A 72,089-nucleotide genomic window follows, 5' to 3' on the forward strand; every position below is an offset into this window, starting at 1 on the left:
CAAAACCTAGCCAAATTGTATTTCAATTTTAGCCTAATTTTAACCCAACACTCAGCCCAATTCTTAATTAAATTACCCGACTCAGGCCCTAAATGCACCTACCCAACCCAGAACCCATCAGATCATGGTCGTTGATCTGAAAGATCAACGACCAGTATTTGTTCTTTCCTTTTTAATTCCAAACGACCCCTAACCCTAATCACTACTCTACATCCGCCACCTTAAAATCCTCTCTGCCCTCAAAACATTCTCAACCTAACCCTAATCTTCAACCGCCGACCTCCCATCTCCGGCCATATCCGGTGACCTCTCATCGTCTCTTAAGCCTTCAATGGCTTCTCTCATGCCATGATTGTCTTCTCTAAGGTCTTCAAGGGCCCAGGGCCATGCCAACTTGCATCTAGGGTTCATCTCCTGCCTATTCTTGGCTATTCTAGTGTGATTTCAAGCAAAATCATTCTATATTTGCTACGATCCTTGGATTTCTGGAGAGAGGTTTCTTCATCTTTTTATGGGTTCTTTCGAGACCCAAATTTCTTTTCTATACCTCCTAGATCTATACAAGTCTAGGACAATTTGAGTTTGTCTCTTGAATGTTTTACACTAAGCTCGAGGTTCTTTCCAAGAATCAACTGTTTTTCGTCTTCTTCTAAAACTAGGATTTTCGGAACTTCTTTTTAAAACTTCATTTAACTGATTATTTCTATTTAAACTTCTATTCCTTGCATATTTTGACTGATTCTATGAGTCTCCTATATCTTTATCTCGTCTATGTTGAAAGCCCTAATTTTTAGGGGTTCTTCGTTTGGTTTTATAGATCAGCATGACTGACCGGTTCTCATTTTTGAGTTTCTGTGATTTCTCGTGACTACCTTGCCTTGATATGATTCTACTGAGTTTCTTAGCCTAACTTACACTGATTCTATGTGCTTGAGTTGATATTGACTATTCAAGACTTGCCTCTTTCTTATTGAATCAGTATTGTTTAACTTTCATGCTTGCTAGAGTTTTATGTCGGCTCTTGACTATCCATGTCTTATTTTATTTATATGCTAAATGCTAACTCTGTTCACAACTCTCTCTTTGACTGATTCTGAATTCCCTGTTTCTTGGTTTGATTTGAAAACTTTCCTTTAAACCTTCGATTCTTTATGTTTAAACTTGACTTATTTGCTTATTCATGGAAACCTATGTTATTTTCCTTAAGTCAGTGTTATTTCGAGTCCTCGATTCACTGATTTGTTATGGTAGTACCTATACGCTGATTCTCGATTATTTCCATATTTTGCAATCTTATTTAGTTTTCTTACCTTATTTGATTAACCGTGTTATTTATTGATTCTTCACTAACTAATTCCTTAATTGAACCCTTGTGTATTTACCCCTAATTGTCTACTCTGTACCTAAGTCTTACTTGATTTTCTTTCCTTAAATATGTCCTGCTCTTTACCGTTGGTTAATTACCCCTTAATTAAGGGAAGACTTGCTGATTTTGTGCCTGACGAATTTTGTGGCTTCCTTAATTGTTAAAGACTGATTTCCTTTACCTTATTTTACTCTGCTCTCAACTACTATACATATTCTCCTCTATTATCACTTCCACACACAGACACTAGTTCAAGAACTCTCTCTTACACTTAAAAGCTCTCTGCTTTTCTTGTTACTTGCTACTTTTACTGAACTAGCCGGCTGTAAACCAAGGCTAGTTATTGCACTACACCTGCTCTATACTCTGTGTTTTCTCTCCTTAACTGGTTTGTCCTAATTCAATTTCAACTCCAAAACGCTATGTGTTTTGTTATAGCTTTAGTTCATTGATTTCCAGTCTTGTTGCTACTCACTATTTGGCTGTTCAATGTGTAACTAGCATGTCTAAATTATTGTTTCACCTAGCATGCCTAAACTACACTGCTTAATCACTAGCATGTATGAATTTTGTCCCGTTTAAGTTGTGATAAGTATGTCTAAGGATCTGCCTATTCCTTTATCTAGCATGCCTCAACCTGAGTTGTCCTATGTATGTCAGCATGTTTTGATCAATCTGTTTACTTAGGTTTTGGTTTAATCTGTTTTGCTTAGTTGCCTAATATATTTAGGTAACTCGGTTTCTATGTTTAATTTGTCCAGTGTAATATGTTTGCACATGGTTGTTCTGTGATTCGTGCTCTATGTCTCTACTTCCAGTTGTATGCCTAATTCCTTAATCCTATAAAACTCTAAAAAAGCTATTGTGCTCCTGTTGTTATGTGCTTCACTATGACATTGATGTGTTCTGTATGTCCCCAATTCCCACTACCCCTGTGTGAATTCTGTTGTTAAAAGATGCTGGACCTATTTGTTCTGTAGCCAGCCTGTTTGCATACTAATTTTCTTTGAAATCTTCACATTGTTTTCTAACTGTTTTACTACTGATCAGTCCTTATTTTCAGAAAACTTCTTTACTTATTGAATCAATCCAGTACTATTCTTATGTTAAAACCTTTTCAAAACTATGTCAAGCACTCTCACTTTACTCCTAAATCCCTAGGTTCTGCCCCCTCCAATGTGTGTACTGCCTTGGGATCCTTCTGAGATCCGTCTGAACTCTGGCACACTGAGGCTGGCCCTTCCACACTGCACTTACTCTATCCCTGTTATGGAAAGTCTTGGTGTGAGCACTGCTCGGGATCCTTGAGATCCTTAGGGAACTCTGATGCACCTAGACAATGATATTATCCATGGAATTTGGCATTTGAGGCTATTGGAGGCTTGGGAAAAATCATTTGGGCCTGTGTCAGGCTCCCTATAGTGTAACTTCTTCTTTTATTTTATCTATTTATATAATTTATTCATCTGCTTTGTAATAATTATTTGTAAACAAATATTGGGGTGATTAGTGTAAAAGGGTGGGTAGTTACATATCTGTGGGGTAATATGGGTAGAAACCATGCCTATAGGATTTTATACTTGCTGTGTTTGCCTTACCATGCTAGAAATTGTGCCTATAAGGTTTAAGCGGTTCCAATAATAGAAATCATGTCTATAGGTTTAAAAATCAACTCTATAAGTTACAACGGATATTTACATTTGTTTTCATTAGATATCATGCCTATAAGTTTCTAACATCTGTTTTTAACAAATAGATACCATACCTATAGGAATTAGAATCAGAAATTCTGCCTATAGAATAAAAATCAATAAGTCAATCCAATTCATATTAGTTTACTTCAAAACCGGCCTAATCAATGGTTTTGTTTTCCTTAAATGAATTCTTTCAAATACTGCCTTCACTATCACTAGACAACATGCCTATAGGAACTCAAAAGTCCATTTTAAAAACTGTTCATTGTTTTACTATATCAACGTAGTTATCATGCTATTAGGACATCACTATTCTGCGTTTAGACAAGCCTATAGGGCAATTTTAAATTCTGCAACTCTGAAACTATTTTTGCTACTTAAAGTTATTCAGATTTAACAGGCTTAAAATTAGTAGGCAAACTGATAGGGCCATTACTTCTGAGTTTATAAAATAAACTGCCTATCTTCTATGTTTTGATATTCACTTAGACATCATGCCTTAGGAACTTGTTTAATAATATTAACCTTATTTGTGTTTGAGTCGTGTTGTTACATGCCTTACCTGTGGAGGTAAAACTGAGCCTCTTATTTGCTCTTTTTTTCTTTATTCGCTAAGAATCCTATGTGTTCTTGCTTGTCGCTTTAGTGTTTTCTCCTTTAAACCTTAGGGGTCTGTCTAGAACTGCCTATAGGTAGAGGTCCTAATTTCCTCCTGGACCATTAAGAAGGGACGGATAATAGCATGCATAAGAATCGTTAAATAACACTCGCTTTAACAACCACTAAGGGGTGAGAATAGGTAGCTATGGATATGATGACTACGCGTTAATGCCACATGTAGCCCCTCGCTAAGGAGTGTTTACCGGTCATTGCGTGGGGTTATCCTATAGGCTAACCAACCTAGGACCCCTCCTTTCCAAACTCTTTTTGCTTAAAACTTTCTTTTTATGTATACAACTTGCTCAAATCCCTTGTCTTATTATCTGAGTCATACAATGTATAACATGTTTTCTTTGCAATTATTTGTTTCTACTACTTATTTGTTAAAAGGACTAATTCATAAGTATAAGTTCAGTCACTGTGTGAATTGTGTTGTCCCAAATTCATAAGGACTAATTCTGTATGTCCCAAATTCCCACTACCCCTATGTGAATTGTGTTGTTAAGAGATGTTGGACCTGTTTGTTCTGTAGCCAGCGTGTTTGCTTGCTGATTTTCTTTGAAAATGTTCACATTATTTTCGAACTTTTTTACTACTGATCAGTCCTTATTTTCTGAATTCTTTACTTATTGAATCAATCCAGTGTTGTTCTTCTTGTCAAAACCTTTTCAAAACTATATCAAGCACTCTCACTTTACTCCTAAGTCCCTAGGTTCTGCCCCCTCCAGTGTGTGCACTGCCTTGGGATCCTTCTGAGAACCATCTTAACTCTGGCACACTGAGGCTGGCTCTTCCACACTGCACTTACTCAATCCATGTTATGGAAAGTCTAGGTGTGAGCACTACCTGGGATCCTTGAGATCCTTAAGGAACTCTGACGCTCCTAGACAATGATATTGTCTATGGAATTTGGCATTTGAGGCTATTGGAGATTTGGGAAAATCATTTGGGCCTGTGTCAGGCTCTCTATAGTGTAACTTCTTCTTTTATTTTATCTATTTATGTAATTCATTCATCTGGTTTGTAATAATTATTTATAAACGAATATTAGGGTGATTAGTGAAAAGGGGTAGGTAGTTACATATCTGTGGGGTAATATGGGTAGAAACCTTGCCTATAGGACTTTATACTTGTTGTGTTTGCCTTACCATGCTAGAAATCATGCCTATAGCATTTAAGTGGTTCCAATAATATAAATCATGGTGTACATTCAGAGATGGATAAAATTGCTTCTTACCCTTATTTTTATGTAAAGGATCTAGTAGGTTGGGTAGCTTTTGCTATCTTTTTTTCCATTTGGATTTTTTATGCTCCTAATGTTTTGGGGCATCCCGACAATTATATACCTGCTAATCCGATGTCCACCCCGCCTCATATTGTGCCAGAATGGTATTTCCTACCGATCCATGCCATTCTTCGTAGTATACCTGACAAAGCGGGAGGTGTAGCCGCAATAGCACCAGTTTTTATATGTCTGTTGGCTTTACCCTTTTTTAAAAGTATGTATGTACGTAGTTCAAGTTTTCGCCCGATTCACCAAGGAATATTTTGGTTGCTTTTGGCGGATTGCTTACTACTACTGGCTTCACTATCACTAGACAGCATGCCTATAGGAACTCAAGAGTTCGTTTTAAAAACTATTAATTGCTTTACTATATCAACGTAGTTATTATCCTCTTAGGACATCACTGTTCTGCATTTAGGAAAGCCTATAGGGCGATTTTAAATTGTGAAACTCTGAAACTGTTTTTGCTACTTAAGGCTGTTCAGAATTAACAGGCTTAAAATCAGTAGGCAAACTGTAGGGCCATTAATTCCGAGTTTATAAAATAAACTACATATCTTCTATGTTTTGATATTCACTTAGACATCATGCCTTAAGATCTTGTTTAATAATATTGCCCTTATTTGTGTTTGAGTCGTGATGTTACATGCCTTACCTGTGGAGGTAAAACTGAGCCTCTTATTTGCTCCTTTTTGCTTTATTCGCTAAGAGTCCTATGTGTTCATGCTTGTCGCCTTAGTATTTTCTATTTTAAACCTTAGGGGTATGTCTAGAACTGCCTATAGGTAGAGGTCCTAATTTCCTCCAGGACCATTATGAAAGGACGGGTAACAGCACGTATAGGGATCTTTAAATAACACTAGCTTTAACAACCACTAAGGGTGGGAATGGGTAGATATGGATATGATGACTATGCGTTAATGTCACGTGTAGACCCTAATTGAGAAGTGTATAACGGGTATTGTGTGGGGTGATCCTATATGCTAACCAACCTAGGACCCCTCCTTTCCAAACTCGTTTTGCTTAAAACTCTTTTTATGTATACAACTTGCTCAAATACCTTGTCTTATTATCTGAGTCATACAATGTACAACATTCTTTCTTTGCAATTATTTATTTCAACTACTTATTTGTTAAAAGGACTAATTTATAAGTATAAGTTCGGTCGAGACCCACAGTTGTGGACCAAGAGGGGTGCCTAACACCTTCCCCTCAAGGTTATTTCGAGCCCTTACCCTAAATCTCTGGTAATGCAAATCAATCCAAGAATTAATCGCTCTAGGTGCCCTAATGCACCATAATTCGTTAGGTGGTGACTCTTCAAAATACCCAATTCCCAAAAGAAAATGAGTTATTACCCCCATAAATGTCGAAACCCGGACTTCCCTGTCAAAAAGGGGGAAAAGGGCGTGCGACAACCTTCTATTTTCATGGTGTCATCTCATATGAGGAGCAGCAGTCATTGATGCATATATCCTCTTTAATCTAGGTATAATTGGTAAGTAATACATCTTCCTAACTGCAACTTTCTTACCTTTGGCATTTGTGACTTCCTTAAAATGAGACAGTCCACAAAATTTGCACGCTTCTAGAGCCACATCATCTTTATAATATAACATATAACCATTTTCACAACAATCAATTTTTGTTGAGGAACGTCCTAACTTGGAAACCAATTTCATTGCTTTATACTAATCATTGGGTAAGTTTATGCTCGGATTAACTTCACGCATGAGCCCAATTATAGCATTCATGCCCGCTTGAGAAATATTTCAATCTAATTTAATAGTTAGTAATATAACTGCAGCAGACAACTCAGAGTACATTGAGTCTTTATAGAGTGGACGACTAGCCAACTCTAATGATTCATAGAAGTTCTTTGCCTCATCATTGGGAGGATCAACAATATTTTGTTGGGATTGAACCCCTAGGTAAAAATCAAAAGCATTTGACACCATTTCATGTAATCGAGAATTCTCAACATTATTCTCCATTTGTGTACTTCTCTCACTACTAACTAGATTTTGAAAATGAACATCACCAACACTACAATAGTTCTCTCCATGAACAGTCCACACATAATAATTTTCCCTAAACCCCTTGCTATAAAGGTGAAATTTAATATTTTTCGGTGCAACAACTTTGTACGCTTGAATTTCACACAAGGACACCTAATTGTTCCTTCGTTACGAAATTCAGGAAGCATTTTTGCATGAGCAATAAATCCTTTAACACCTGCAACAAATTCTTCCTTTAATCCACAATGATTAGGATGATTCCTATCGTACATCCATCTACAATGTTCACATTCCATCTAGTACACAAATACGCACAAACAAATGAATAGACTTAAAACGATTTATTTGTTTCAAGTTAGTTTACAATTAATCTTGAATAGTATACCTTAAATAACTAACTTTTATTTGTCTTTTTATAAGTCAAGAAAAGACTATGGTTCTGGATCAAGTTACTATGAATGAAAAGTACTTTTTCATAGAAATGCTCCTATTAAGTTCTTGGAATCAGTTTAAAAAGTCAAACCAAGATTCTAACACATTCGCTATCATCCATAAATAAATTTAAACTTGGAGTATAGATATAATATTCACAATAAAGAATTTTTTTTAGCAAGGTAAAAGCAATAAAAATTTATGTAGTTGTTCTAGCAATTTAATAGCTTAACTTATATTTAACAACTAAAACCAACTTAGAGATTAGCAAATGAAGTTACCTCAAGACTTATAACCTGATTTGAGAAGCTGAAAAAATGGCTTCATCGTAGACTCCAGGACTTTGATTTTCAATAGATCAAATGCACACTATAGGTTCAAACCCTACAACAGAAAACGACCTATTATTTAAGTGGAGAAGGATAAAGAGACAGTCCCATTATTAATCATCTATAATAAACTGAGAAATTTCAATCAAAGATCTGATTTCCTCGTTCCAGTGGAGGGAACTCAAAAAGATCATCAATAATCCATCCACCAACTCAAAACTAAAAAAAGAAACTAAAGGGAAATTTCAAAAAACTGTTGTCCGTATCAAAAGAGCAACTGAAAAACAAAATTTAGCAACCAAAACATAAATTACATCAATTGGAAAAGATTACAAACATTTATTACTAGGCATGGAGGAACCCTAGATTAATTTGTGAGGGAGAGGTGGTTGTCCGCCCCCACCCCCTTTTCTTTCGGCTTTATTTTTCTTTTCGTTCTTCAATTAATCAATGAATTTGTGAGGGAGAGGTGGTTGTTGAACAACTAGATAATAAGATACACTGATGACAAATTAAATAGACAAAATGTCGAAGATAAAACAAATGTTCTCATTTTTATTCATGTCTATGACTCTGTTGACCTAATTACATTCAAGAAGAATAGAAAAAAACATATGATGTTTAAGAATCCAAAAATAAAAATAACACAATTTTTCTCAACTCTTTGCTCTGTGTTCCTGCACTTCACAGTTCATACTAACACTAACCGTAAAAAACTCCAATGTAATCTTCACTAAAAACTCAAAACAAGAAGAAAAAAATGAGGCTTTGCTTCTGCCTCCACCACCCTTAAAAGAAATCCTAATTAATGTAAAAGCAGAAGAGGGCGAAAGAAAGGGGGAGGGAGGGAGCGAGCGAGCGAGAGAGAGAGGGGGGGTCATACCAATTTTGCATGAGCTTAGTGAAATCTCTGATTTCTGAAAATGGGGGAAAATCGGTCTGCCAAGAGAATGGAGAGAAAGAGAAGAATGAGATTGAAAAAGAGAAGAAAAAAAAGGGTATACCTAATGTAATAGAAAATACTTTCTCACTGATTCACTGGGAAAATTTGTGGGAATTATCTTCTATAAATTTAATTTTTTTGGTGAAATAATTTTAAGCTCGCGGGTTTTTGGACCAAATACAACAGTTCAAAATTTTGAGCTTCTCACTGCATCAATGGGAATATTAAAATTATTTTTTATTTTAGGTTCTCACCGTTTCACTGGGTAGATTTTAATAAATTTATTTTTAATGACATTGCCACTGGTTCGGTGAGAAACAAATTACGTGTTTTTTTGCGACAACTAGTTCCCACCTATAGTCTGTAGGAACATTTTTAAGAAAAAGGTAAAAGAAAACTTTTTCATTTCCCACTGAATTTTTTTATATTTCAGTGAGAACTGTCACTGATAATATATCTGTGGGAAATTTCCCTAGGAAATTTGCAGTTTTCTAGTAGTGTCATATTGACAATATAGTAGTGTTCCTCTTGATCTCTTTACTTGAGGAGTTCTTTCATGGGCCACTTGTAGAGTGTCCTATATCTCCTTAGCAGTGGTACAACGTTGAATCCTGTTGTACTCGTCACGACCTAGTCCACACACTAGCCATTTCTTGGTCTTGGCATTCTTTTCCCATTTCTTCAAATCTTCAGCAGTACAGTCAGCTCTTGTCTTTGCCACATCCACTCCTTCAGCATTCTTCTTTGTAGTAGCCAGGGGACCATCAGTAACTATGTCCCAGAGTTCATAGTCTTCTCCTATGATGTGATCATTCATCATGTTCTTCCACCAAGAATAGTACTGGCCATTAAAGAGTGGAGGCCTAGCAGTGATTGCCCTTCCCAGTTTCCAGGTGGTGCACTCATCTTGATCTGTTCCTAAGGTGTTAGCATCTTCAAGGATAACCCGCTCTGATACCAATTGATATTTTATACTTCAATACCACACAAGAGGGGATGGTGATTTGTGTGGTACCTAATTTTCGCTTAACTTGATTATAGAAGGACCTGGTTCTTCTATGTGTTCCAACCTCTACTGTTGCGGAATAATAAGTATAGAAAATAAAGAACACAGATATTTTTACGTGGAAAATACCTGGCTCAAAATGTGAAAAAACCACGACCTACCTTCCAGTATGATTTTCCTAAACTCTCCACTAAAATCACTGAGCCAAAAACTGCATTTACAAAAACTCTTTTGTAAACCTAGTATTAACTCTAATCCCGTTGTGGCATACAACCTCAACTGTTGCGACAACTTCAAGTTAACTCTAACTTGAAAACTCTAAGTACCTAATACAATTGATTCTATAAAAGTTGAAAGGTACAATGTAAATTCACCTACTATAATTGAACTAGAGTAAAAGATAGACACTTGGAACTGGTTCTTCTATCTGGTTCAAGTACCTTCAGGATTGTACGCTTGAATCACACATAAATTACTTGCCAAATTGCCTTGCTATTTTGCTCTCAATTCACGTTTAACTTTTGCTTATGTGCATTACCTATTTATGTGATGACCCAAAAGGTCATAACATGTATTGCAAGTGAATTCAGTGTTTTCAGGCCTAAAAACCTCCTTTTTACCCCACCTTGATTTACGTGTGTGGTCCGAACCTATACCTTGAAAGCCTTATATGTGAAAATATGAGAAATAGAAATTCTAGAGTTAATATTTGATTATGGTTGACTTTGGTCAATATTTTGAGCAAACGGACCCAGATCCGTGTTCCGATGATCCCGGGAGGTTCACAGTAAAATATGGGACTTGGGCATAAGCCCAGAAATGAATTCCGAGGTCCCAAGCCTTAAAAATCAATTTTTGAAGGAAATTGTTTTATTGAATTATCTAAGAAATAAAGAAAAGAATTAATATTTGAAACCATTGTTATCGAGCCCGTATTTTGGTTCTGGAGCCCGGTACAAACTTGTTATAGTATTTGAAAGATAACTGTGAAGTTTGGTGGAAAACGGAGTTTATTTGACATAAGTTGGACTTCCGGTTGAAGAGTTATGAACTTTGAGAATTCTTGATGAAAATGTTGAGCTTTGAGGTTTAATTCACGATTTTACATGTTATTTTGGTTATGTGATCGCACGAGTAGGTCCATATAATATTTTTGAGTTAGTATGCACATTTGGTTTGGAGTTCTGAGGGCTCGAGTGAGTTTCGGGTAGGTTCCAGGGTGTCTTAGGCTTAAAACATGGCTATTGGAGGTTCAGAGAAGTGCAGCTCTCTGAACCTGCTAGTGCGATCCGCACTGGTGGTTGTGCGGCCGCAGTGGATCTTGTACGGTCCGCATAGGTTCACTGATGACTGTGCAACTGCAGTTGATTTTGTGTGGTCCGCATAGGTTCACTGGTGGCTGTGCGGCCGCAGTTGATTTTGTGCGGTCCGCACGGGGCTTCTGAGAGTAGTATATTTAGATGAGATTTTCAGTTATTTTTCATTTTTTAAAACCCAAAAACATAAGAGGCGATTTTTCAAACAACCTTTCTTCTCCAAAATATTGGTAAGTGATTTCTAACTCGTTTTCTTCAATCATTAACATCTTTCCACATGATTTCAACTCAAAATCAATGATTTCCATGGGGAAATTGGGTATTTTTGGTAAAACCTAGGTTTTTCAAAAATTGGGAATTTGGACCTCAATTTGAGGTCCGATTTGAAAACAAATTATATATTTAGGTTCGTGGGGAAATGCGTAATCAAGTTTTGGTTCAAACCTTGGGTTTTGACCATGTGGACCCGGGGCGATTTTTGACTTTTTGAGCAAAACTTTGGAAAACTCATTTTTATGCATTCAAATTGATTCATTTTGCGTTTATTGATGTAATTAAGTAACTCTGACTAGATACGAGCGAATTGGTGGTGGAATCAAGGGTAAAGCTATAATTGAATCATGAATTGTGTTCGTGACATCGAGATAAGTGTTTTGTCTAACCTTAGCTTGAGGGATTAGGAGTCAAGTCCTATTTGCTATGTGGTAATTGTCGAGTACGACGTATAGGCATGGTGACGAGTATCTATACGTTGGTGTCTAGCATGCCCGTGAGTCGTATATTGTGATTATCATGACTTCGTTGTATCTTTCATGCCTTGGTAATGGTTTCTACTTGTTGTGTAAAGTTTGTGGAAGGAATTGTGACCTACAAACATTGAGGAGCATTGGCTCAAGTTGTATAACGAATTGTGAAAGTATAAATGACAATTGAACCTCAAGAGCATTGGCTCGAGTTATGAGGTGAATTGTGAAGTAAAAGTGAGAAAGATAAGAGATCATTATGTTGTCACCCTTGCTGGGCTATTGTTGATTTATTCGTTATCTCCCTTGCCGGGATGTTGACGTTATTGATGATGTTCCCTTGCCGGGATTTATTTGATGAATTGTTGCTCCCTTGCTGGGATCTTTATTGCAATTTCATTTATTCCCTTGCCCTATTATTTGTGATTGTTGTTTGGGTGAGGAAGAGAGTTAAAGCACGAAGGGGGATGCCATATATTATTTGTTTTGTGAGGAAAGAGTGTAAAGCACGAAGGGTGATGCCATGTATTATTGTGAGGAAAGAGTGAAAGCACGAAGGGTGATGTCGTGCCGCACGATGTATCATTCCGTGCCTATTTTATTGATTATTTGGTGAGGAAAGAGAATAAAAGCATGAAGGGTGATGCCGTGCACATTTTATTATATGATTGCTTTGGTGAGGACGAGAGTAAAAGCATGAAGGGTGATGTCGTGCATTTGTTGATTTCTGATTCTTTGCTGATATCCGAGTTATATTGTTTCTTTCATTACTTGATGTATTTCTATTAGGAATTGTTATCTCCCCCACAGCATGCTCCCCCTCCCATATTGACTGGTTATTTCTGTATTTCTTTCCGTTGTATATGTATTTGAACTGCACAGGTTATTTGGTAGTCCGGTCCTAGCCTCGTTACTACTTTGCCGAGGTTAGGCTAGACACTTACCAGCACATGGGATTAGTTGTGCTGATACTACACTCTGCACTATGTGCAGATCCCGGAGCAGCTTTTGGACCGTAGTGTGGAGGCTATATTCAGTCCACGCGAAGATCCAAGGTAGACCTGCAGGCGTCCGCATGCCCTGGCGTCTCCTCTATTCTTATTTCATGTTTCATTTTCCTTTTATTCAGAAACAGTGTACTGCTATTTCTCCAGACTTTGTAAGTATCAATCTTAGATAGTCTGTGACACCGTGACACCAGGTTTTGGGTGGTTAACGCTTGAGTTTTTGTAATAGATATAGTTTTCATATATTTTATTGTTGTCTTTCGCTTAATTTGAATTTCTGTTGTTATCACGTTATTGCTTTATAATTGTTAACTAGAAATAATTGGATAATGAGGTAAGTAGTTAAAGGTTTGGCTTGCCTAGATCTCATTAGTAGGCGCCATCACGACCCCTGAGGGTGGGAAAATCTGGGTCGTGACAAGTTGGCATCAGAGCTCTAGGTTACATGGGTCTCACAGTTCACAGACAAGATTAGTAGATTCTGAGGGATTGGTACGAAGACGTCTGTATTTATTCCCCAGAGGATAAAGAGTTAGGAAAACCTCACATTTGTTCTTTCCTATTGTGCAGTTTGGTTTCTCAATGATAATTGAATTTCTATTCTGTTCTTTCACATATGGCGAGAACACGCACGTCCTCATTCATTGACCAGCAGCCCGAGCCCCCAGCAATAGCTCCTACGAGGGGCAGAGGGCGAGGCCGAGGCCGTGCTAGAGGTCGAGGTAGGGGCAGAGCTCAGCCCTGAGTAGCAGCACCAGTGGTGGAGCCTCAGGTTGACTTTGATGATGAGGTTCCGGCCCCAGTAGTTCTCGTGGGCCCCGCTCAGGTCCCATAGGGGTTTATTGCTACCCCAGTTCTTCAGGATGATCTGGTCCAATTAGTGGGCCTCATGGAGAGTATTACCTAAGCAAGTTTGCTTTCTGTAGCACCAGCCGTCTCTCAGGTTGGAGGAGGAGCCCAGACTCCTGCTACTCGCACTCTGGAGCAGGTAGTTCCCCAAATTCAGACTCCAGCAGTTCAGCCAGTTGGAGTAGTTCAGCCGGGTGTGATAGCTCAGACCGGAGATGGAGCAGCTATGTCCGCCGATGCTTTATGGATGTTGGATAGGTTCACCAAACTCTTCACTACTACTTTCTGCGGTGCATCTACTAAGGATCCCCAGGATTATCTAGAAGTTGTCACGAGGTTCTTAGGAACATGGGGATAGTTGAGACCAATGGAGTCTATTTTGCTACTTTTCACTTATCAGAATCTGCCAAGACTTGGTGGAGAGATTATTGCTTGGCTAGACCAGCCGGATCGCCAACCTTGACTTGGGAGCAGTTTGTACAGCTATTTCTGGAGAAGTTTCTCCCTATTACTCAGAGAGAGGACTATCCGAGGCAGTTTGAGTGTCTCTAGCAGGGTTCTATGACTGTTACCCAGTATGAGACCAGATTCATCGACTTGGATCGTCGTGCTCTTTTCATACTTCCTACCGAGAGAGAGCGGGTGAAGAGGTTTATTGACGGTCTTATTCAGGAGATTTGTCTTCATATGGATAGGGAGGTTGGGAGTGAGATTACTTTTCAGGAGGCGGCCAATGTGGCTAGGAGAGTGGAGATGGTTCTGTCGTAGGGAGGTGGTAATGGGTCAGATAAGAGGCCTTGTCATTCAGGCCGATTCAGTGGTACCTCGTCTAGAGGTAGGGATTCATATGGTAGAGGACATCCTCCTAGGCCTTTCCAGTCCGCACTTCAGGTTTCTCACGGTACTTCAGGTGGCCGTGGTCCTCAAATATAGTATTTTGATCAGTAGTCCTATAATGCACCACTTTCTCCTATCAGTGCACCGCCGCTTCAAAGTTTTTGGGGTGGTCATTCAGGTCGTCAGGGCCAGCAGACTCAGCAGCCGAGCGCTTGTTACATTTGTGGTGATGTGGGTCGCATTGCTAGGTTTTTCCCTCGAGCACTGAGTAGCTCTCAACATCAGGGTTCTCGTGCCATGGTTCAGGCACCAGGTGTTTTACTGCCCGCCCAGCCAGCTAGAGGTGGAGGTAAAGGTGCTAGAGGTGGAGGTAAAGGTGCTGAGGTGGAGCTCAGACCGCTAGAGGTGGAGGCCAGCCAGCTGCAGGCCATCCCAGAGAGGTAGTCCAGGGTGGTGGGGCCCAGCCCCGATGTTATGCTCTTCCAGCTAGGCCTGAGGCTGAGGCTTCAGATGTGATTATCACAGGTATTATTCTGGTTTGTGATATAGATGCTTCAGTGTTATTTGATCCAGGGTCTACATACTCGTATGTGTCATCTTATTTTGCATTGTATCTGGTCATGCCTAGTGATTTATTGAGTGTTCCTATTTATGTGTCTAAACCGGTGGGTGATTCTATTGTGGTAGATCTAGTCCATCACTCTTGTGTAGTTGTAATTGGGGGTCTTGAGACTCGAGTAGATTTGTTGCTTCTGGACATGGTCGATTTCGATGTTATATTGGGGATGGACTGGTTATCTCCTTACCATGCTATCTTGAACTATCATGCCAAGACTATGACCTTAGCCTTACCAGGTTTACCTTGTTTAGAGTGGAGAGGGACTCCTAGTCATTCTACTCATAGTGTTATCTCTTATGTGAAGGCTCGGCGTATGGTCGAGAAGGGGTGTTTGGCCTATTTAGCATATGTTCGTGATTCTAGCGCTGAGGTTCCTTCTATTAATTCTGTGCCCTTGTTCTTGAGTTTTCTGAGGTTTTCTCTTCAGACCTGCCGGGTATGCCACCTGACAGGGATATTGACTTTTGCATTAATCTGGCTCCGGGCAATCAGCCCATCTCTATCCCGCCATATCATATGGCCCCGCCAGAGTTGAAAGAGTTGAAGGAGCAGTTGCAAGACTTGCTTGAGAAGGGTTTCATTACACCCAGTGTTTTGCCTTGGGGTGCGCCTTTTTTAAAAAAAAAAAGATTGGTCAATGAGAATTTTTATTGATTACCAGCAGTTGAACAAGGTTACAATCAAGAATAAGTATTTGTTGCCGAGGATTGATGATTTGTTTGATCAGCTTCAGGGTGCCAAGGTATTTCTGAAGATTGACTTGAGATCTGGCTACCATCAGTTGAGGATTAGGGCATCTGACGTCCCTAAAATAGCTTTCCGCACTCGGTACGGGCATTATAAGTTCTTGGTTATGTCATTCGGGTTGACGAATGCCCCAGCAGCTTTTATGGACTTGATGAACCGAGTGTTCAGGCCTTATTTGGACTCGTTCATGATAGTCTTCATTGATGACATCTTGATATATTCCCGCAACCAGGAGGAGCACGAGCAGCATCTCAGGGTGGTTCTTCAGACTCTGAGAGATAGTTAGTTATTTACTAAGTTCTCAAAGTGTGAGTTCTGGTTGAGTTCGGTTGCATTTCTGGGTCACATTGTATTAGCAGAGGGTATTCAGGTTGATCCGAAGAAGATTGAGGCAGTCAAGAACTGGCCTAGACCAGCATCAGCTACAGAGATTTGGAGTTTCTTAGGATTGGCAGGCTACTATCGTCGGTTCGTAGAGGGGTTTTTATCTATCGCAACCCCGATGACCAGGTTGACCCAGCAGGGTGCCCAGTTCAGATGGTCGGACTAGTGTGAGGCAAGCTTTCAGAAGCTCAAGACAGCTCTAACTACGACACCGGTGTTGATTTTTCCCACAGGTTCAAGGCCTTATACAGTTTATTGTGATGCATCTCATATTGGACTCGGTACAATGTTGATGCAGGATGGCAAGGTCATTGCTTATGCTTTGTGGTAGTTGAAGATTCATGAGAAGAACTATCTGGTTCATGATTTAGAGTTTACAGCCATTATTCACGCGTTGAAGATTTGGAGGCATTATCTGTATGGCATGGCATGTGAGGTGTTCACAGATCACAAAAGTCTTCAGTATTTGTTAAAGCAAAAGGAGTTAAATTTGAGATAGATGAGGTGGTTGGAGTTGTTGAAAGATTATGATATCACTATCTTTTATCATACGAAAAGGCCAATATGGTGGCCGATGCTTTGAGTAGGAAGTCAGCCAGTATGGGCAGTCTTGCTTATATTCCAGTCGGTGAGAGACCGCTTGCTCTGGATGTTCAGGCTTTGGCCAATCAGTTCGTGAGGTTGGATGTTTCTGAGTGCAGTAGTGTGTTGGCTTGCACGGTCGCTCGTTCTTCTTTATTGAAGCGTATCCGTTATCAGCAGTATGATGATCCTCATTTGTGCATCCTTAGAGACACGGGTGCAGCACAGAGATGCCAAGCAGGTTACCTTAGGTGATGATAGGGTTTTGAGATTGCAGGGTCGAGTTTGTGTGCCAAATGTGGATGCGCTTCGGGAGTTGATTTTAGAGGAGGCCCACAGCTCTCGGTACTCTATTCATCCGGGCGCCACAAAGATGTATCAGGATTTGCGGCAACATTATTGGTGGTGGAGAATGAATAAGGATCTTGTAGCATTTGTGGCTCGGTGTTTGAATTGTCAGTAGGTTAAGTATAAGCATCAGAGGCCTGGCAGTTAATTCCAGAAAATTGAGATTCCTGAGTGGAAGTGGGAGCGGATCACTATGGACTTCGTTGTTGGACTCCCACGGACTTAGAGGAAGTTCGATACAGTGTAGGTTATTGTTGATAGGCTGACCAAGTCAGCGCATTTCATTCTTGTGGCAGTCTCTTATTCTTCCAAGAGGTTAGCTGAGATCTATATCCAGGAGATTGTTCGCCTGCATGGTGTGCCCGAGTCTATCATTTTGGATCGAGGTACGCAGTTTACCTCCCATTTCTGGAGAGCAGTTCAGCGAGAGTTGGGCACGCGGGTTGAGTTGAGCTCAACGTTTAATCCTCAGACGGACGGGCAGTCCGAGCGAACTATTTAGATTTTGGAGGATATGATCCAAGCTTGTGTCATTGACTTTGGAGGCTCGTGGGATCAGTTATTGCCTTTAGAAGAGTTTGCCTACAACAACAGCTAGCAATCGAGAATCCAGATGGCTCCTTATGAGGCATTATATGATATGCGGTATCGGTCTCCGGTTGGATGGTTTGAGCCGGGAGAGACTAGGTTGTTGGGTACGGATTTGGTTCAGGAGGATTTGGGCAAGGTTAGGATTATTCAGGATAGGCTTCATATAGCTCAGTCTAGGCAAAAGAGTTATGCCGACCGTAAGGTTCGTGATTTGGCATTCATGGTTGGTGAGCGGGTATTGCTTCGGGTGTCGCCTATGAAGGGCGTGATGCGATTCGGGAAGAAGGACAAGCTTAGACCTAGGTTCATTGGCTCGTTTGAGATTCTTGATCGAGTGGGAGAGGTGGCTTATAGACTTGCATTGCCGCCGAGCTTATCAGTCGTGCATCCAGTGTTTCATGTGTCCATGCTTCGGAAATATCACGGCGATCCATCCCACGTGTTAGATTTCAGCACTGTCCAGTTGGACAAGGACTTGTCTTATGAGGAGGAGCCGATAGCTATTTTAGACCGGCAGGTTCGTCAGTTGAGATCGAAGAGTCTTCCTTCTGTTCGTGTTCAGTGAAGTGGTCAGCCTCTTGAGGCATCGACCTGGGAGTCCGACTTCGATATGCAGAGCCGTTATCCCCATTTTTTTCCCGACTCAGGTACTTCCTTCTTATATCCGTTCGAGGACGAACGGCTATTTTAGAGGTGGAGAATGTGTCATCACTTGTGTTGCAAGTGAATTCAGTGTTTCGAGGCCTAAAAACCTCCTTTATACCCTACCTTGATTTACGTGCGTGGTCCGGACCTATATCCGGAAAGCCTTATATGTAAAAATATGAGAAATAGAAATTCCGGAGTTAAAATTTGATTATGGTTGACTTTGGTCAACATTTTGAGCAAACGGACCCTGATCTGCGTTCCAACAATCCCGGGAGGTCTGCAATAAACTGTAGGACTTGGGCGTATGCCCGGAAATGAATTCCGAGGTCCCAAGCCTTAGAAATCAATTTTTGAAGGAAATTGATTCACTGAATTATCTAAGAAATAAAGAAAAGAATTAATATTTGAAACCATTGTTATCAAGCCCGTATTTTGGTTCTGGAGCCCGGTACAAACTTGTTATAGTATTTGAAAGATAACTGTGAAGTTTGGTAAAAACAAATGGAGTTTATTTGACGTGAATTGGATTCTGGTTGAAAAGTTATGAACTTTGAGAGTTCTTGATGAAAATGTTGAGGTTTGAGGTTTAATTCATGATTTTACATGTTATTTTGGTGATGTGATCACATGAGTAGGTCCATATGATGTTTTTGAGTTCATATGCACATTTGGTTTGGAGTCCCGAGGGCTAGGGTGAGTTTCGGGTTGGTTCCGGGGTGTCTTAGGCTTAAAACATGGCTATTTGAGGTTCAGAGAAGTGCAGCTCTCTAAACCTGCTAGTGCGGTCCGCACTGATTTTGTGTTGTCCGCACTGGTGGCTATGCGGCCGCAGTGGATCTTGTACGGTCCGCACAGGTTCACTGATGACTGTGCGGCCGTAGTTGATTTTGTGCGGTCTGCACAGGTTCACTGTTGGCTGTGCGGCCGTAGTTGATTTTGTGTGGTCCGCACAGGGCATCTGTGAGTAGTATATTTAGACGGGATTTTTAGTTTTTTTTTTTTCAAAACCCAAAAACATAAGAGGCGATTTTTCAAATAACATTTCTTGCCCAAAACATTGATAAGTGATTTCTAACTTGCTTTCTTCAATCATTAACATCTTTCCACATGATTTCAACTCAAAATCAATGATTTTCATGGAGGAAATTGGGTGTTTTAGGTAGAACCTAGGTTTTTCAAAAAATGGGGATTTGGACCTCGATTTGAGGTCCGATTTTAAAACAAATTATATATTTAGGTTCGTGGGGGAATGGGTAATCGGGTTTTTGTTCGAACCTCGGAATTTGACCATGTGGGCTCGGGGACGATTTTTGACTTTTTGGGCAAAACTTTGGAAAACTCATTTTTATGCACTCAAATTGATTCATTTAGTGTTTATTCATGTATTTAAGTAACTTGTGACTAGATACGAGCGAATGCGTGGTGGAATCAAGGGGTAAAGCTATAATTGAATCGTGAATTGTGTTCGTGGCATCGAGGTAAGTGTTTGATCTAACCTTAGCTTGAGGGATTAGGAGTCGAGTCCTATTTGCTATGTGGTAATTGTCGAGTACGACGTATAGGCATGGTGACGAGTATCTATACATTGGTGTCTAGCATGCCCGTGAGTCTTATATTGTAATTATCATGACTTCGTTGTATCTTTCAAGCCTTGGTAATGGTTTTTACTTGTTGTGATATGTTTGTGAAAGGAATTGTGACCTACGAACATTGAGGAGCGTTGGCTCAAGTTGTATAACGAATTGTGAAAGTATAAGTGACAATTTTACCTCTAGATCATTGGCTCGAGTTGTGAGGTGAATTGTGAAGTAAAAGTGAGAAAGATAAGAAATCATTATGTTGTCTCCCTTGCCGAGCTTTGTTGATTTATTCGTTATCTCCCTTGCCGGGATATTGAGGTTATTGATGATGTTCCCTTACTGGGATTTATTTGCTGAATTGTTGCTCCCTTGCCGTGGTCTTTATTGCAATTTCATTTATTCCCTTGCCCTATTATTTGTGATTGTTGTTTGGGTGAGGAAGAGAGTTAAAGCACGAAGGGTGATGTCGTGCATTGTTTGTTTTGTGAGGAAAGAGTCTAAAGCACGAAGGGTGATGTTGTGCCGCACGATGTATCATTCTGTGCCTATTTTATTGATTATATGGTGAGGAAAGAGAGTAAAAGCACGAAGGGTGATGCCGTGGACATTTTACTATATGATTGCTTTGGTGAGGATAAGAGTAAAAGCACGAAGGGTAATGTCGTGCATTTGTTGATTTCTGATTCTTTGCTGATATCCGAGTTATATTGCTTCTTTCATTACTTGATGTTTTTCTATTCGGAATTGTTATCTCCCCACAGCATGCTCCCCTCCCATATTGACTGGTTATTTTTGTATTTCTTTCCACTGTATATGTATTTGAACTACACCGGTTATTTGGTAGTCTGGTCCTAGTCTCGTCACTACTTCGCCGAGGTTAGCGAGATACTTACCAGCACATGGGGTCGGTTGTGCTGATACTACACTCTGCACTATGTGCAGATCCCGGAGCAGCTTTTGAACCGTAGTGTGGAGGCTACCTTCAATCCACGCGGAGATCCAAAGTAGACCTGCAGGCGTCCGCAGGTCCTGGCCTCTCCTCTATCCCTATTTCCTGTTTCATTTTCCTTTTATTCAAAAATAGTGTACTGCTATTTCTTCACACTTTGTATGTAGCAATCTTAGACAGTTTGTGACATCGTGACACCAGATTTTGGATGGTTAAGGCTTAAGTATTTGTAATAGATACAGTTTTCATATATTTTATTATTGTCTTCCGCTTAATTTGAATTTCCGTTGTTATCACGTTATCGCTTTATAATTGTTAACCAGAAATAATTGGATAATAAGGTAAGTAGTTAAAGGTTTGGCTTGCTTGGCTCTCATTAGTAGGCGCCATCACGACCCCCGAGGGTGGGAAAATCCGGGTCGTGACAAGTTGGTATCAGAGCTCTAGGTTACACGGGTCTCACAGTTCACAGACAAGCTTAGTAGAGTCTGAGGGATCGGTACGGAGACGTCCGTATTTATCCCCCAGAGGCTACAGGGTTAGGAAAGCCTCACATTTATTCTTTCCTATCGTGCGGTTTGGTTTCTCATTGCTAATTGAATATATACTCTATTCTTTCGCAGATGTCGAGAACACGCGCTTCCTCATCCACTAACTAGCAGCCCGAGCCCCCAGCAGCAGCTCCCACGAGGGGCAGAGGGGCAAAGCCGAGGCTGTGCTAGAGGCTGAGGTAGGGGCAGAGCTCATCCCCGAGCAGCAGCACCAGTGGCGGAGCCTCAGGTTGACTTTGATGATTAGGTTCTGGCCTCAGCAGTTCTGGTGGGCCCCGCTCAGGTCCCAAAGGGGTTTATTGCTACCCCAGTTCTTCAGGATGCTCTGGTCCATTTAGTGGGCTTCATGGAGAGTGTCACCCGAGCAAGCTTGCTTCCTGTAGCACCAGCCATCTCTTAGGCTGGAGGAGGAGCCTAGATTGCTGCTAGTCGCACTCTAGAGCAGGTAGTTCCCCAGATTCAAACTCCAGTGGATCAGCCAATTGGAGCAGTTCAGCCGGGTGTGATAGCTCAGATTGGCGATGGAGCAGCTATGCCTGTCGATGCTTTGTGGAGGTTGGATAGGTTCACCAAGCTCTTCACTACTACTTTCAGCGATGCATCTACTGAGGATCCTAAGTATTATCTAGACAGCTGTCACGAGGTTCTTAGGAACATGGGTATAGTTGAGATCAATGGAGTTGATTTTGTCCATTTTCGCTTGTATGGATCCGCCAAGACTTGGTGGAGAGATTATTGTTTGGCTAGACCAGCTGGATCGCCAGCCTTGACTTGGGAGCAGTTTATACAGCTATTTCTGGATAAGTTTCTCCCCATTACTCAGAGAGAGGCCTATCAGAGGCAGTTTGAGCATCTCCAGCAGGGTTCTATAACTGTTACCCAATATGAGACCAGATTCATCGACTTAGCTCGTCATGATCTTGTCATACTTCCTACCGAGAGAGAGAGAGGGTGAGGATGTTTATTGACGGTATTATTCAGCCGATTCATATTCAGATGGCTAGGGAGGCTGGAAGTGAGATTACTTTTCAGGAGGCGGCCAATATGGCTAGGAGAGTGGAGATGGTTCTATCGCATAGAGGTGGTCATGGGTCAGACAAGAGGCCCTGTCATTCAGGCCGATTCAGCGGTACCTCGTCTGGAGGTAGGGATTCATATGGTAGAGGCCATCCTCCTAGGCCTTTCCAGTCTGCACTTCAGGTTTCTCACGGTACTTCAGGTGACCGTGGTCCTCAGATGCAGTATTCTTATCAGTAGTCCTATAGTGCACCACCTACTCCTATTAGTGCATCGCCGCTTTAGAGTTTTCGGGGTGGTCATTCGGGTCGTCAGGGCCAGCAATCTCAGCAGCCGAGGGCTTATTACACTTGTGGTGATGTGGGTCACATTGCTAGGTTTTGCCCTCGAGTACCGAGTAGCTCTCGGCCTCAGGGTTCCCGTGCCATGGTTCAGGCACCAATTGTTCTATAGCCCGCCCAGCCAGCTAAAGGTGGAGGTAAATATGCTAGAGGTGGAGGTAGAGGTGCTAGAGGTGGAGCTTAGACCACTAGAGGTGGAGGCCAGCTAGCTGCAGGCCGTCCTAGAGAGGTAGTCCAGGGTGGTGGGGCCCAGCCTCGATGTTATGCTCTTCCAACCAAGCCCGAGGCTGAGGCTTCAGATGCGATTATCACAGGTACTATTCTGGTTTGTGATAGAGATGTTTTAGTATTATTTGATCCAGGGTCTACATATGGTTTGGGGATTTGGACCTCGATTTGAGGTCCGATTTCAAAACAAATCATATATTTAGGTTCGTGGGGGAATGGGTAATCATGTTTTGGTTCGAACCCTGGGTTTTGACCATGCGGGCCCAAGGGTGATTTTTGACTTTTTAGGAAAAACTTTGGAAAACTCATTTTTATGCATTCAAATTGATTCATTTTGCGTTTATTGATGTAATTAAGTAACTTGTGACTAGATACGAGCAAATTCGTGGTGGAATCAAGGGGTAAAGCTATAATTGAATCATTAATTGTGTTCATGGCATCGAGGTATGTCTTTGGTCTAACCTTAGCTTGAGGGATTAGGAGTCGAGTCCTATTTGCTATGTGGTAATTGTCGAGTGCGACATATAGGCATGGTGACGAGTATCTATACGTTGGTGTCTAGCATGCCCGTGAGTCTTATATTGTGATTATCATGACTTCGTTGTATCTTTCATGCCTTGGTAATGGTTTCTACTTATTGTGTAAAGTTTGTGGAAGGAATTGTGACCTATGAACATTGAGGAGCGTTGGCTCATGTTGTATAACGAATTGTGAAAATGTAAGAAACAATTGAACCTCTAGAGCATTGTCTCGAGTTGTGAGGTGAATTGTGAAGTAAAAGTGATAAAGATAAAAGATCATTATGTTGTCGCCCTTGTCGGGCTATTGTTGATTTATTCGTTATTTTCCTTGCCGGGATGTTGAGGTTATTGATGATGTTCCCTTGCCGGAATTTATTTGTTGAATTGTTGCTCCCTTGCCGGGGTTTTATTGCAATTTTATTTATTCCTTTGCCCTATTGTTTGTGATTGTTTTTTGGGTAAGTAAAAGAGTTAAAGCACGAAGTGTGATGTCGTGTATTATTGTGATGAAAGAGTGTAAAGCACGAAGGGTGATGTTGTGCCGCACGATGTATCATTCTGTGCCTATTTTATTGATTATATGGTGAGGAAAGAGAGTAAAAGCATGAAGGATGATGTCGTGCACATTTTATCATATGATTGCTTTGGTGAGGACGAGAGTAAAAGCACGAAGGGTGATGCCATGCATTTGTTGATTTCTGATTCTTTGTTGATATCCGAGTTATGTTGTTTCTTTCATTACTTGATGTCTTTCTATTCGGAATTGGTATCTCCCCCACAACATGCTCCCCCTCCCATACTGACTGGTTATTTCTGTATTTTTTTTCGCTGTATATGTATTTGAACTACACCGGTTATTTGGTAGTTTGGTCCTAGTCTCGTCACTACTTCACCGAGGTTAGGCGAGATACTTACAAGCATATGGAGTCGGTTGTGCTGATACTACACTCTGCACTATGTGCAGATCCCGGAGCAGCTTTTGGACCGTAGTGTGGAGGCTACCTTCAGTCCACGCGGAGATCCAAGGTAGACCTGCAGGTGTCCGCAGGCCCTGGCTTCTCCTCTATCCCTATTTCCTGTTTCATTTCCTTTTATTCAGAAACAGTGTACTGCTATTTCTTTAGACTTTGTATGTAGTAATCTTAGACAGTCTGTGCACCAGGTTTTGGGTGGTTAAGGCTTAAGTATTTGTAATAGATACACTTTTCATATATTTTATTGTTGTCTTCCATTTAATTTGAATTTTCGCTGTTATCACTTTATTGCTTTATAATTGTTAACCAGAAATAATTGGATAATGAGGTAAGTAGTTAAAGGTTTGGCTTGCCTAGCTCTCATTAGTAGGCGTCATCACGACCCCCGAGGGTCGAAAAATCCGGGTCGTGACAGTTTATGTGCATTACCTGTAAAAGAGAACAACACTAATATTTAAGGGGTTAGTAATTAGACATTGACTAAGATGCAGATGCTACTCTTCTATGGTAGAAGAGTTCTAGTTGATCTCATACTCTATCATTTTCCTAAACTGTATTCTCTTTGTGTAAGGAGTTTTTCTCCTTATCCAATATGCAACCTTTTCAATCATGATTAGGAGATATTACTTCTGATAAGTTAGGATTATCTCCTTCACGTGCATCTCACATGTTTGGGTTGATCACGACTGTGCTTCACAAGATAGACCTGGTCCATGTCTGAGTTCTTTTGTCAGTCTTCAAAACTTCACATTTACTTGGGCCAACAATAGGACAAGATTCTCACCACGTCCCCAAGATCGTGGTGTAAATTCCGGAATTTATTTGTACGACCTAGTACAAATCCGTACTATGCGGTTAGACAACTGTACCAATTGGATTCCTTATTGTAAATAGAAATGTACCTTATTTAGGGTTTCCCTATTATATAAAGGTGACCCCAATCATTTGTAATCATCTAATCATTTGGCAAAGAATATACTATCTTACTTTTTCGTTCATTGCTCATCAGAATTGTCCTTTAGCTTTATTATTCTTGCTTCATTGTTCTTGCCTCTTTGTTTTAACATACCTTGAGGTCACTGGGCTCGAGGACGATACTGCCTACTAACTTATCTACTAGTTTGGTCTTGCTTATTTTCTTCATCTATACTCCATATTTATTAATTATTAATTGGTATTGAACTAAATCACGTATCTTTAAACCCCCAAATCAAATTTAATTGTTACTCGTATTTTCGAGGTAAACAATATACTAATTAATTTTTTCTCTGTTTCAATTTATGTGAACCTATTTTCTTTTTGGTTCGTGCCAAAAAGAATGATCATTTTCCTTATTTGGAAACAATTTACCGTTATACAATGATTTATAGTCACACAAAATATATGTATTTTATTTTACATCACAAGTTTAAAAGTGTTCTCTCCTTTTTTAAACTATGTATTCTGTCAAATAGATTTACATAAATTGAAACGGAGAATAATATGCTAGTGATGTATCAAGGGTTATTTGATGACTAGATTAGGGCCATGCATATGTCACCTCGAAATGTTGCAGCTTCTTTTTCATGACTACTTCAAGACTGGACTTTGGTCTAGGTTTAAATTCTACATGAGACAAAACTATTTGGAACCATAGAGGAAAAAAAGATCTTTTTTTCCACTGGTCAAATGATTTAGTGAGATCTCGCAGATTGTACGGATCCTCTCTAATTATATGTAAAGGTATTTGATCCAACATAAAATTTAATAAATTAAAGTTAAACTTTTAAAATTTATGATTTTAAAATAATAATCTTGCCTCCCGTAAAAAAATACTGATTCGCCATCATAATTCTGTTTTTTTTTTTTACATACTATAGAATTCTATTTTATAGATTAAGAAAAAGGAAATTGAAGAGGAAGGGAGGGAAGGAATATGCTTCAGCAGTAAATTTGAGGAGAATGTTGGGAAATACTATATAGCAGTAGCGTGCGTGATAAATGCTGGCAACAAACAAATCAAGAAAATCATTCGTTTAAAGCTGCTATAGTTTTGTTTATGTTTCATGAGAAGGGTTTTCATATTTTTGGCAGTGGCATTAAATTCGGTGTAATAGAGGTCTCAATTTTTTGATTTGTTAATTTTTTGTCGTCTTCTATCTGACAATGACAAATGAACATGACTTGAACAGTTGAACTGTTACTATCACATCACATGCTCTATCTATCTCTCTGTGTGTGTGCTCACTTTCATGCATGCATAGTCATCTCTATGTCATTTCAAATATGGTTGTACAGTTTATTAATTTAGGATAAAGATAGGTTAAGTGCAGATGACCTTCAAAAAGGAGAGTAAGCAGAGGGGAATTCAATTTTTTTTTTTTTTTTTTTTTTGCGTTTCTCACTCGATATTCAGTACCCGCATTAGAGCTCAATTATATCCTGATTTGTGCCACGTAAGACACCATTCGGGAAGGAGCGCTCACTATAAATAATTTTTCTATATTCAGTGCTCGAACCCGAGATCTCTCGTTAAGGAAAGAGTATTTCATCCACTGCATCACATCCTTCACTGGTTTAATATTTTTTTTTATATTTATCTTTTTACAATTGAAACCATTCTACTTCTACACTTATGGGAATGTAATATTTATTGAAATTTGATGATATTTTTCCTATACTATTTGGATATAGGGTCGGTAGTTAAATTAATGAGTTTAATTAAACCCATGATTTGTTAGCTACGTCAACCTCTGGTCAGTGATGGATCCAAGATATCAAGGTCATGGGTGTTCGTTGGAAAGAATTTCGAAAGCGCGTAAAGGAATTTAACTATGGGTACTCAGTTAGTACTTATTTACATTTATTGCTAATTGCCTATGTAAATATACTAAATTTGGGTAAAGACCTTGGGGGCTTGAGCACCCACAACTCTCCACGTAGATTAGGCATTGCTTGTCGTTATAATTTGAAATTTTTGTGGTGATAAAAGGATAAATGAGAAGTTTGCAGTTAAAAAAATTAAATATAAAATAATATCATTCTTTTTAGATCAGGCAAAAAAATTAAAGAATACCATACATTCTTGGAGTAAACATGTTTGGTAGGTCCATATCTGTAATCTCTGATATATCACGAAAAATATATTTAGAGTTAACTTGACTTCAGGTTACTTATTGGAAGTATTAGCCCCACTTACTTGATTAGGCGATAAATTTACTTAGAAATTTCATCCGTTTGTGCATAATATGTTTAATATGTTCTACAAATCGGCTGATTCATACTTGCAATGTAGAAGTAACAAAAACAAAAACATTTGGCAAGGGCATCCACACCCAAATAGATACTTATAAAAAGTCACAAGAGCAAGTGTATGTTATTGGAGTAAACATTGGATGTAGCTAGTTAGAATACATGATATTTAGCCACAAACAAAGAACCCCACGGCCCTGAAAAAAGGGAACACACTGAAAAAGGCAAACAAAATCAAAGATACCACAGGAGACTTCAGAGCCAAACTGTATATGTCATTTGGAGAGACTTTTACAAAATATTTAGAAATATATATATATGTTCAAGTTTTGGTATCAGGTTTTGATCATAGCAAAGACCAAGAGATTTATGAGGACCTTCTCCTGCAACTGCATGGTCCAATTTGGCTTGCTTGTTGCTCTCCAGCTTGAGTCCAAAGTGGATATGAGGGAAATGTGCCCACTGCAAAATTTAGCAAATACCAAAAGATATAGCTTCAGATTTCTCTTTTCTGTTTAGTGACCATCCCTGTTTTGTCCCTACCATGCATTTTCTTGTGGACAGCTTAAAAACCCCACATGTAACAGGTTATTTTCTGTTTAGGTGGTATTAGTACTTGGTACTCATTCCATTGGAGGGGAAGCAAGGATAGGCACAAGCAAGGATAGGCACAAGCATGGAGATCAAACAAGAGTCTAGGGAATAGATCGAAGATTACCTTCCAATGGAGAAGGATTGATATGATTTTAAACCTCCCTAAGACTCTATCAATCAAGCTGCAAACTAGTGCTGCAAGGATTCATGCTACAACTGGAAACATAAGACATGATAATGCCCAGATTTATGACATACACCAGTTGAAGTACACGTTTTGTGAGGAAGATATGGACCAAATGGATGCAGTGTGGAGTCAATCCCTATGGTATTACAATAATACAATACTCCAGCATAAGGTCCATGAAGAGATTGCAAAGGAACATGCTGAGATGCACCGTGTAGCAGTGATCAAAAAGGGTTGTCCACGACATATTTTGGACATTAGAGATAGTGAACATGGTGATCCATTTATACTAACATTGTTTTCTTTTTTGTAGGAAATGTTAGTGTACCCATGCCTTGCCATTCACTACGACTTCTAAGGGTGGTATTAGCACTTTGTGCTCATTCCTTTGAAGGAGGAGTGATGGAAAGCACAAGCATGGGCAGGAAAGCCAACTGGAAAGACTAAGGCTAAGTCACTCAAAGTACTGGATAATTGGACGAGCTACATCAGCAGGCCTAGCGAGCTTCCTAGCACGCTTTAGACCTCGCCCAGCTCGACCAGTACCGAGATCAACACCCATGCGACGCCAGGGATTTCGCCAGCTCCTTCTCGCTATGGACCTGGTGGCGCACAGTCTGTGGCCTGCTCTTCCTCGCTATAGACCTCGCCCAGCTGGACCAGGAGCGAGATCAACACCCTGGCGACGCGAGGTATTACGCCCACTCCTTCTCGCTAGAGACCTGGCGACGCGAAGGATGTGGCACAGTGTAGCTGAGCAACGATGGTCAACGCACTCATTATGGCGCATTTGGCAGCTCATATCGGACAACTTGGATACAAATTGGGATAAAATTATCATGTGGCACGTTAATAGGAAGACTCAGGACCAACTTCATGCAAAGGCTTCAAGAGATAAGCAATGAAAGTCACGCAAAAATGAAACCAAAAACAGTGTACTCGTACTTCTTTGGACAGTGCACTTTTTCAAGATTTTGCGTGGCTTACATTTTTATGCAGATGTGAACTACTGGAATGACATAGTATCGAATTGGGATGCAATCACACAACATACAAGGATATAAAACAAAGGAAAGGTGTTCCATAGCATCATAGTTTGGACAGTGGCTATTGAGCAAAAGCGAGGAGGCTATTTATACAAGCGATTTGGCTATGTGTGCAGAAGGAGGAACTGGGCAGTGTATGGCTATATTTACAAAGAGCGGATGTATCAGTTGGACTTCAATTGTAACGGGCTTCAAGGGCTAGTTTCTACTTATAAAACCTACATTAGAACTTATGTGATATTCTGTTCCCTCGTCTTGGCCGAGGGCTTTCTCTCTCTACCATGAGAGCTATTTCATCCTTGTGAGGTCTCAATCCTTGCTGCTAACCACTTAATCTCCACCTCTCAAACCCCACTTTCTAAAACTTTGCCAATAGGAAACCTAATAATTAACGATTTCATCCTCTATGGGTATAAATTTGTGCAAATTTCCTATTTTCTACTAAACCCTAAATCAATTTGATTTCTAGAAGAACTCTATATTTTGGTGTAAATAGGTTAAATATACTGCTGAATCAACTCCAATAGGAGCGGGAATCCTTCAATTGGAAAGATGGCTGATGAAATTACTGTACGCCTAAATAAATTTATTCTTACTAAGGAAGAAAAGGATGGTGTGGCAATTGAATATCCAGATATTCAGTCAAGTATGAAGGATTGTCAGGTAAGTCTTTTTGGCAAGGTAATTTATGATAAAAAGGTGAATTTTCAAGGAGTTAAAAACACCATGCCGTTGGTTTGGGGGCACCTAGTAGGACTGCAGATAAAGAAAATCGGATGGAACTTTTTTCAATTTATTTTTAAAGATAAGGAAAGTAAGGATAAAGTATGGTTTTGCTACACCATGGTTGTATGACAAATACTTTCTTAATGTCTATCCATGGGAACCAGGTTTGAAGAGTGATTCCCAGGTGTTTAATATCTGTAATCTGTGGGTTCATGTTTGGAATATCCCATTACATTGGATGTCAAAGGATGTTGGGCGCAAAATAGGGCATGTTTGGAGAGGTACCGTTGTAATTCCTAAAAATGGAAGCAAAGAGGGGCGATATATGAGGATTAAAGTCACGATGAAAATTAACAGGCCACTACCTAGGGGAAAATTGATCAAGTTAGGCTTGGAAACAAAGTGGGTTAAAATGAGATATGAAAACCTACCTTATGTTTGCTACTACTGTGGTATGTTAGGACACAATGATAGAACTTGTGTACAAAGAGAGAAGGATATAAGATCAGGCAATCTTAAAAGTGACCAGTTTGGGACATGGTTACGAGCGGAGAATCATTTACTAGCTTCAGATAATCAGCGCCGTCAAGGTGTAAATACTAATAACGATGGGCATACTAGGGTGAAAAATCATAACTTTACACTGGTTGAAGGAAAAGGAGTTGCAGGAAGTCATAAAAGTCTGCTAAATTTGACAAAGGATACTATCTCGGTTGAAATGCAGTCTGGCGTAAGAAAAGAGGATCTTCAGGGTGACCAAAGGCAGCCCATGGAAGCAACAAATTATAGATCTAGAGAGAAGGAGAGTGCAGAAGTTTGGAATAACACTGGGGTTGGAACATCTGATGGTATTAAAACTACCTCAATGTGAGGTTTGAATATTGGCTTGGAGAAGAAAGATGTGCAGAAGTAGATGCCAGTGGATGAAAATATGTTGAATGACGCAATAGAGCTACAACAAAACGTATTGCAAGTTGCCTCACAAATGCAGGATACTAGCAACCAAAAAATGAAGGAATTGCAAGATAACATAGACAATGTATGTTCAGATCCTTTATTGAGATCTCCTAAATTACAACTACATATAGTGAATAATTCTCAACTGCTCATAATTCCAAACTAAACTCTTTAACTGTTAGTGCTATTGCTAATAAGAATACAGGGGACATAAAGAGAAAATAATGGAAACGAAAGGCTATTTTTAAGGGTTGTTCTGATGATGTTAAGGAAAACAATTTGGTAGGTTTGAATGAAAATCATCTTATTGAGGTTGCTGTGATAGAGGAAAATATGCATAATGTGGGGGATAAAAGAAAAGAACAAACTAATTTTGATACTGAAACGGAAGTTAAAAAGCATAAACAAGTGGTGGAGCGGGAGGCCAGCCCTAAATGGCTTCCCTCCATGCAATGAAAGCTTGAGTGTGGAATTGTAGGGGCCTCGGGGGGGTCCTTAACAGTTCCGTTTTTGAAGGAGACAATGCGTCTCCACTCCCTAAATATGATTTTCTTAAGTAAAACAAAAAATAGAGATAGAATAGTGCAGAAAGTTGAGAGACAACTGGATATGGCACATGCTATTCCTGTGGAACCAATGGGTTTATCAGGTGGACTAGCCTTATTCTGGAATGACAACGTCCAGGTATGTCAATATCACACTTCTTCTTTTTGTGTTGAAACTTTGATACATGATATCTTATCTGATTGTAAATATTGGTGTATCTTTATATATCTAAGTATGGATAAAATTAATCGTCGATCTCAAATGCAAGAACTAATTAAAAAATCTTCATGCTGGGGCACCTTCTGGGTCTTAGCTGGTGATTTTAATGATATTCTTGATGATTCAGAAAAACAAGGAGGAAGAACTAGAGATTATTGGACCTTTAGAGACTTTAAAGATTTTATTTGGAACTTAGGTGCAATTGACTTGGGATACAAAGGAAGACCTTGGACCTGGTGGTGCTATCGGGAAAATGAGGGTATTATTCAGGAAAGGTTAGATAGGGTCTTAGTCTCCCCTAATTGGAAAATAAAGTTGAAGAGGCTAATTTAACTCATCTTGATACTCAGGATTCTGATCATTCCTTGTTAATTTTGTCTTCACATGCTGAACAAATTAAGAGGAAAAGACGTTTTTGCTTTGATAAAAGGTGGGTTGATCGTGAAGAGGTTTAGAATATTGTATCTGAAGCGTGGTCCGATGACTATATTGGGTTTGAGCAATCTCGAGTTAACTTTCAAATAAAGAAGTGTCGTAGATTCTTAGTGACTTGGGTAAGGGGAGGAAATGGTAATGCTAGAAAGAGAATTATTAGTATTAAGAAACAGATTACAGACCTTAGAAGTGATGCTAATAATTTTGATTGGAATAAACTTAGGTTGTTAAAATAGGAATTAAGCCAAGCTTATAAAGAAGAAGAGATTTTCTGGAAACAAAAGTCTAGAGTCTTATGGTTGCTGGATAGAGATAAAAATACGTCATATTTTCACATGGCAACCCTACAAAGAAGAAGAAAAAATATAACTAGGGGTTTTCAAATATCTGAAGGGAGCTGGGTGAGTGATCAAACTGAAATAGTTCAAGAAGTTGAGGCTTATTATGATACACTATTCTCTACATCTAACTCAACAAATTTCGAAAGTATTCTAAATCATGTCAATGTAACGATTAGTGACTCTATAAATCGAGAACTCATAAAAGATGTTAGTGAAGAGGAAGTCAAGAATGCGGTGTTCGATATGCATCCTCTTAAAGCGCCAGGTGTGGATGGAATGACTCCTTTATTTTTTCAAAGATATTGGAATATTATATCAAAGGATATTTATGAAGCTATTAATAGTTTCTTCACTACAGGATACCTAATTCCTTCGTGGAACCATACTTTAATCACTCTAGTACCTAAAGTTAAAAGCCCTACTTTGGTATCGTAATTTAGACCCATAAGTTTATGTTCTACTCTTTATAAAAATATAGCAAAACTTCTTGCTACGAGATTGAAAAATTATTTAACTAAGGTTATATCTCCGACTCAAGCAGCTTTCGTTGGACATAGACAAATAACCGATAATGTTATCTTAGCACATGAGTTTATGCATCTTCTAAAAAATAAACACAGAGGTTGAGAGAAATTTATGGCAATAAAATTGGATATGTCAAAAGCTTATGACAGAGTTGAATGGATATATATCCAAAAATTGCTTTTGCAAATAGGTTTTCATGCAAAATTTGTAGAATGGATTATGCAATGTATTTCTACCCCTACCTGTAGTTTTAATATAAATGGGGAGGTAGTTGGATCAGTTAGGCCGACTAGAGTAATACGACAACGAGATCCGCTATCACCTTATCTATTTTTAATATGTGCAGAAGGTTTCTCTACTTTATTGAAGATTTCTGAAACTCAAAATGAAATTCAAGGTCTAAAGTTAAATAGACATGGGCCGAGCTTAACTCACTTATTTTTCACAGATGACTCTTTTATATTCTATTCAGCTAACACTCACAATGCAGTCCATGTAGCTGAGATTCTAAGAAAGTATGAGCAAAGTTTCGGGGCAAGTGGTTGTTTTAGATAAATCAGCTATTTGTTTTAGTAGAAATGTAACGGAGGAGGAGAAAGTAGAGATATTTTCCTTATTTGGACAATAACAAAGAAATGAGATGGGTAAGTATTTAGGATTACCAGCTATCGTGGGACGCTCAAAGAAAAAGATGTTAGAGTTTTTTAAGGTTAGAGTCAAGACAAAAACAAAAATATGGAAGGGTAAATTTTTAAGTACAGTAGGGAAAGAAGTAATGCTTAAATTTGTACTTGCAGCAATCCCTACCTTTGCCTTGTCTTGCTTCCAACTCCATGATGGTCTGTGCAAGGAGATTGCATCTCTTTTTTCTAACTTTTGGTGGGGACAAACCGAGGATAAAAGGAAGATGTATTTTGAGAAATGGGAAAGATTATATGATTCTAAATCAAGAGGGGGCTTAGGATTTAGGGATTTAAAGGCTTTCAACATGGCTTTGTTAGCTAAACAAGCTTGGCGTATATTATCATACCTGAATTCGTTGTTAGCAAGAGTACTTAAAAGCAAATACTTTCCACACTCAACTTTCCTTGACGATTCTACATCATCTATTGGATCATGGATCTGGATAAGTATTTTGTGGGGAAGAGATCTATTAGTTAATGGACTAAGGTGGAGGATTTCTGATGGAAAAAATATAAATGTTTGGACTGATCCTTAGATTCCAAGAAATAATGGTTTTACTCCAAAAAGTATTCAAATGCAAAACAATTTAGATCTTAAGGTTGCCGGCTTAATTGACGAAGATATGCATACCTGGAAACTTCACAGGATAAGTACGACCTTTGAACCTGAAGATGTAGATGCAATTTTATCTATTCCAATATCCATCATAGGTATTAATGATAGATTACTGTGGCATCACTCAAAATCTGGAAACTATGAAGTTAAGTCAGGTTAGTATTTAACAAAGGGTTTGGCGGGTAAGACTATTAGGAATTCGGAAGCCCAGGCAAGTTGGCATTCTTTTCCTAAAAGCTTCTAGGATACTTTGTGAAACTTAGAAATTAAAAATAAACTTAAATATTTTCTAAGGAAGTGTGTGATTAACTCTTTGCCCGTAAATTGTGCCTTAACTAAAAGATCATAGAACCTGGATAAAACTTGTAAGATTTGTGGTCTTGAAAGTGAAGATATAGAACATATGCTCTTTAGATGTCCCCGATCTCAGCTTGCATGGAAACAAAATCCTATGAATTGGCTTGATATTGAAAACATAACTGATTTTTTTGTGTGGTGGTACAACTTGTTCTTAAATGCTAAGCATTTTCCTAAATCTACAGAATTATTATATTTGAGTGTTAATATTATGTGGCAAATTTGGAAAGGTAGGAATGCTTGGTGCTTTAATCAGGAAATGTTAGAGCCAACTGATATTGTTTCTAAAGCTCTTTTTGAGTATGAAGAATATAAAGATCTATTAACTAGTTGCCTCGCTGCACGACATTCAACTGGAAATGAGTTTGTGCCTATACTAACAAATTTTCAAGATGATGTTTTATTATTTACAGACGCAGGATTACGGTGTGATGATAGACATGCGAGTACTGGTGTTGGGCTTTGAATAGCCTTGGAAACTGCTTTATGCCCATGGATCCCCAATTCAGTATGTTGGGAAAACCATGAATGCTGAAGCGATTGCCATAAGAAAGGCACTTGAATGTGCTATTATTCTTGGATGGAAAAGTGTGAAGATTTATCTAATGCTAAGAATGTTGTTGATATGATCCAAAAACAGGTGGCTACTTCATGGGAGATAGAAGTATTGTGTGAAGACATTTGGAAACTATCAAGCATGTTTAATCACGTCGAGTTTCTTTATATTCCAAGGAAATTAAACAAAGTAGTTCATAGTTTAGCTAAATTTTCTATTTCTTTGTTGAAGGACATCTCCTGGGAGAAGTTTTTCCCAACTTAGATTGTCCAGGATGCAAAGAGTACATTTGAACTTTGTTGTTCGTTGATGCAGTAATATGAAGTCTTTATGTTGGAGGAAAAAAAAAGAACTTATGTGATATCATTGTTGAGCATCACGACTTTGATAATAGGATTTATGTAGTTTAAAAAGTTTATTTTTTTCATGTTTTAGCATTTCATGACACTTTATTTTTTATTTCATTATATATATAAAAACTAGCCTTAGGCACTGTCTAGTGGATTACTAAAAAAAAGTGAATTCAAAAATCATAATTTTTTAATAAATATTAAATTATTTTAATTATATTGAAAAGTAATTATAAATATTAAAGTATTTATATCTAAATACTTAAACCACAAAATGAGAAATGAAAAAGAAATAATAAAAAAAACAAAATATTGTTGGTGGAAGGAATCGAACCTTGCACCTCAAGGCCAAAACATACTTCACATATACATTTTAACCATTGCACCACCCAACACTCGATAACCTTTTAGTACATTAAATTCCCTTTATTGCTTTTCCTGTCCCATGTAGATTTCAACAACAAAGAAAGAGGAGGTTATAAAGAAATGGACATAGCGCATTTAATAGATGCGTTATACCTATTTTGTCTCTCCTTTTTTTATTATGGCCATAGTTTAATCACTTGAGTCTAATTACACAATATTTGGGTTCCGGACTCATCAAGAGGTGAGTCTGAAACCAAAAATGTTATCTTTTTTGACAAAAGTAACACTAATAAGTGTAAAAAAAAATAATTACCATTCTATATATAGCGCGGTTTAAAACCGCGTTATACTTTAATGGTGTTTTAGCCGTTAAAGTATAGCGCGGTTTAGAACCGCGCTATATATGTATAGCGCATGTATTAACTGCGTTATATATATAGGGCATGAAATCACCACAATATACATGAAACCACTGGGTGGCCTAACGGTTGAAAGACAGTTATGAATATGGTTTTGTCCTTGAGATACAAGGTTCGAATCCCTACACCAACATTCTTGTATTTTCCTATTTCTTTTTTATTTTTTCATTATTCATTATTTGGTTTAAGTGTTTAGATATAAATACTTTACTAGAGAAGCTTTTTATTATTTCTTTAAAAAATCAACCAATACTTTTAATAGTTGTTATTTTTGTTATACGTAAAACAAAATTATTTTTTCCTTTTATTTTCAAATTAGAATTATAAGTTTTATTTTATAGTTAAAATTTCCATAAGAAAATAACACACACACACACACACACACACACACACACACACATATATATATATATATATAAAGAGAGAGAGAGCGCTTAATCTATTGGTTGAATTATTTTATTTTTTGATATCTTTCTTTTTAAATTAATTAGCAAATATATATTATTCAATAGATAAGAAAAGAATACAATCCAAAAAATAGAAAAATATTTGGACATCTATATTATATTAAAAGGAGAATAGTAAAGCATGTGGTTAGTCAAGTGGCAAGCTAAAAAGATTTGTAATTTTTTATTTTGAATAGTCTAAAATATTTTGAATAATCAAATAAATTTTTTATCTTACCACTTGACTTGACTAATCAAATAGTCTAATTTTATCTTGCCCTATAATTACGGTATTGCTAATGTTTAAAGGCCTACTAAATGGTAATTACAAATAAGTATGATTAACTCTAGATTCAAAATATAAAATTTATTTTTTAGTTAAGAATTTTTATATATCAATCTGATAAAAATCAAGAATATTGCTTGGCATATAATATTACCCCTTATATGATAATATTTAAATTGTAAATACCTAATTATTTTTAGCTTGTCACTTGACTTAACCACATGTTTCACTGTTCTCCTTTTAATATAATATAGATGTCCAGATATTTTTCTATTTTTTAGATTGTATTCTTTTCTTATCTATTGAATAATTATATTTGCTAACTAATTTAGAAAGAAAGATATCAAAAAATAAAATAATTCAACCAATAGATTAAGCTATATATATATATATATAAAATGATTCAACCAATAGATTAAGCTATATATATATATTCTCTTATGGAAATTTTAACTATAAAATAAAACTTATAATTCTAATTTGAAAATAAAAGGAAAAAAATAATTTTGTTTTACGTATAACAGAAAATAACAACTATTAAAAATATTGGTTGATTTTTTAAAGAATTAATAAAAGGCTTCTCTATTAAAGTATTTTTATCTAAACACTTAAACCAAATAATGACAAAATAAAAAAGAAATAGGAAAATACAAAAATGTTGGTGTAGGGATTCGAACCTTGTACCTCAAAGGCAAAACCATCTTTATAACTACCCTTCAATCATTGGGCCGCCCAATGGTTTCATATATAATGTGGTGATTTCATACATTATATATATAATGCAGTTAATACATGCGGTATACATATATAATGTGATCTTAAACCGCGTTATATATAGAATGGTAACTTCTTCTTTTTTTACACTTATTAATATTATTTTTGTCCAAAAACACAACATTTTGGTTACGGACGGCATCAAGAGTGGCTCGTAGTCATAAGAGAGGTGGCCTACACCTTTCGGCTCGTGTCTGTGTAAGGGGTACACACAGCCTTATTGCTGCAGCTTTCGGAGAGCCAACTGTTTGGGTTCTGTGTTTTGACAAGACAGACTAGTGCTGAGTGCTGAGTGCTGACTACTCTCAATGCCTGACCATAAAAAAATGTGCAGCCAGTAAATATAAGCAAAGCCAAGTGTTAGCCAGATGGGCACATATCATTGAGAGCCAAATATATAAGGTTGGCGTAACAGTTCCATCCACTAACTTCCAAAAAACCAACTACATGATTTGACATATCAGATTCTGCAAGCTTAATGCTCCTCACCTACACAAAACACTAGACAGGCATCAACTTGATTCAATCCCCCTCTCCCCGAAAAAATAAAGACTAAAAAGAAACAGCAAAGTATCCCTTAATAGTCAAACTGAATCAAAAGCTAAGATGTTGATTATTAATTTAGAAAGAGGAATATATGAGTTTTTATTTTTTTATTCGGTTTTCGGTACCTGTACAAAATCCGGCTAGATTTGAATTCGTAACGGAAAATCTTGCATTGGGTTAAACTGCTCCCTAACAATGAATTCAATACTATTTATATCTGATGTTCCAATCTATGTACTAGAATTCTGATTATGATAATCCAATTACTTATTTTTTGTTATGAATTCAGACATGAACTTTTTAAGTTTTTCAAATAAAATTTATATATTTAAAAATTCATAAAAATTACTATAAACAACAAAGATAATTATTAAAATCTTTCAAAGTTAAAGCAAAATCTTTTTGACCCTCCAAATATAATATATGTTAGTAAGGAAAATATTTAGAAAATTTTAAACATATTCAGAAATCTTATTGCACTATTATGAATTCGTTAATTTTCCTAGGACAAACCTAAACGCAAGTAATATCCTTGATGTTTTTTAGCAATCAGAATATTAACTTTAAAGGGCTCTAAAGAAAGAAAGTTTAATTTAATTTGAAACGAGAAGAATAAATAAATAAATACTACTAAAACGAGAATATGCATTTTTTCCTTAAATTTTTTATTACTAGTATGTGACCTTTGATAAAGAATCTAAAGAACAAATAAAGGTGGTTGCAGGATGATGAATGTGTCCACCCGACAGAAGTCAATAGACAATTTCTAGTTACGTAGTCATTTCATTTGTTGAAAAGCCCCCACAAAAGAAAAAATATACTCACTACTATATATACTGGTAATAAATTCCTTTCAGCCATTAATAAATAACATATACTAATTAATATTCAGTGCTGTATCAAGGGTTATTTGATGACTACATTAAGGCATGCATATGGCACATCGAAATATTGCAGCTTAGCTTCTTTTTCATATTACTTCATTGCTGGACTTTGGTCTAGTTTTAATTTCTTCATTAAACATTACCTATTTGGAGCCATATCGTAATTCCTCCCTAAACCATAGAGAAAAGAAGAGGTCTTTTTTTCCCCCCCACTGGTCAAGTGATTTATTAAGATCTTGTAGATTGTAGTTCCTTATGGTTTTTTTATGTGAAGGTATTTGTTCGAACATAAAATTTAATAAATTAAAAATAAAATTTTAAAACTTATAATGTTAAAATAATATTATAAATAAGTTTGGAATCTCCTCCCGTAGATAATACTGACTCTCCATCATAATTCCGCTTTTTTTAAATACTATAAAATTCTATGTTTAGATTAATAAAAAGGAAATTGAAGAGAAAGGGAGGGAAGGAATATGCTTCAGCAGTAAATTTGAGGAGAATGTTGGGAAATACTATATAGCAGTAGCGTGCGTGATAAATGCTGGCAACAAACAAATCAAGAAAAACTTTCGTTTAAAGCTGCTATAGTTTTGTTTATGTTGGGTTTTTATATATTTGGCAGTGGCATTAAATTCGGTGAAATAGAGGTCTCAGTTTTTTGATTTGTTTATTTTCTGTCTTCTTCTCTCTCGCAATGACAAATGAACATGACTTGAACTGTTACTATCACATCACATGCTCTCTCTCTGTGTGCTCACTTTCATGCATACACAGCCATCTCTGTGTCATTTCAAAATGTAATATTTATTGAAATTTGATGATATTTTCCATATATATCCGAGCTCTGTATTTTAATTAATGAGTTTAATTGAACCCATAGTTTGTTAGCTACATCAACCTGTGGGAACACATGACTAGTGTTAGATGTTTGTCATAATTTTCTTACCATATTTGGTTTTTTTATTTGTTGAAAGAAAGGACAACATGTTTACCTTAATTAAGTTTTCCTTATTGTAAAAGGAAATTATAAATCTCCCATATCTGGCTAGTCTCTTTTCTTGTAGGAAAATGTTTGGAGTTCTATAAATTAAAGATTTGTCCTTCTCATTCAGTAGCATCCACAATGTAGCCATATAGGGTTTGAAAGTCGTATTTAGGAAGAGAACTTTACGGGACAAGTGTTAGTGTGCTACTTGTGTTTGCCTCTTTGTGAGGTTGTTCTCTCGATATTTTGTAATCTCTTTTACTACAATGGATTGCTCATCTCCGTCGTGGATGTAGCTCAATTGACCGAACCATGTTATATGTTTGTGTCTCTTTTGGTATATTTCTCTTTTGTTGTCTGATTTTTTGTCATTCAAGGTTTGTGTTACTAGCTTTCGCATGACACCTGACTTTTTCTGTTCCAACAACTAGTGGTGTCTTAACTAGCTGCTATGCTCTTCTCCATACTTCAATTTTTCATCTGTTTTATTTTAATGGCGGTATTTATTTCACTAGGCATGAAGTTTAAAAAATAACTTTTACCAAAAATACCATTAGAACTTGTGGTCCGTAGCGGATTTAAGATTTCAAAGTCATGAGTACTTATTGAAAAGAGTCCAAAAAGAAGACGGTAAAAGAATTTAGCTATATATATGGGGTGCTTAGTCAGTACTTATCTAAATTCTTTTGTTAATTGCATAGGTAAATATACTAAATTTGGGTGAAGACCATGGGTACTTGAGCACCCACACCTCTCCATGTAGATCTGCCATTGTTTGTGGACGTTATAAATCGAAATTTTTATGGTGATAATATAAGAATAAATGAGAGTTTGAAGTTAAAGAATTCTTAAATATAAAATAATATCAATTTTTTTGGATAAGACTAAAAATTAAAGAGTGCCATATATTTTTGGAGTAAACATGTTTGGTTGGTACATATATTACTCTACCACTCTATAAATGGAGGCTCGATAAGTGTCTTGACTTCATCAAATTGTTTTCAAAGAAATTGAGTACTTGCACGTATGACTATGAATACTGCAAACAGGCGTAAACATGTTTGGTCATGATATGTCACGCAAAATATATTTAGAGCTAACTTGACTTCAGGTTACTTATTTGAAGTATTAGCCCCACTTACTTGATTAGGCTATCTGTTTACTCAGAAATTTCATCCGTTTGTGCATCAAATGAGTCATAACCAAATTGGCAATGGCGTCCACACCCAAATTGATACTTATAGAAAGTCACAAGAGCAAGCGTATGTTATTGGAGTAAACATTGAATGTAGCTAGTTAGGATACATAATATTTAGCCACAAACAAAGAACCCTACGGCCCTGAAAAGGGAACACACCGAAAAAGGCAAACAAAATCAAAGATACCACAGGAAAGTAAACTGTATGCGCCATTTGGAGAGACTTTTACAACTTGAAAACAATATTTAGAAATATATATATATATGTTTAAGTTTTGGTATCAAGTTTTGATCTTAGTAAAGACCAAGAGATTTATGAGGACTCTCTCCTGCAACTGCATGGTCCAATTTGGCTTGCTTGTTGCTCTCCAGCTTGAGTCCAAAGTGGATATGAGGGAAATGTGCCCACTGCAAAAGGTAGCAAATACCAAAAGATATAGCTTCAGGTTTCTCTTTTCTGTTTAGTGACCATTCCTGTTTGTCCCTACCATGCATTTTCTTGTGGACAGCTTAAAAACCCCACATGTAACAGGTTATTTTCATTTCACCATATTGTTTTATTACTTGTCTTTTTGAAGAAACAAATAAATCATTAAAATCACCAAAGACCACCTTTATGCATTCATTTTTCTTCATTTTATAGTAACTAATAAATTTCATAAGCTCACTAAAACTCAGAATTAATAAAGCTAAAACAAAGAAAGTTGTCCTCATACTTTCTTATTCAATTTATGGCATGTCCTAAAATGGAATCTTAGTCATAGTCATCTAAGAAGAGTATAGGATTTGCACTTTTATCAAACTTATTTCATGTTTTCATTTGCTTAGATTCCAATAATGAGTACCATAACATGACCTGGCAATGACTTATAGAGGATTTTAAGGAGTTCTTGCCCTTCTCCACAAAAGAATTTGAACATCCAATCCAAAACTTTAAGGCAATGGGTGAAATAGTGGAGGACTATTATAAACCCTTTTTGGAACCCTTACACAACGAATAAGGGGACAAGTGTAGACATTCTCTGACAATCCGAACATTAACAAAGCACTTAATTAAAGAAAGTGAAATAAGGAAGAAATTAAGTAAATTGATTAGATATTGGCATAGACGAGAGAGCTAGTGGTAGGTTTTACATTGTTGAGGATGAAATTCAGTTTTTCTTTTGAGAGATATGTGCATGGTGTTATGGTCTATGTATTCTTGGGTTTTACTTTTTATTTTTTCCGCCCTTATTGGTATGTTTGTATAAACTTTAAAAAATACCCTATATTCTTCCTTCTTTCATTCCCTCTAACTCGTTCAAACTAATCAGATAATCCACAAAGGAAAAGTTGTTTAAAACAATATATATATATACAATTTCCAATTCTCATTCTATAAAAATTTTAACATTGTTTTGCATTTTTTTCTTTTTAGGGCAGGCAGGACTTACATTTTTGGCAGCTGTGCTAAAAGCTTGCCGGTGACTAATATCAGGATTGCTTGCCTTTATCCTTTGGATCTCTTCCCTACACATTAAAACGCAACACATATATTACATGCATTAACACGATAAACTCTTAACATCTACTGAATTTTATGGTAAAATATGGTCTTGAATTACTCGATCTTGAGTTGTTTATTATTTTTCCTTTGCCTTTTTAGATTCAGATTTATCTCGAAAACACAGCAACAATGTAAAAAATCAAATTTACTTGATGAATCGGTTGTAAGCAGAAGGAACACGTTGTCTTTTCTCCGGCGCTGCATGGTTTTAGATAGGAAAAAAAAAATGGAGTTAGACATATTTCCTAACAAAATTAAGAAAGTAATGCCTTCATGTCATTATTATAAGGAAAATTTCGACCATCGCTTGCAGTATGCAAATCAGAAATCCCAAAATTTGTGCACTTTATTGAGGTTATTTTGTAATTGACCCGTTTAAACGGAAAGTGAGGATCACATAGCCGACGCCCGACCCAACTCACTACTAAAAAACATAAATTTTCGACGGACAAATTCTGTATCTAAATAGCAAAATTCGTCGCTAATCCTATTTAGCGACGGATAAACAACAGATTATCAAGAAATTTTGTTAGCGACAGATAAAAACGAAGTTCGTAGCTAATTATAGTTTTTTTTTTATATAGTGACTTGCTTGGGATGGGCGCAAATGTTGTTATATTCCGATTTTCGTGAGCTATGACATTTTTGTTGAACTTGAACTTGAGAAACCTATGGTAGTACGTATTGCTAGTAAAATTTCAGATATGTACTTATTTAGTGTACTAATTTTCACAACTTTTGAACTCTATCAAGTAGTACCTACACCTCAAAAGTTGAGAATTCTTAAGCCCCCTAACCATAATTTTTTCTCATATTAAACTCAGAAGTCTATATATATATGTTGAAGCCCCCTACATATTCTCATATTTTATCAAATTCAGAAGATTTATAGAGCAAAATCAAAATCTCACACTGAGAGAACAATTGTATATTTTGTTGGATCATGTACATCCACTTGGTATGTGTGTATATATGTATATATATATTCAAAAAATATAAATGTTTAGGGGTCGTTTAGTTCCCTAGTATTTATGCATACAGAAATTAAAATGTGCAGGAATTGTTCATGTGATAATATGGACATCGCATGTATAGTAGCACCTCACTAACCTAATCAAGAAAAGACCTTTAGTAAAAAGAGATGCTAGGGCTCCAGAAATACTTAACCTATGTTTCAAGATTCTGGTGCTATTGGTGAGTTGGATACAAGTGTAATGTCAACATCAAACTTCAGATGTCATAAGTGAAGCTGGAAATTTCATTGGAGTCTGACAAATCACTCTCATTTGGTTAAAGAGATAGATACCTTCTTCATTGGACTTCTTATCGTTTATCTTGCATAGGTGGTGCTCTTAGCTTGTACCACTTTTTTCAAACAATGGTTTTGGGCCCCTACTGTAAGGGTGAATTTATACATTATTTTACCTCAAGTCTCACTTTTCTATTTTTTACTATGCTCTTTGAAATTTTTATAATAGGAGGTTGTGAGACTCGAGCTCAAAGTTGTCTTCTCTAATAATCTCAATTAAAAGTTTACTTACTTTATCAGAGAGAGTTTGCTTTTATTTATTTAATTATATTTTCAACAAAGACAATATAAATTTTTTATTATACTATGAATGTATTTACCTGCAGCAAGTAATCCATCTTATTTTCTAAGTTATTAGTGTTAGTATTTATTATGGAATATTATCTATAGTTATCTTTTAAGTGATTTGACAATATAAATTTCGTTTATATTGTCAATGTTTAGAAGCTAAAACATTTTAATAACAAGTCAAATATGTACATAAACATGTAGCGATTTATTGAGAGAGAGAAAGAGAGAGTACTCACGGCGAATTGGAGTGATTCGAGGTTCATTTTGAGGAGAATAATCAATGGCAGAAAATCTGTTGAACTTGGAAGAAGATGATGACCCGCAGGCTTTACTGCCATTTTCAACATTTGACTGTTGTCTTTGCTGCTTCTGTCAGATAAAAAAAGAAAAAAAAACATATGATCATTATAAAACACTTTCCTCCCCCACCAACTAAAAGTGATGAAATAATGCATCCCTAAATATTTGTGGAATTAGCCAAAACTGAAATGTTGAAGATTGACCTATATAAGAGTAGTACTTTAAAACGTAAATTATATACATCGAAAGCGTAAATATTTTTAGAAAAGTAAATTCCGATGATTCCATTTATTAATTAAGATATTATGTATTCCTCCAAGAAACTATCTGAACCAAAAGGGTGGAAGAAGTACTGGAAAATGGAGGATACTAAGTGCTATTTTTTTTTTAAACGAACAAATCAAAGTGGAAGAAAATAATGTGAATGAGCTAAAGAAAGAGTAATTAACTAGGAGAAAGGTAAATTGGGTTCTCTAAATATTTGAATATGTGTTAACTAAATGGGAGTAGTATTTTTCACTTTCTTGTTTGACTACAAAAGGAAATAAACCAAAAAGGACACATAACCAAAAGATTTCTTGTTAATTAATTTAGTTTGTTTCAAAAGATTTCTTTTTGAAACAAACTAAATTAAAAAGAAAATTAGAGTGAACATGAAATATTGTACTCCACTAATATATTTAGTTACCTGTGGATCTTGAAGGGGGAGAGGCTGAAGTGAAGATTGCATACTAACAGAAAGCAAATTAGAGCAGTGCCCACATCTTACTGTCACAATGGCAAATATGTTGCTGCATGGAACGCTAACCTGACAACACAATGGAACAAATGTTTTACGTATTAAATTCTTGGCATGGTCTATAATTAACAGTTCCAATGAACTTGCTAGCTAGTAGTAATGTATCATGTCTGCAAAAGATGATCCTCCTCTAAGGACTAATAAGTTTACCATTTGCAATAAAACTATATATAGACTGCTTTCTAGTTTGCGTTTGAGGATGTGTGTACGTTATTGACACATTGTGGCCAAATGTTAGGTAGAGGTTGACAAATTTGGGGTAGAGGGATTGTATAGTTTTATTTAAGGGAGGGGTTTGATTGAACCCAATTTTTTATTAATTTAGACCAGTGTGAAAATTCTTAAAATTAGTATAAATATTGGAGTATGTTTTAAACTCATATTTTCAAGGAACCCAAAACCTTGAACTCATCATTTTATCTCTAATTCGCCTTTATACTTACAATAAGAAGGAAGAAGGGAAGCATTAAAGGATGAAGTAGGAGGAGGAAGACACAATTTTTGTATTTGCACATAGTGACAAGCTTCCTCTATGGGATGGAGTTTGTTAGTATAGTTTTTTCACATTGCAAAAATCAAACATCAGTTTTCTCCATCTTCCTCTTTTCTCTCTTTAATCCCTTTTCTTTTGTTGCTTCTGACTTTTTTCTGACCATTGCTCCGTCACTAGAAAAGTGAGAAAAAGAGAGAGAAATAGGAAAATGACATGACTAGAACAGAAATCACAGTCCATTACAAGGATCATCAAAATTTCTAAATAAAAGTACAAAGAAACTAAATATGATACATGAAGTAGAGGATGCAAAACCAAGATCAAACTATATCATCTATTCTTATTTAAACTCTTTCAAATAAAAAACTACAATTCTATTTATGCATCCAAAGATTATTAGTTTTTTATTTTAAGGATTAATGCTATTAGACAGGAGGAAGAAGAGTAACAAAACAATAATTGCTTGAAGCATGAGAACAATAGAAACAAAAATGCTATCCCAAGAATTAGGAAAAATAAAAAATAAAAATTTTAAAAATATCTTGAGTTGTTCATCCAGTGGGCAAATGCGTGGAAATGTGTGAACAGAAAACCCCACCATCTTTTTTTTCTTTCATTTGCAGGGAAGAGATATAATGGCATCAAAATTACTAGTACAATTATTTGTGATCAGTGCAGAAGTACAAATCAGATGTGTGAATTTTTGGAGAAGAAAAACAATAATTTGCAAATTAAAATGAAAATTACGACTTTCTTTTTTCTCCTACCGACTTGTTGGATTCATTATCCAGGTTTTTAATAGCGTACTGGATCACAATTCTTCTTCTTTTTTTCTCCGAATTCCCATTTGAAGTTCAATTTTCAAGATTTTTCAGACAAATGAAGACTCCTAACAAACAAAACTACAAATGAAGACTCCTAGCAAACAAAACTACTTTTATTTTTTCTCTCCCAAGTGAAATCTAGTAAAAATTAACATAAAATATTGAGCAATAATTACAACATACTCGAGTAAAATTCTCTTCAACCATATACATCTTTAATTAGCCCTGTAATTCAAAAGAAGAGACTTCATTTCATTTAAGTTGAGTTTTAGCAAGATTTACTTCACTTCAAAACCCAAAAAAGACATATCCTCTTTCAAAAACATGTTTTTTTTTTTTTAAATCTATGCCCATAATCATCCCATATGAGCTTAAAATGAAGTGCTCCTTGTCGTCTTTGATCTCGTATTTAACATGCATGGTAAAAACAACTTCAAGATTTTAAAAGCTTTGTAATTAAGGGAACAAAATCAAATTGAAAGAAGTTAGATGAATTATAGAAGTAGTATTACCGCAAGAATGGTGTTGCAAAAGTTGCAGTGCACGTAACAAACACGTTCCGATGAAATCGAAGATGTCATGTCGAGTGACATTATAGTTATTTAATTTTTTAGGTTTTTGGCCGAGAATCTCGGATGGATCAAAGTGTTAAACAAGCTAATCTTTCAGTAAACCAAGAGAAAGAAAGAAGCTCGAGAAGAAGAAGAAGAGAAAGCTATATCCTAATCAAGAAACATGAATATATGCAGCGAAGTCATAGAATTGAAGGGTGAAAGACAAAAAGATGCTCTAAGCAGAAAAATATATAAAGCATAAAGGGAAGAAAAAGCCTACTCAAGAGGTAAAGATAATATTTGGTTCAATTAGAGAGAAAGAAAGAAAAGGAAGAAAGGGTACAAAAGAAACACACAGAGAGATGAGCGGATGGATGGGATGGGAGTGGTCTGGTCGGTATTTGGGCAAAGGTGGATGATTTGGGGGGGGGGGGGTTGAGGGGGGTGGGTGGGTTAAAGAGAAGTGAGTGAGAGAAGTGGGTGTACGGATTGGTATAGTAATGTTAAGAGTGCTACAGTGGTATAAGAGAAAAATATCTATTAAGAGTAGGGTTCTGGATTTGAAATTTTACAAGTTCTGAACTTAGTAATTAAATTCATAGTTCGACTTGGTTATTCGGTATATATATATAATTTTTTTTAAATATAAATATAGGATCTACACAAAGTTACTTAATTCATCCAAACTCGTTGCTAATATTGTAGCTCTGCCTCTATTTATTCGGACCAATGTTTGCATTGAACTAGATAAATACTTTAGTTAAGAATCATAAATTAAAGCAAGAATATATATATCACTATGGTTAAGTGATAAAAATTTATTTTAGACACATTTTGTATTCATTGATATGATACAAATATCGACTTGTGATACATAATATTCATTCCGTTTCAATTTATGTGAACATATTTTCTTTTTATTTTGTGCAAAAAAAATGATCATCCCTTTTTATATTTGAAAACAATTTATCTTTATACAATGATTTATAGCTAAATAAATTAATTATATGAGCCCCATTTTGTATTATTTTGCACTACAAGTTCAAAAATATTTTTTTCTTTCCCTCTTAAACTACAGTCAAGTACTTAAATTGAAACGTGGGGATATTTTTATCATGTAATATATGTAAACGTAAATGCAGTAATTAGGTAAATGGGAAGAAGCCAAACACGCCTCACTTACGGTATATAACCAAAAGAAGAAACAAGGTTTATCCTTTTTATATTCCACCAAAACAATTTTGTTGGAGATTGGAGTATATCACTCACTTGGGAAGCTTACATATATTCCATATCCTTCGAGATATAATCGATAAAATTAGGACGATATTGAGCTCGCATACATTCCATCAATAAGTTACACCGTAATTCATGATGTAAGTGACAAACTGCCTGCTGCATCCTTAGCATTATTTGTTTTAGAATTAAAAGGCATATAAAAAGAGTTCACTTATTTACTGAAGACAGATTAATGTGGTCAAAGATTAAATAACTAACAAGATCGGATTATTCAAATTACTCTCTTATTAATATATATTTTAAAGGGCTTGTAAAAGCTTATCGGTCAAAATCTATCTTTAGAATATTTAAATCAAGATAGTACTAGGGGAAGAGTTCCCAAATCGCCGTTTGGCGAAATGGCTCAAGAAGCGGCGAAGTCCGTCGTCGAAGAGTCAATAAGGGACGGAGTCAAGGAGTTAACAAGGGGTCGAAGCCGAGGTGGATTATCTTTGACGGAGTAATAACAGCCAGTTTCTAGATAGAATATTATAGAGAATATTCTAGCACTTGTACTATTAGGGTTTTTTAGGAGCATGTTCCCTACAAATAGAAAAAGACATTATAATAGGGGATATGTGATATTCATTTGTAAAAAATACACGTTGACTCGAGAAAGAGAATCGGATTTCATTTGCTAAGATACAAACATCAAATTATTGTTAGTTAAGATTAACCCCTTATTTGTATAAATTTAATTATTTGAATAAAGATCTGTAATTTTTGGTCAAACAATCGTGACAACTAAATGAGAACACGAAGGTATTAAAGTTCGAACTCATTTGTCACCTAAAATGAATGTGTATAAATGTGCAAGTGTTTAGTGTAATTTGCTCAATATAATTGTACACACGATGTATAATAGGGGAATTGTGGCTTATAGAGAAAGGGAAATAGTTGGGATGGATTTTAAAAGATGGAGCTAAATGGGAGGTGAATTTTGGTGTTATGATTGAAAGAGTGAGTAGGTGGGAGTCATCTGGATATTAAGTGACCTTTCCTTTGGCTTTATGTTGAAGCGGACGAGGGGGGCGAGACTCCAGAGAGAGAGAGAGATTAATGCTTTGGAATGTTTTAGAAATTAGGGAAAGAGAGACTCTGAGCAAGAAAGTCATTTCTCTATCTACTCTATTCAACAAAGATCGTGATCTTGAAGTAAGAACAATGGTGGCCTAGCTGCTGCCACAGTACTTTTGTCCACACTTGCTTATGGTAAAATTTATCCACGCTCAATATTAGTTTCTCCGTATCATATTATATGTCATGAATCTCTTGTACATGCTTCTTAAAAAAATTAATTAGGATGAAATTTTGACTACTTTACCCTTATTCATGTCTTAATATTTAACCTTTCTTCGTTGGTAATTGAACAAAGTTATCTGTAATTGAGGTGTTTGTAGTATTCAAGGATAATTATTACTAAGGGTAAAAAAAAAAGAAAAAAAATAATCAATTTTGTCTTGAACTTCTAAAGTGACAAATAATTTGAGACAACTGTTTTTAGTAATCACAACTGATAATATGAGACGGAGGGAGTGCTTGATTTTTTATATTACTTGATGTTCCTTCTACTTTGATTTTTTAGCATGCCTTATATAGTACTTTTAAATTATGTTCATTTTTATTATGACTTATTAATTGGTAATATTTATGCGCTTTTATTATCTTTATTATTGAATATTTTAGTACAATGCTATGACTCATCTCATATTATTGTGTTATTTTTTTGAAAAATATATCATATAGTTGTATCCTACTAGGACTAAATAACTGTCACGACCCAAGTTCTCTCTCCGTGGGCCGTCGTGACGGCACCTAGTTTCTACGACTAGGTAAGCCTAACATTTACGGAAAAATAAAATGAAAACATAAAGCTAACAACTAACAGGTAAATTTTTAACAAGAAATCATGTCGCTCGGTACATATAATAACCACTCTTGAAATGTACATAAACTCTCCCAAAATCTGGAATATCACAAGTCACAAGCTATAGAAAGAAAATAATATTTCTACACTCCAGAATCTATCCAAAAAAACAACAAGAAACACAAGAATTGCTTGACACGGGGAAGAGTAGATAGGGACTCCGAGGTCTGCGGACGTGACAGATATATCTTGAAATCTCTATAATTGGCTCGTCTCGCTGATAACACGGCTGGAAAACGGTACCTAGATCTGCACACGAAAAATATCTGTAGGAAAGAGCATGAATGCACCACAATGGTACCAGTAAGTGCCAAGCCTAACCTCGATCGAGTAATGATGGGATTAGGTTAGGGCCCTACTGGTATAAATATAATGAAATAAGACAAAATGAAATATCACAGTCAAAATAAATACAGAAATCTAGCGAAAATAGAATCATAGAAAGACAACGGATCAGAGCACAGAGATAAAAATATAGGATCTCCCGAGATAACGTCTCGTAGTCCCAAACGTAAATGTGCATGGGGGATCTCCCGGAATACCGTTCGGTTGTCCCACAGTAAATATGCAGAACTGGGGAATCTCCCGGGATACCGTTCCGTAGTCGCGAAGTAAATATGCAGTACAGGGGGATCTCTCGAAATACCGTTTTGTAGTTGTAAAGTAAATATGCAGCTCAACCAATAGAAATAACAGATACATCAAGAAAACCTACAATATCGACTAAGTTCAAGTCAAGGAGATCATGTAATTTCACTAAACATGCTACACAGAGTTCAGATAGGCAGTTAAAACACGTAGGCATGCTAAGCTAAGCTAATCAGGATAGTTACATATGCTAGTGTAGTTCAAATAAGGAGAAACAAGTTATGAGTTAATGAAAAACGGAATTTCACAACAAATAGCCCGTATACGCACTTGTCACCTCACGTACACGACACTCATTAATCAAAGCAGTACCAAATCCTAAGGGGAGTTCCCCCACACAAGGTTAGGCAAGCCACTTACCTCAAACCAAGATCAATCAATCCATAACAATGCTCTTTCCACGAGTATCCGATTCCGAACCAATTACGTACATAACATAAATATAACTACAAGAAACTAATCTAGCTAATGAAATCAAAGCTAATGCAAGAAATTGGAAAATCGCCCAAAAAGCCTCCCCGGGCCCATGTCTCGGAATCGAGTAAAAGTCATAAAATATGAGCACCCATTCGGTTACCAGTTCACTCGTACCAAATTATTCAAATCCGATGTAAAAATCCCAATCAAAACTCAAAATCTTAGTTGAAGAACTTTTTTCCATTTTTTCCCTATATTTTTCACCCCAAATCCGAATTTAAATGATAAAATTAATGATAGATTAGTAGAATATAACCATAATCAATTTAAGAATCATTACCCAATTGATATATCTGAAAATCCCTCAAATCTCGTCCAAATCCGAGCTTCCAAACTCAAGTTTTGATAAAAATAGCGAAACCCTCATTTTTGAAATATTTAAGTACTGCATAGTGATTCCTTTTTCGCGAACGCGGGAAGTCCCTCGCGTTCGCGAAGCACAACTTGCCTTGGCTCAGAATTTCTTCATCGCGAACGCAAAGGCTACTTAGCTCAACCCTACACGAACGCGGGACCAACATCACGAACGCGTAGGCATAAGGGCCTAGGGACCTAGCTGGCCATTCCTTCTACGTGAACGCGAGATCTATATCGCGAACGCTTAGGCTAACCTTCCCAGTGCTTCGCGAACACGGGACTCCTTCGTGAACGCGAAGCACAAAATCTCACCTGTCACAAAGTCTCTTCGCGAACGCGAGTCTCCTCTCACAAACGCAATGAAGAATGGTCTGCAACAAAATACCAGAAAATTTGCCAACTTCCAAAGTCCAAAAATGATCCATTAAGCACCCGAAATTCACCCGAGGCCCAGGGGACCTCAACAAAACATACCAATCAATTCCAAAACACCATACGAACTTAGTCGAGCCCTCAAATTACATCAAACAACACTAAATTCACGGATCACCCTCCTGTTCAAACTTAAAGAACTTGAAACTTTAAATTTCTACAACTGATGTCGGAACCTATCAAACCACGTCCGAATAACCTCAAATTTTGCACACAAGTTTTAATCAACATTATGGACCTACTCCAACTCTCGAAATAGGAATTCGACCGTGATATCAAAAATTCACTACCGGGCCAAAACTCCAAAAATTCGACTTTCGCCATTTCAGGCCTAAATAAGTTGCGGACCTCCAAAACACAATCCGAACACGCCTCTAAGCCCAAAATCACCCAACGGAGCTAACATAATTGACAAAACTCCATTCTCGAGTCTTCTTCAAACTATTACGACCATGGTCCAAATCCTAAGTTTTAAGCTTCTGTTTAGGGAATAAGTATCCAAAAACCAAAACGAAACCCCCCGGCAAGTCACAATAGTAGAAATAGATACGGGGGAAGTAGTTAATAGGGGATCGGGGCTATAACTCTCAAAACAACCAGCCAGGTCATTACATTCTCCCCCTCTTAAAACAATCATTCATCCTCGAACAAGCATAAAGACATACCTGAAGTGGTGAAAAAATGAGGATAATGGATGCGCATATCCTGCTCGGTCTCCCAAGTCGCCTCCTCGACCTGCTGACCCTGCCACTGAAACTTTATTAATGCGATGTTCTTTGACCTCAGCTTTCAAACCTGCCTGTCCAAAATAGCCATTGGCTCCTCAACATAGGATAGATCCTTGTTCAACTGGACTGAGCTAAAATCCAACACGTGAGAAGGATCGTTGTGATACCTCCAGAGCATCGAAACATGAAATACCGGATGGACTCCTGCTAAGATGGGAAGTAATGCAAGCTCATAAACATCCTCCCCAACTCACCACAACACCTCAAAGGGACCAATAAACCTTAGGCTCATCTTGCCCCTCTTTCCGAACCTTATAACGCCTTTCGTAGGCGAAACCCGGAGTAAGACCCGCTCTCCAACCATGAATGCAACATCACGAACCTTCTGGTTTGCATAACTCTTCTTTTTGGACTGGGTTGTGCGAAGTCTATACTGAATCACCTTAACCTTCTCTATGACATCCTAAACCAAGTCCATACCCAATAATCTAGCCTCGCCCGGCTCGAACCAACCCACTAGGGACCGACACTGCCTACCATACATAGCCTAACACGATGCCATCTGAATGTTGGACTGATAACTGTTATTGTAGGAAAACTTCACAAGTGGAAAGAACTGATCCGAAGAACCTCCAAACTCCATCACACACGCACATAGCATATCCTCATAAATCTGAATAGTGCGCTCAGACTGTCCGTCCATCCGAGGGTAAAATGTGGTGCTCAACTCTACCCGAGTACCTAACTCATGTTGTACGGCTCTCCAAAACCATCATGTAAACTGCATACCCCGGTCAGAGATGATAGAAACCGGTACGCCATGAAATCTGACAATATTATGGATATAAACTCGAGCTAGCTGCTTGGAAGAATAGGTAGTCATCACAGGAAGGAAATGTTCTGACTTGGTCAGCTTATCCACAATTACCCAAATTGCATCAAACTTCCGCTGAGTCTGTGGGAGTCGAATAACGAAATCCATAGTGATATGCTCCCATTTCCACTCCGGAATCTGTAACTTCTAAAGCAATCCACACAGTCACTGATGCTCATACTTCATCTACTAGAAATTTAGGCACTGAGCAACATACTCCACTATATCTTTCTTTATCCTCCTCCACCAGTAATGCTGCCTCAAGTCCTGATACATCTTTGTGGTACTCAGATGAATAGAGTATCGTGAGCTATAAGCCTCCTGAAGAATCAACTCATGCAAACCATCAACATTAGGCACACATAGTCTGCCATGCATCCTCAATGCACCATCATCCCCAATAGTAACCTCCTTAGCATCACCGTACTGGACCGTGTCCTGCAGGACAAGCAGATGGGGATCATCATACTGATGCTCCTTGATACGATCATAAAGAGAAGACCGAGAGACCACACAAGCTAATATTCGACTTGGCTCATAAATATCTAATCTCACAAACCGACTGGTTAATGCCTGAACATCCAATGACATGGGCCTCTCTACTGCTGGTAGATATGCTAAACTCCCCAAACTCTCTGCCCGGCGACTCAAAACATCGTCCACCACATTGGCCTTTCTAGGGTGGTGCAAAATGGTGATATTGTAATCCTTAAGCAGCTCTAACCACCTCCTCTGATGCAAATTAAGATCCTTCTTCTTGAACAGATGCTGCAAACTCCGGTGATCAGTGTAGATCTCACAAGGGACACTGTACAAAAAGTGCCTCTAAATCTTCAAGGCATGAACAATCGTTGTTAACTCAAGGTCATGGAAAGGATAGTTCTTTTCATGCACCTTCAGCTGTCTGGACGTGTAGGCTATCACCCTACGGTCCTACATCAACAACATGCTGAGGCCAACTAGCGACGCATCACAGTAAACTGTATAAGACCCCGAACCTCAAAGAAATACCAATAGTGGGGTTGTAGTCAAAGTTGTCTTAAGCTTTTGAAAGCTCTCTTCACACTCCTCCGTCCACATGAATGGAGTACCATTCCGGGTCAGCCTGGTCATAGGTGTTGTAATAGATGAGAATTCTCAATAACCGACGGTAATACCCCACCAAACCAAGGAAACTCTGGATCTCTATAGCTGAGGACGGTCTCGGCCAACTCTGCACTGCCTCTACCTCCTTTGGATCCACCTTGATCCCTTCACTCGATACTATATGACCCAAAAATGCCACTGAATCTAACCAGAACTCACATTTTGAGAACTTTGCATATAACTCCTTCTCTCTTAAGGTTTGAAGCACAGTCTTCAGGTGTTGCTCATTATCTTCCCGACTCTAAGAGCACACACGAACGTCATCAATAAACACAATGACGAAAGTATCAAGATAAGGCCGAAATACACTGTGCATCAAATGCATAAATGTTACTGGGGAATTGGTTAGCCCAAATGACATCACAACTAACTCGTCATAACCATACCGAGTCGTAAAAGCAGTCTTCGGGATATTTGGACCAAATCTTCAAATGATGGTAACTTGAATGCAAATCAATCTTAGAAACCACTCGAGCACCCTGTAACTGATCAAATCAGTCATCAATACGAGGCAAAGGATACCGTTTCTACATTGTGAATTTGCTCAACTAACGATTATCAAGGCACATACGCATAGAACCATCTTTTGTCTTCACAAACAAGACAAGAGCGCCCTAAGGTGACACACTGGGCCGAATGAAGCCCTTATCAAGAAATTCCTGTAATTGTTCCTTCAACTTCTTCAACTGAGGAAGGGGCCATACGCTAAGGAGGAATAGATATGTGCTAAGTGCCCGACAACAAATCAATGCCAAAATCAATATCTCTGTCATGAGGCATACCCGAAAGATCAGCTGGAAACACATCCGGGAAATCCCTCACTTCTGGGATAGACTCAACTGTGGGGTTATTAATACTGACATCTCTCACATAGGCTAGATACGTGTCACACCCCCACTCAACCATTCGTTGAACTTTGAGAAAGTAAATAACTCTACTGGGAGTGTATTCTAAGGTACCCCTCCACTATAATCGCGGCACACCTGGCATAGCCAGTGTCACAGTCTCTGTATGACAATCAAGAATAGCATAATGGGTCGACAACAAGTCCATGCCCAAGATAACATCAAAATCTATCATGGTGAGCAATAATAAATCGACTCGAGTCTCAAAACCACTAGGAGTAATCAAGCACAATCGATACAAGCGGTCCACAACAAGAGAATCTCCCATAAGAGTAGACACATAAATAATGGAACTCAAAGAATCTCGAGATATGCCCAAATGCGGGGCAAAATAAGAGGACAGATAGGAATAAGTGGAGACTGGATCAAATAGAACCGATGCATCTCTATGATAGACCGGAACAATATATGTAATGAAAGAATCAAAAGCAATAGCCTTTGTACGAGCAGGAAGGGCATAGTATCTGGCTTAGCCTCTTCCTCTAGGGCGATCTCTACTTCCCCGACCTCCACCTTGAGCTGACTGAGTAGGTAGAGTAGCAGCTGGTGCCATAATCATAGCCTACAAACCTTGTAGAGTACACTATGGGTGATAAGTCTGTGGAGGTGCACTCCTCCTAAGTCTGGGGTAATCCCTCACCATATGGAGAGTGTCGCCGCACTAAAAACAAGCTCTAGGAGGGTATGGCGGCTGTGGCTGGATCAGGCCAGGTCTGCTGGACAAACCGCTAAAAGAACCCCGTCCAGGAGGCACGCTAGATACTGGAGGTGTATAATAAGGCTCATGAGGTCTAGGAGAAGTTGGAATACCACTGGCAGCTGAAAGATCTGAATGAATGGGGAGACTCTCATAACCCCTACCATGACGAACTATAGCTGAGACACAGGCACCAGAATAATGGGTAGACTCTCGAGACCTCTTGGCCTCTCTCTCCTCCCTATCCCGAGAAAGAATGCCCTCCACTTTCCTAGAAATACTCACAACCTGTTGATACAAGATATTCATCTCTAACTCCCGGGCCATGCTAGTCCTGATGCTAGGAATGAGTCCCTCAATAACCGATGGACCCTCTCTCAAACTGTTGAAACCAAGGCCGGTGCATGTCTAGTCAAGTCATTAAAACGGACTGCATAGTGTAAATCAATCATAGAACCCTAGAGCAACTGCTCAAACTCCACACGCCATGAGTCTTATAGGCTCTGAGGGACATACTCTCTCAAAAACATGTCCAAGAACTAAGTCCATGTAAGGGAAGCTACCTTAACTGGACTGTCCAACTCATAAGTACGCCACCACTGATAAGCTGCTCCTCGATGCTGAAAGGCAGTGAAAGAAACCCCACTCGATTATGCTATGCCCATAGTGCAGAGGATACGATGGCACTCCTCCAAAAATCCCTTAGCATCCTCTGACGCTAGACGACTGAATGTAGGAGGGTCATACTTCTTGTACATATAGATCCTACACTGCTCCTCCTCTAAAACTGCTACCATACCCTCGGTCTAAGCTGGGGCTACAGGTGGTACTGGTATAACCTCTAGAATCTGATCAACCTGAACCCGCTACTCTAGGGTGCGGGCTGCGGGAGTATATGCTCCTCCCTCGGCCTGAGATGTGGCTGGAGTAATGGGATTCAACCCTGCCTATGCTAGAGTGCTAAACATACTCATAAACTGTGCAAGGATCTCTTGAATGGCTGGTGTAGTAGTAGTAGACACCTCAGGTATCTACGCTCCGACTGGAGCTACTGATGGCTCCTTTGTAAAAGCTCGCCCGGGTGTTCTGGCTGCACCACATGGGCGTCCTCGGCCTCTACCCCAACCTCAGGCAGCTCTAGTAAGGGGCGCGGGTGCCTGGTCATCTCTGGCTGCATGTGTCCTTACCATCTGTGAGAGAATAAAGACAAAAGTTTAGAATCTCGAAGTCAATAATATCACACGACAATGAATCAAATGAAGTGGAATTTTTCCTAATAGTTCCATATCCTCTTGAAGATAAGTACAAAAATCTCCGCAATGATCCGCGAGACTCTAATAAACCGGCTTGTGACTCATGAATATTATGAACCTAGAGCTCTGATACCAACTTGTCACAACCCAAGTTCTCCCTCCGTGGACCGTCGTGACGGCACCTAGTCTCTATGACTAGGTAAGCCCAACATTTGCAGAAAAATGAAAAAAAACATAAAGCTAACAACTAATAGGTAAATGTTTTACAAGAAATTAAGATGCCGCTAGGCATACACAATAACCACTATCGAAGTGTACATAAACTCTCCCAAAACCCGAAATATCGCAACTCACAAGCTACATAAAGAAAACAATATTTCTCCACTCTAGAATCTATCCAAAAAAAGAAACACAAGAACTGTTTGACACGGGGGAAGAGTAGATATGGACTCCTAGGTTTGCGAATGCAGCAAATATACCTTGAAGTCTCTATAACTGGCTCGCTTCACTGATAACTTGGTTGGAAAGTGGTACCTAGATCTGCACACGAAAAGCATATGTAGGAAAGGGCATGAGTACACCACAGTGGTACCCAGTTAGTGCCAAGCCTAACCTCGGTCTAATAGTGACGGGATCATGTCAGGACCCTATTGGTATAAATATAATAAAATAAGACAAAATGAAATATCACAGTCAAAATATATACAAAAATCTAACGGAAATATAATCATAGAAAGACAATAGTTCAGAACATAGAGATAACAATATGGGATCTCCTGAGATAACGTCTCGTAGTCCCAAATGTAAATGTGCAGAGGGATTTGCTGGAATAGTGTTCCATTGTCCCAAAGTAACTATGCAGAATAGGGAGATCTCCTGGAATACCGTTCCGTAGTCCCAGAGTAAATATGTAGTACAGGGGAATCTCCCGGAATACCGTTCTGTAGTCCCAAAGTAAATATACAGCTCAACCAACAGAAATAACAGATACGGCAAGAAAACCTACAGTTTCGACTAAGTTCAAGTCAAGAAGAGCAGGTAATTTCACTAAACATGTTGCACAGAGTTTAGATAGACAGTTAAAACATGTAGGCATGCTAAGCTAAACTAATCAGGATAGTTACATATGCTAGTGTAGTTAAAACAAGGAGAAACGGGTTATAACTTAGTGAAAAATGGATTTTTATAATAAATAGCCCATGTACGCACTCGTCACCTCACGTACACAGTGCACACATATCAAAAATAGTACCAAATCCTAAGGGGAGTTCTCCCACACAAGGTTAGGCAAACTATTTACCTCGAACCAAGCTCAATCAATTCGTAACAATGCTTTTTCCACGAGTATCCAACTCCAAATAGCTCAAATCTAGCCAAAACCAATTATGTACATAACATAAATATAACTACAAGGAAATAATCTAGCTAATGAAATCAACGCTAATGCAAGAATTTGGAAAATCGCCTAAAAAGCCTCCTCGGGCCCACGTCTCGGAATCAGGTAAAAGTCACAAAATATGAACACACATTCACTCACGAGTTCACTCATACCAAAATTATCCAAATCCTATATCAAAATCCCAATCAAACCTCGAAATCTTAGTTGGAGAACTTCTTTCCTTTTTTCCCAATTTTTCATCCCAAATCCGAAATTAAATGATAAAATTAATGATAGATTAGTGGGATATAACCAAAATAAAGTTAAGAATCATTACCAATTGATATCTATGAAAATCCCTCAAAATCTCATCCAAATCCGATCTCCCAAACTCAAGTTTTGATAAAAATGGCAAACCCTCGTTTTTGAGATGTTTAAGTACTACCTAGTGATGCCTTCTTCGCTAACGCGGAAAAGGCCCTCGCGTTTACGAAGCACAACTTGCCTTGGCCCAGAATTTTTTCATCGCGAACGCGATGACCCTGTCATGAACGCAAAGACTTCAAAGCCCAAACCTACACGAACGCGGGACCAACATTGCGAACGCGTAGGCATAAGGGCCTGGGTACCCAGCTGGCCATTCCTTCTACGTGAATGCGGGATCTATATCGCAAATGCGTAGGCTAACCTTCCCAGTGCTTTGTGATGGGGGGACCTTCTTCGCGAACGTGAAGTACAATATCTCACCTGTCACAAAGTCCCTCTTCGCGAAAGCGAGTCTCCTCTCGCAAACGCGATGAAGGAACGGTCTGTAACAAAACATCAAAAAATCTGTCAACTCCCAAAGTCCAAAAATGATCCGTTAAGCACCCGAAACTCACCCGAGGCCCCTGGGACCTCAACTAAACATATCATCCAATCCTAAAATACCATACAAACTTAGTCGAGCCCTCAAATCATATCAAACAATGCTAAATTCATGGATCATCCTCCAATTCAAACTTAAAGAAATTGAAATTTCAAATTTCTACAACCGATCTCGGAATTTATCAAACCACGTCCGAATGATCTCAAATTTTTCACACAAGTCTTAATCAACATTACGGACCTACTTCAACTTCTAAAATAGGAATTTGTCCCCGATATCAAAAATTCCACTACCAGTCCAAAACTCCAAAAATTTGACTTTCGCTATTTCAATCTTAAATAAGCTACGGACCTTCAGAACACAATCTGAACATGTTCCTAAGCCCAAAATCACCCAAAGGAGCTGACGGAATTGATGGAACTCCATTCCGGAGTCATCTTCACATAGTTCTGACCTCGGTCTAAATCATAAGTCTTAAGCCTCCATTTAGGGACTAAGTGTCCTAAAACACTTCAAAAACCAAAATGAACCCCCCCAACAAGTCACAATAGCAAAAATAGATACCGGTGAAGCACTTAATAGGGGATCGAGGCTATTACTCTCAAAATGACTGCGGGTCATTACAATAAATACTTGGAGCACAAGTTACTAATTTTGTGCTATGAATAATTTACCAGAAAAAACCTGAAATAAACCAAAAACCCCAAAAAAATAGAGATTGAAAAACTCGACTTTGTTGTTTGATTTGGGTAATGGATTTACAAACCCAAAACTATTAGTTTGATTTGGTAATTAAAAAATCTAAACCAACCCGACCTACATATATCCTAACAGAGGGCCTATCAAAAACAACTTCTCTATGTGCGCAAGGTAGGGATTAGATATGCATACACACTGTCGCGCCCCCTTTTTCCTTGCAGAGTCCGAGTTTTGACATTCATTGGGATCAACTCGTTTTCTTTTGGGAATTGGGTATTTGAATTTTTAAGAGTCGCCACCTAATGGATTTAAGGTGCGTTAGGGCACCTAAAGCAAGTAACTCATAAAATCGGTTTGCATTACCAGAGATTGGGTAAGGGCTTCAAATAACCTTGAGGGTAAGGTGTTAGGCACCCCTAGAGGTCCACAATGGTGGGTCTCGGCCGAACTCAAATTAGGTTAATTAGTTTTAAGCAAACAAAGTAATTTTGACAAACAGACATTTTGTTTAAAAAAAACAAGGGGTAAGGAGGTCCTAGGTTTTTTAGCCTATATGATCACTTCTGTGCAATGTTTGGTAATCATCGTAAAGTTGGGGTGCTACACATAACATTAGCGCAAATGTCATCATATCCTTTACTACCCAATTACCCTCCCCTTAGTTTTTACCTAAAGCATTCTAGCAACATCAAGTATGTATCCTATGCGTTCACTCCTCGTCCCTTTACTTATGGTCCTGGAGGTGTTTAGGACTTTTAATTAAGGTGGGTCTAGACTCTCCTATAGCACTTAAAAGGAGAAAATCTAAGCGACAAGCAAAACAAATAGGACATGAAAGATAAAGGAACAATTAAAGGCTCACATTTACCTCCACAAATAAGCAGGCAATTGCACGTCTCAAACAACAGTATCTCAGACACTTTTAAAAAGAGTCCTATAGCAGGATATCTAGGTGAGCACAAAGCAGAACATATGCAGTGTTTTATTAAACGAGGCAGCAAAGTACTTAATTAGTTGCCTACTGATTTTAGGACTAGCACTGGGCAGTTCACAAATAAAGCATAGTTTATAATTTCTAGATTTTAATCTCCCCATAGGCTTTCCTAGTCGTGGATCGGAGATGTCCTATGAACATGATGTCTAATTATTAATCAAAGCCACAATAAACCATTAAACGATTTTAAGCTGGCAGTTTGGTTTATTAGGTCCTATAGGCATGTTGTCTAGGTGTAGAAACTGATTTTAAACTTATAGACATGGTGTCGTAATGTGGGAAACTGATTTAAACCTTATATGCATGTTGTTTAGGTGTAGAAACTGATATAAAACTTATAGACATGGCATCTAAATGTGATAACTAATTTAAACCTTATAGAGATGGTATCTAATGAAGAAATAGATTTAAACCTTATTTGCATGAAGAAACTAATTTAAGCCTTGTTGGCATGCAGAGACTAATTTTAAACTTACAGGCATGGTGTCTAAATAAATGAACATCGCAGTAACCCATAGGCATGGTATCTAGAATGCAGAGCTGATTTTAAATTCATAGGCATAGTATCTGAATGTACATAAGCAAACAAACATCGCAGCAACCTATAGGCATGGTATCTAGAATGCAAAACTTATTTTAAACCCTATAGGCATGACATCTAAATGTACATAAGCAAACAAACATCGCAGCAACCTATATGCATGGTATCTAGAATGCATGACTGATTTTAAACCCTATAAGCATGGTATCTACCCTTTCCCAAATATATATATATATATATATATATATATATATATATATATATATATATATATATATATATATATATATATATATATATAAGAACATCCCAGTTTTACTAATATCCCCAATATCTGGTTTACAAGAATATTATTATTACAAACTAAACATAAATAATGAATTACAGAAGTGAAACTGCTAAAACTATAGGGAGCCTGAACAGGCTCAAATAGTAAACCTAGAAAACCACGCCTTCAACCAAATATGTAGTACCCCAACAACTCATAGTATCCAAGAGATTATTTTGGTGCATCAAAGTTCCCAAGGGCCTCAGGGACCCCGGGTAATGCTCACACTCAGACTCTCTTTAAAGAGAAACAGTCTTTGTGCAGTACGGAAGGGCCAGCCCCAGTGTGTCAGAGTTCAGAAGAGTCTCATGGACTCCTAAGTAGTGCTCACACTGGAGGGGCAAGATCCTAGATATTCTAAGAGTAGGAGTGGAAGGTAGTGCTTGAAAGTTTAGAAATAGTTTTAAGAAAATAGTTCTTAAGTAAAACAGTTCTGGAGTAAAAAAAGTTAGAAGCATTTTGAAACAAAGGGGTCTAAGCAAAAACATAGTCACAAAGCAAAGGCCCATATTGCCTAGATTTAACAGAAGGAGCTTAGCCCTGAACTTCATCGATTAACAACATATAGTATCAATTAGTTTAACAAGGTTTCTCATGGTCTTGATCCCTTAGCTATTACTAGGTTAACATATAGGAATGTATTAATCATAGGACATCATGTTAGGATCAAACAATCACACAAAAAAGCAAGCAGAGTTGAGGACATAGAGACTATGACTTAATCAGAAGTTTGTTAAGGATGAGAACTTAGAACAGGGTAAGTAAACATAGGTCTAGTGGCATATAGGAAGACATGTAGACATGTTGAAAGCAGGAAAACACAAAGGTCTAGTTAATAGAAGCAGGCATGCTGACTTGCTAAAAATAGAAACTCTCTTGGTCTAATCTTGTGTAAGTAGGCATGCTGATTAAGAGTATTAGCATGAAGCACGTAGGACTAGTTAAAAATAGGCAGGTTGATAACAAAGAACATACTGATTTAATAACATAAAAGTAGACATATTGAGAACAAGAAGTAAACAAGTTAAATCATACAGGGGTTTGAATGATAGTAAAGTGGAGGTACACCAGTTACAGATGGTAAACAAAAGATGAGAGATATACAGAACTTAGTGGTCTAGCCTTGGTTTTCAGTCGGCTAGGCAATGCAATGAACACGAGTAGCAGAGAGGCTTTGAGAGCAAAGTTTTGGTGTGTGTCTATGTGTTTTTGAACTATGTTTGTGTGTGTGTGTTAAAGAAAAGGGGTGAAGCTTATATAGCATTCAATAGAGTACAGTCAATAAGGTAAAGCAGTTCAAAGGCTTGCAAATAAGGCAAGAAAATAATCAGTCGATCAATTAGGCATGACAGGGCCAATCAATAAGCAAAAAATCATGGGATTGCATCCAAAATAACTCGAAATTGAGGTCTAAATAAGGCAAATGGTAAGTCTGATAGACAATTAGAGTTAGAACGCTGAAAATCCAACAAGCAACAAGGTAATTAATCATACAAAAAAAGGTAACACAAGTAAATAGAGACTGATTTAAGGTTGGTAAGGTAGTCACCCCACAAATTAAGCTTAATAGGAACAATTAAGGAAAGTAGCGTCAATTAGGGGTCCCAAAATAAGGAAAGCAAACAAAATTACAGTAAATAATCATCTCAGTAAAACAGAACCCTTTCAAACCCTAGAAGGTTTGGTTAATCATTCAATTATTAAAAAAAATAATGGGAGATATTGAAGCAAGTAATGAAGCAATCAAATAAACTAAGAGTGGAGCATTGTTATGAAAGAAATCATTGAAAAACAGTTTAATCAAACACATAGGAGTTTTAGAAAACGTTTCGCAGAAATACACGAGGTGAAAACCCTAGTTATTAGGAACATTAGGATCGATTAATAGTAATGAAAGCAGAAAACCTTTGAAGAAAAATGCTATAGGAACTTGAAACCACTTCAGATCTACAGCAAATAATAAAGAATCAAAACCTTTATTTGGAGGAACATTAAAATCAATCGATGATAAACAGAACAGAAATTTTTAAAGAGAACTACCGTATAAACTCGAAAACGTTTCAAATCTACAAAGATATGAAATGATTCAAAGTGTAAAAGATAAGAGTTTTGAGAAAGTGACAGAGATAAAAGAAAATCTGGTTTGGAACCAGAGATTCGAGCCATAAACACAAGATAATAATACTCACAAATGGAGATGGCCATAGGTGGATTCTTAAACAGTTTGAACAAAATTTGGGTTGGATCTCTTTGAGATCCCTTCATGAAATCACAAAATCGAACAAACCAGAAGAGGTAAGAGGCTAGTAGGGGCCTCAAATCACCAGGGAACCCCATGGAACGGGTAATAATCAAAGGGTTTGGGGTAGATTTAGGTGACAACGCTAGGGTTAGGGTTGGTTTCATAGAGAACTGGAGAAGAAGAGATTCAAGGGTGGCTATCTTTGGATAATGGCTTGGGTTAGGGGGTCATTTGGGTTAAAAAGGAAAGGGGGAATGGGGGCCGTTGATCTTGAGATTAACGACCAAGATTAGAAGGGGTTTGGGTTGGGTAGAGGTCTTTAGGTTTTGGGCTGGGGTAATTTGGGCTTAGGTTAATTTAAGTTGGGCTGGGGGGGGGTCTGAAATTTAATATAATTAAGGGGCTATTTATTAAATACCCAATTAATTAATAAAATAATTTATAAAAACAACTAATTAAATGATAAAAATAATTTTTATGCATGAAGATGATTTAAAATAATTACTTAACATTATAAAAATATAAAAAAAGCCATTTTCTGTATAGATAATGTAGTTATGCATATATAGGGGCTATTTTTGCAAAATATGCAATTATAGTCTTAAAACTGCAAATGTAATTGTAAAAATGAAATTAAAAATATTTGAACACTCATATGAGCATAAATGATGAATTTAGATGTCTAAATCATTGCAAAGTAATATGAGGGGTAATTATTGAATATTTATATAATTAAAAATGTAGAAATAAATTAATTTAGGGCCTTTAAAAATTATAGAGAAATTGTAAAAACACTTGTGCATGTTTGTAAATACATGTAAAATATTTTAAAAGTGTGTATGCACATTTTAAAATATATGAGGGAAAAATTAGGTATCAACAGCTGCCCTTCTTTACCCGGAAAGGATGAAAGAGTTTTTGGGTAAAGAAATGATGATCGATTTTGACCGAACGAGATGTTTTGAAAAAAATAGAGGCCGAACCCTGGTCACTGAGTTGCCTACATATCCCTGCTTTTACAGGAATCAGGCCATGTGTAGTTCTGGACCCAACGGTGAGTGAAGCCGATGGAAAAGGTTCCTTTGTGAAGGGTAATGTTGGATGGAGTTATGATTGTGAGTTTGGAGTGTAACGGATGTAATATAGTGTAGATATCCAAATGGTCACAGAATAAGGTGGGTAATTGATGGGGAATCAGTTATAATGACAAGGTGAAGATGGTATGAGCGGAAACCGGAGCTAAGGTTGCTCCTGTTTGAAGGGTGGTTACCTCCTGGATTACGTGCAAAACTTTAAAATACGATGCATGCAAGTATATAGATTATTGCGTGAATTTAAACGTGATGCAAATTCCCTTTAGACCATAAAAGGTTGTCGTTGGACGGTGCATATGACGTCCTTAGACTATGATGTCCTGGGCCATGAATTATGAGATAGGAGATTCGCAGGACATGAAATGATATTCTCGGGCTATGAGGATGATGCCTCTAAACCATGACGCCTTTTAATAATGATGTGCAAGTTTGAGGGATCCTCAGGCCATGGCATGGTGTCTTCGGGCTGTGAGGATGATGCCTTCGGACTATGATGCCTTTGGAATGGTTGGCTATATGTCTTCCCATGAAGTGTAGAGATATGATACCGAAAGTGACAACAAGACAGAGCTTAGTCTTGCGCAGAGTTTTGGGGGCAGAGCTTAGCCCAAGAGACGAAGATAGTGTCAAGCTAAGAATAGAGCAACATTTAGGCAGGGAAGGATAATGCTTAGTCCCAAGAAGACAGTGCTTAGCCTTATGCAAATATGGAGGTAGGGCTTAGCCTCATGCGAGACTGGAGATAGAGCTTAGTCTCATGCAAGGAGAAGGCAATGTTTAGATTTATATAAAAATGGAGGTAGAGCTTAGCCTCATTCAAGATTTAAGACAGAGCTTAGTCTCATGCAAAGAGAAGACAATTCTTAGCCTTATGCAAATATGGAGGCAGGGCTTAGCCTCATGCAAGATCTGAGACAGAGCATAGTCTCATGCAAATATGGAGGCAGGACTTAGCCTCATGTAAGATTTGAGACAAGACTTAGTCTCGTGCAAAGAGAAGGCAATGCTTAGCCTTATGCAAATATGGAGGCATGGCTTAGCCTCATGCAAGGTCTGAGACAGAGCTTAGTCTCATGCAAAGAGAACGCAATGCTTAGCCTTATGTAAATGTGGAGGTAGGGCTTAGCCTCGTGCAAGAATTGAGACAGAGCTTAGTCTCATGCAACGAGAAGGCAATGCTTAGCCTTATGCAAATGCGGAGGCATGGTTTAGCCTCATGCAAGATTTGAGATAGGGCTTAGTCTCATGCAAAGAGAAGGCATTGCTTAGCCTTATGCAAATGCGGAGGCAGGGCTTAGACTCATGCAAGGTTTAAGACAGGGTTTAGTCTCATACAAAGAGAAAGTAGTGCTTAGCCTTATGTAGTGAACAAGTAGCAAATAAGAGTAGAATATTTCTTAGTTGGAGATATATTTGCGTCTGGTGGCCTGATTGATAGTGATTTTGATATGTGTATATTTGCGAATACTCCCTTTATGTTCACCATGCCTGCATCCAAAAAAAATCATGAGTTTTGTAAGGGGAGGTTGGTTCGTGCCATCATTTGCTAGCTTTTCTCCGCTCCATTCTGGAGGCCTTGTTTGAGTTGTCCAGGGTAACACCTAGCTGTTATGAAAATAGAGTTTTTCGAAAATATGTATTTATTGATAAAAATGAAGTTATTTTTTAGAAAACATAGTGAAATATCAAGTAATTTTAGATGAACTAGTGACGGTAACACATTTCAGAGACATTGCATCTTTCTCATATTAGAATTTTGAGGGTCCTCCTCAAAATTCTGTCCCAGTTTGGTAAATGATCCTTCGGCCGTTTGCGTGCGAAGAAATTTGCTGAAACTTCTCCGGAATTTTGAGAATCCTTCTCAAAATTTTGCCCCAGTTTCTTAACCGATTTCTAACTGTCCGGCATATGATGCCGTCTACTGGATTTGCTCCGGAATTTTGAGGGTCCTCCTTAAAATCCTGCCCCAGTTTTTGGTTCTGATGGAAAATGAAAATTTTATTAAGATATGACCGAATCCAGAGGACTGCCTACGTATCCCCTCTTAAACGGGAATCAGGTCAAGTGTAATTCAATTACATCATATGAAGGAGTGTAAATAGTCTAAACATAGTATCTCTTGACTACATCTGAATTGATTGGTTTTGGTCAAACTTCTTCGTCCATTTCTGCAAGTATGAGTGCTCCTTCTGTTAGCACTCGGTGAACCATGTAAGTACCTTGCCAGTTGGGAGAAAATAGCCCTTTTGGCATCATCTTGATGCAGGAAGATCTTCTTCAGCACCAACTGTCCCGGTGCTTATTGCCTTGGTTTGACCCTTTTGTTGAAAGCTCTGGACATTCTGCTCTAATAAAGCTGACCGTGACATACTAAGTTCATTCTTTTTCCATCTATAAGGGCCAGTTGCTCATAGCGGCTTCTTATCCATTCTGCAACACTGAGATCAGCTTCATGTATGATCCTTAAAGAAGGAATTTCTATCTCGGCTGGAATGATAGCTTCGGTACCATAAACCAGTAAATAGGGGGTTGCCCTAGTTGATGTGTGGACCGTAGTGCGGTACCCCAATAGGGCAAAAGGTAACTTCTCGTGCCATTGTTGTTATTTTCTACCATCTTCCTTAGTATCTTCTTGATGTTTTTATTGGCAGCTTCCACAGCTTCATTCATTTGAGGCTTGTATGTTGTAGAGTTCTTGTGCTTGATTTTGAAGGTTTCACACATGGTTTTCATCAGGTCACTGTTGAGAGTGACAGCATTATCAGTGATAATGGACTCGGGAACTCCAAATTGGCAAACAATATGATCCTTGACAAAGTCTACGATAACTTTCTTGGTTACAGCTTTATAAGATGCGGCCTCTACCCATTTTGTGAAATAGTCGGTGGCCACCAAAATGCACTGGTGCCCGTTTGAAGCAGTGGGATTGATTGGACCGATGACATTCATTCCCCAGGCAGCAAAAGGCCAAGGGGAACTTGTTTCATTGAGCTCGTTTGGTGGTAACTTTATCATGTCTGCATGCACCTGGCACTTGTGGCATTTCTGTACGTACCAGATGTAATCCGTTTCTATGGTCATCCAAAAGTATCCGGATCTGAGTATTTTCTTGGCTAGGACAAAATCATTCATATGTGGTCCACAAGTCCCGGCATATATCTCCTCGAGCAATCTGGAAGCTTCTTTTGCGTCAACACATCTTAACAACTCCAGATCAGGAGTTCTTCTATACAGGGTCCCTCCGCTTTGGAAGAAGTGATTGGACAACCTCCGCAGCATGCATTTCTGAGTATGGTTTGCCTGCTCTAGATATTCTCCTCTCGCCAAATATTCTTTGATATCGTGGAACCAAGGTTTTCCATTCGTTTCTTCTTCAACATGAGCACAATAAGCTAGCTGGTTATAGATTTTCACCGTGATGGAATCAATGAAATTATTGTCTGGGTGTTGTATCAATGATGATAAAGTGGCCAGTCCGTCTGCGAACTCATTTTGAATTCTGGGCACATGTTTGAATTCTATCTTTGTCTCTTTATTAACTACTGCACATGATATAAGTATGGCAGTATCTTGGTGTTCTTCATAGCCCATTCTCCTTGAACATGATGTACCAAAAAATCCGAATCACCGATTACTAGTAGCTCTTGTATATTCATATCGATGGCCAGATTGAGCCCTATGATGCAAGCTTCGTATTATGCCATGTTGTTGGTGCATGTAAACCTAAGCTCCGTGGATACAGGGTAGTGTTGACCTGTTTTTTATACCAAAACTGCTCCGATGTCCACTTCTTTGAAGTTTGCCGCTCCGTCGAAGAACATTCTCCAACCGTCGTAAGCCTCAGCAATGTCCTCTCCTATGAATGATACTTATTCATCAGGAAAATACATTTTCAAGTGTTTGTATTCTCCTCCCACAGGATTTTCATCAAGATGGTCTTTCAATGCTTGTATTTTGACCGCCTTCTGAGTAACATAGATGATATCGAACACACTTAACAATATCTACCACTTGGCTAACTTCCCTGTTGGAATGGACTTCTTAAAGATATACTTCAGAGGGTCCAACCTGGATATGAGGTATGTGGTATAGGCACATAAGTAATGCCTCAACTTTTGAACTGTATAGGTTAAAGCACAGGAAGTGCATTCCAGCAGAGAATATCGTGCTTCATAAGGTATGAATTTCTTACTCAAGTAGTATATGACTTGCTCCTTTCTTCATGTCTCGTCATGTTGTCCCAAAACACATCTGAAAGCTCCATCTAATACAGATAGATAGAGTAGTAAAGGTCTCCCAGGTTCTGGCAGGACTAGGACTGGTGGTGTGGATAGGTATTCCTTAATTTTTTCAAAAGCCTTTTGACAATCTTCGGTCCAACTCGTTTTAGCATCTTCCCTCAATATTTTGAAGATAGGTTCACATATAATTGTTGATTGTACTATGAAGCGACTGATATAGTTGAGACGTCCTAGGAAGCTCATCACGTCCTTCTTGCTCTTTGGTGGTGGTAACTCTTGAATAGCCTTAACTTTGGATGGGTCCAACTCGATTCCCCGACGGCTGACAATGAATCCCAACAACTCCCTGTGGGAACCCCGAATGCACATTTTGCGGGGTTCAATTTTGGATGTACCTCCTTAACTTGTCAAAGAACTTTCTTAGGTATGCTATGTGATATGCAGCCCTCTTGGATTTGATGATGACGTCGTCAACATACACCTCTATTTCTTTGTGTATCATATCATGGAAGATGGTTGTCATGTCTCTCATGTAAGTAGCCTCAGCATTCTTTAGACCAAATGACATCATCTTGTAGCAGTATACCCCCTACGATATGATGAAAGTTGTTTTCTTTGCGTCTTCTTCATCCATCCAGATCTGGTGATAACCCACGAAGCAATATACAAAGGATTGGAGTTCATGTTTGGCGCAATTGTAGATCAGGATGTGAATATTTGGTAGTGGAAAGTCATCCTTGGGACTTGCTCTGTTTAAATCCCGATAGTCGACACAAACCCTAACCTTCCTGTATTTCTTCGGAACCGGTACAATGTTGGCTAACTAGGTTGGGTACTCAAATACCCTTTGGACTTTGGCTTTGATTTTCTTAGTGACCTCTTTCTTGATTTTCAGGCTCATGTCTAGTTTGAATTTTCTGAGTTTCTACTTCACTGGCGGACACATTGGATTGGTAGGTAATTTGTGAGCTCCTATGGATATGCTCAGACCGATCATGTCATCATACGACCATGCAAAGATATCC

The 72,089-nt window shown here is 37.9% G+C and overlaps 3 protein-coding genes and 1 long non-coding RNA gene across 5 annotated transcripts; 2 read left to right on the top strand and 2 right to left on the bottom strand.

The window, feature by feature from the left end:
• Nucleotides 1-27,920: 27,920 nt before the first annotated feature.
• LOC104244461 (uncharacterized) lies at nt 27,921-29,653 on the bottom strand. Of its 2 annotated transcripts, none has more exons than XR_011403952.1 (2): nt 29,565-29,653; nt 27,921-28,258 (listed from the first exon to the last, which is right to left on the bottom strand). It is a non-coding gene; the product is annotated as an uncharacterized lncRNA (long non-coding RNA). The 2 variants fall into 2 exon arrangements; XR_715502.2 differs by lacking the exon at nt 29,565-29,653 and adding an exon at nt 28,515-28,601.
• A 4,359-nt stretch (nt 29,654-34,012) lies between these two features.
• Nucleotides 34,013-34,591, top strand: LOC138881524 (uncharacterized mitochondrial protein AtMg00310-like). The gene has a single exon (XM_070161758.1). The coding sequence runs from the start codon at nt 34,013-34,015 to the stop codon at nt 34,589-34,591; it is 579 nt and encodes a 192-aa protein (XP_070017859.1).
• A 39-nt stretch (nt 34,592-34,630) lies between these two features.
• Nucleotides 34,631-35,494, top strand: LOC138881525 (uncharacterized). The gene is made up of 2 exons (XM_070161759.1): nt 34,631-34,826; nt 35,214-35,494. The coding sequence occupies exons 1-2, from the start codon at nt 34,631-34,633 to the stop codon at nt 35,492-35,494; spliced, it is 477 nt and encodes a 158-aa protein (XP_070017860.1).
• Nucleotides 35,495-41,881: 6,387 nt separating this feature from the next.
• On the bottom strand, nt 41,882-48,338 carry LOC104244505 (axial regulator YABBY 5-like). Its single transcript, XM_009799976.2, has 6 exons — nt 47,916-48,338; nt 45,976-46,095; nt 45,224-45,356; nt 43,537-43,585; nt 43,275-43,350; nt 41,882-42,249 (listed from the first exon to the last, which is right to left on the bottom strand). The coding sequence occupies exons 1-6, from the start codon at nt 47,994-47,996 to the stop codon at nt 42,136-42,138; spliced, it is 573 nt and encodes a 190-aa protein (XP_009798278.1). The 5' UTR covers nt 47,997-48,338; the 3' UTR covers nt 41,882-42,135.
• Between the last annotated feature and the right edge of the window lie 23,751 nt (nt 48,339-72,089).

Source organism: Nicotiana sylvestris, chromosome 11 (genome assembly GCF_000393655.2).
Source record: "Nicotiana sylvestris chromosome 11, ASM39365v2, whole genome shotgun sequence".
Classification (NCBI taxonomy): domain Eukaryota; kingdom Viridiplantae; phylum Streptophyta; class Magnoliopsida; order Solanales; family Solanaceae; genus Nicotiana; species Nicotiana sylvestris.

Bases quoted from the DNA above. Each gene is read 5' to 3' on its own strand.
- LOC138881524 (XM_070161758.1), top strand. From the start codon at position 34,013: ATGGGTAAGTATTTAGGATTACCAGCTATCGTGGGACGCTCAAAGAAA.
- LOC138881525 (XM_070161759.1), top strand. From the start codon at position 34,631: ATGCAAAACAATTTAGATCTTAAGGTTGCCGGCTTAATTGACGAAGAT. The intron at 34,827-35,213 runs GTTAGTATTTAA...CTAAATCTACAG, and splicing joins AAACTATGAAGTTAAGTCAG to AATTATTATATTTGAGTGTT.
- LOC104244505 (XM_009799976.2), bottom strand. From the start codon at position 47,996: ATGTCACTCGACATGACATCTTCGATTTCATCGGAACGTGTTTGTTAC. The intron at 43,586-45,223 runs GTGAGTACTCTC...AAAACCATGCAG, and splicing joins TCGAATCACTCCAATTCGCC to CGCCGGAGAAAAGACAACGT. The intron at 43,351-43,536 runs GTAAATTTGATT...TTTAATGTGTAG, and splicing joins GCTTACAACCGATTCATCAA to GGAAGAGATCCAAAGGATAA.